Source organism: Hyaena hyaena, unplaced genomic scaffold (assembly GCF_003009895.1).
Source record: "Hyaena hyaena isolate Hyena2069 unplaced genomic scaffold, ASM300989v1 scaffold_228, whole genome shotgun sequence".
NCBI classification, from domain to species: domain Eukaryota; kingdom Metazoa; phylum Chordata; class Mammalia; order Carnivora; family Hyaenidae; genus Hyaena; species Hyaena hyaena.
The window spans coordinates 2,405,495-2,474,269 of record NW_024080860.1 but is presented as its reverse complement, the minus strand read 5'-3'; the positions used below and the strand labels follow the sequence as shown (position 1 = coordinate 2,474,269).

General features: G+C 53.2%; 4 protein-coding genes across 5 annotated transcripts; 3 read left to right on the top strand and 1 right to left on the bottom strand.

The window, feature by feature from the left end:
* The first annotated feature begins 1,790 nt into the window (after window positions 1-1,790).
* On the top strand, window positions 1,791-5,248 carry TRIM56 (tripartite motif containing 56). Its single transcript, XM_039243475.1, has 3 exons — window positions 1,791-1,896; window positions 2,703-2,820; window positions 2,915-5,248. The coding sequence occupies exon 3, from the start codon at window positions 2,916-2,918 to the stop codon at window positions 5,226-5,228; it is 2,313 nt and encodes a 770-aa protein (XP_039099406.1). The 5' UTR covers window positions 1,791-1,896; window positions 2,703-2,820; window position 2,915; the 3' UTR covers window positions 5,229-5,248.
* Window positions 5,249-28,376: 23,128 nt separating this feature from the next.
* SERPINE1 (serpin family E member 1) lies at window positions 28,377-35,252 on the top strand. Its single transcript, XM_039243549.1, has 9 exons — window positions 28,377-28,500; window positions 29,549-29,820; window positions 30,424-30,657; window positions 31,164-31,358; window positions 32,148-32,346; window positions 33,330-33,430; window positions 33,546-33,632; window positions 34,189-34,272; window positions 34,586-35,252. The coding sequence occupies exons 2-9, from the start codon at window positions 29,550-29,552 to the stop codon at window positions 34,621-34,623; spliced, it is 1,209 nt and encodes a 402-aa protein (XP_039099480.1). The 5' UTR covers window positions 28,377-28,500; window position 29,549; the 3' UTR covers window positions 34,624-35,252.
* A 9,244-nt stretch (window positions 35,253-44,496) lies between these two features.
* Window positions 44,497-50,650, top strand: AP1S1 (adaptor related protein complex 1 subunit sigma 1). The gene is made up of 5 exons (XM_039243461.1): window positions 44,497-44,588; window positions 46,381-46,559; window positions 47,172-47,280; window positions 48,431-48,568; window positions 49,873-50,650. Exons 1-5 carry the CDS (start codon window positions 44,586-44,588, stop codon window positions 49,918-49,920), a joined length of 477 nt encoding a protein of 158 aa, XP_039099392.1. The 5' UTR covers window positions 44,497-44,585; the 3' UTR covers window positions 49,921-50,650.
* Window positions 50,651-52,262: 1,612 nt separating this feature from the next.
* On the bottom strand, window positions 52,263-55,319 carry VGF (VGF nerve growth factor inducible). Of its 2 annotated transcripts, none has more exons than XM_039243519.1 (2): window positions 55,141-55,319; window positions 52,263-54,646 (listed from the first exon to the last, which is right to left on the bottom strand). In XM_039243519.1, exon 2 carries the CDS (start codon window positions 54,624-54,626, stop codon window positions 52,773-52,775), a length of 1,854 nt encoding a protein of 617 aa, XP_039099450.1. In that variant the 5' UTR covers window positions 54,627-54,646; window positions 55,141-55,319; the 3' UTR covers window positions 52,263-52,772. The 2 variants fall into 2 exon arrangements, with proteins under 2 accessions (XP_039099450.1, XP_039099451.1); XM_039243520.1 differs by lacking the exon at window positions 55,141-55,319 and adding an exon at window positions 54,775-54,842.
* Window positions 55,320-68,775: the final 13,456 nt, after the last annotated feature.

The window sequence follows — 68,775 nt, the reverse complement described above, 5'->3', positions numbered from 1 at the left end:
CTACCACTTTCCTCCAGCCACTTGTTCTCTAGTCCTATAAGACCAACCACCCGTGAGAGGCCCTCCTTCCCCAGGGTTATCTTAAGGGACCCCAGCATCCAGCAAGGCCACTGTGATGGTTATTTTGACATTTGCCTTGCTGTCTCATATTGCAACATGTACACTCTCACCTCCCCTGTTAAACTGAAAACTCTCCGGCAGGGAATATATCTCTGTATCTTCCATAGTGTGTGGCAGGCCCTCTTGCCACAGTAGACATTGACAAACCATTCCTGAATGTGCACAAAGAAGCATACGCGGAGGCCATACGTGTGTGCATACGTTTGTGGACACACATGCATCAATCTGTCCTTCTGTCCTCACTTGGTTGGATTGTCTGGTGTGCAGCACTTGACAGCACTGACCACCCCCACCTTCTGGAAGTGAAGCATTCCCTAGCATGGCTCCTAGGATCTTCTCTCCCTTGGATTTGCACTCTGACCTCTCTGGGGACTACTTCAGCCTCCTTCACACCCCAGCCCCTTGTCCACTTGTCCTGAAATGTCTGGTCCCCAGAGTGTCATCTTAGCCCTGCTCTTCTTGCTCTGGACACTGCTGAGTGACTTCATCAAAAGCACAGATACTCTGGAAGAGTGTGGAACGGTCACAAGCCTGGGTATCACCAGCCTCACCCTCCCTCCTCACCTCCAGACCTGCAAAGCCTTCCTTCACCTCCCTCCCCAGGGTGAGTCATCAGTGCTGTATCTTCAGCAGTAGCCCCCATGGAAGGATCTCATCATCCACCACCCTCTGCTAGGTCCTATGGCCACCGTGTCTGCTCAGACCCCTCCACCCTTTTCCTGGACCCTACAGCCAGAGTGAGCTCTCCGTGGTTCAGCATCCTGCTGAAATCCCGTCACTATGGACCAAGGGATGCATACGGGAATAGATATGTAAGAAATCAACTATGTATCTTAACTGTAGGATCTAAGTGGAAGGTATATAATGAGTGTAGCAATTCCTTTGACTTTCTTGTGCTTCAAAATTTTCATAAGCTATTGGGGGAAATAGCCTTCAATGGTTTCTTTTGACTTTTTGGACGAAACTCAGACTCCTTCATGTACAACATAAGGTCCTCTACAATCTGACCTCGGCGTCGCTTTATAATCTCATGTGCCGCCATTCACTCATCCCCTTCCCATAAATTACTTGGAGCTACTGGGGAGAGTTGGGGTATTTCATCCCTCTGTACCCACCGACTTCCTGTTCCCAATTCCCAGAACGTTCTTGCCTGCATTCTTCCTCCCAACCCCCTCTGTGCCCTTCAAACTCGTCTCAAGCGATGCCTCCTCCAGGAAGCCTTCGCGGGCCGCTCAGTTCCGAGATTCCTCATCTGGTTCCGCTGCCTCTCCCCTGGCTCAGCAGAGGTTTAAAGCGTGCAGGGCCCCACTTAGGACTAGATTTGCAGCTGCGCTGCTTCATTGGAGACAGGGCCTGAGGGCTGGGCTCTAGTTACATGGCTCTGAATCGCGCAAGATCTCTCATTTCTCCCCTCAAAGGACGCGTCCTCAGGCAGGTCCTCTGCGTGTGCTACAAACACACTTAGCTGGCTGAACGGATCCTGATGCTGGATCTGACAGGCCGACCTGGGGAGCCCCACCGAGACCCGCGGCCTGCAGGAGGGGCCACGCCGGCCAGGGGTGGAGGCTCCCCCTCCGGAGGAAGAGGTCCCAGCTGGGGTAGGGAAGAAGGCGGGGCCTGGGGCCGTGCGAGTCGGTGTCCCGAGCTGGGGACGGAAGTTGCAGAAGTACCATTAGTTTCAGTTTTGTTTCTCTTTCAGGCACCCAGCCCCAGCGGTGTTCAGGCCCCGGGCCCTCCACGCCCCGTCCCCCGGAGCCCAAGGACAGCTCAGGCCTGGTAAGGAGGGCGGAGGACACTGACGAGCTGGAAAGAGTTGGGGGGGGGGGAGCGGGAGGAAGAGGAAGGGGGAGGGGAGGGACCCGGAAGGCGGGAGGAGACGAAAGGGTGGGAGGGAGCACCCCACCTCGCCCCACTCCGGCGCCAAAGGCCTGAGGTTACCTGGGAAAGGCCCCCGCCCACTATCTGGCCTGTCCTCCTGGCCCCCACGCTCCAGAAGTTTGGGGGATACTGCCCCCTGCCCCCCGCAGCCTCTTCCTGGAGGATTTCGGCCACTGCTGGGATCTGGGGGGGATTCACAGACGGGTCCAAACAATTCCTCCTCTTCAGAGGCTGCTAGGACAGCCGAGGCCCCCTGCAGCAGGACAGGCAGAAAGAAAGGCCTCTAGGAGGTGAGGCACAGGCCCCGGTGACCCCGAGGTCCAGCAGCTGGAAGGAGAGCAGAGCAGCCGCTCCCCACAGCCTTCCTTCCACTTACTCCAGAACTCCTACCAGGGAAATTCGGCAGGAAGTGGGGCCCCTGGGCCCCTGATGTTGTTCCCAGGGTCTAGAAGAAGACAGGTGCGGGGGGGCTACGGGAATTGGGCCCACTGTCCCAGCTGCCACAAGTGGAGGTGACTGCACACCTGGACCCTCTCCTATGTCCTCTCTGCCTGCACCCCCCACACCTATCCCCACCGGAACCCCAGGACTCTTCCCACAGGGCTCACGCCACACTTGTCACAGGCCTGTCAACCCCCGGGGTGCCAGTCATCACACTGTTAGCTCCCTAAGGCTGGGCTTCTTGGTCTTGTCCTTTCTCACAGCACTAGGCACAAGGCAGGAAGCATTTACTTTTTCGCATTTGCTGAATGTATGCACGGAGAGGGGCAGCTCCCTAGCTTCAGGCCCTGGAAGACCAGAAGGAAATTCCTGGCCATTCAGGTGAGACCTCAGCCCTGGTGGGGATTGAGGAAGGGGGGAGAGGTGGGTTGACAGGCTGGCAGGCTGCCCTCTGACCCCGACCTCTCCCTTGCAGCATGGTTTCCCAGGGATCCTCGCCCTCCCTGCTGGAGGCCCTGAGCAGCGACTTCCTGGCCTGTAAAATATGCCTGGAGCAGCTTCGGGCACCCAAAACCTTGCCCTGCCTGCACACCTACTGCCAGGACTGCCTGGCCCAGCTGGCCGAGAGCGGCCACCTCCGATGCCCTGAGTGCCGAGAGACCGTGCCCGTGCCACCGGCGGGCGTGGCCGCCTTCAAGACCAACTTCTTTGTCAATGGGCTCCTGGATTTGGTGAGGGCCCGGGCTGGCGGAGACCTGCGTGCGGGAAAGCCAGCCTGCGCGCTGTGTCCCCTGATGGGGGGGGCCGGCACGGGGGGCCCGGCCACTGCCCGGTGCCTGGACTGCGCGGACGACCTGTGCCAGGCCTGTGCTGACGGGCACCGCTGCACTCGGCAGACCCACACCCACCGGGTGGTGGACCTAGTGGGCTATCGGGCCGGCTGGTATGACGAGGAGGCCCGGGAGCGCCAGGCAGCTCAGTGCCCTCAGCACCCAGGCGAGGCCCTGCGCTTCCTCTGCCAGCCCTGCTCCCAGCTGCTATGCCGTGAGTGCCGTCTGGACCCCCACCTGGATCACCCCTGCCTGCCACTGGCTGAGGCTGTGCGCGCCCGCAGGCCGGGCCTGGAGGAGCTGCTGGCGGGCGTGGATGGCAACCTGGCGGAGCTTGAGGCCGCCCGGATGGCTGAAAAGGAAGCTTTGGCCCTGCTGCGGGAACAGGCATCTAGGGTGGGGATGCAGGTGGAGGAGGTGGCCGAGGGGGTCCTCCGAGCCCTTCTGGCCCAGAAGCAGGAGGTGCTGGGGCAGCTGCGGGCCCATGTGGAGGCTGCTGAGGAGGCTGCTCGGGAGAGACTAGAGGAGCTGGAGAGCCGGGAGCAGGTGGCCAGGGCGGCAGCCGCCTTCGCCCGTCGGGTGCTCAGCCTGGGTCGTGAGGCCGAGATACTTTCTCTGGAAGGGGCGATTGCCCAGAGGCTCCGGCAGCTGCAGGGCTGTCCCTGGATGCCTGGGCCAGCACCCCGCCTGCTGCCCCAGCTGGAGTTCCATCCTGGGCTCCTGGACAAGAACTGTCGCCTGCTAGGGCTCTCCTTTGAGGAACAGTCCCAGAAAGACAGTGGGAAAGAAGGAGCTGGAAGCCAGGGAGGTGACGAAACTCCCAGCCAGAGAGAGGATGGAGCCAAGTCAGAGAGACAAGGTGGAATCCAGCCCCAGAGTAGGGATGGAGCTTGCACCCCGAAGGAGAACAGAGCCCAGACGGCCCAGGAAGGGGGAGCCCAGACCCTAAAGGAGGACAGAGCCAAGACACCCCAGGAAGACAGAGCCCAGACCCCAAAAGAAGGCAGAGCCCAGACACTACTAGAAGATGAAGGAGCCCAGACCCCGAGGGGTGGCAGATCCAACAAGAAGAGGAAGTTCAAAGGCAGGCTCAAGTCAGTTTCCCGGGAGCCTAGCCCAGCGCCTGGGCTGAACCTGGAGGGCTCTGGCCTCCTCCCCAGGCCCATTTTTTCCTGCAGCTTCCCCACGCGGATGCCAGGAGACAAGCGATCTCCTCGGATCACAGGGCTCTGTCCCTTCGGCTCCCGGGAGATCCTGGTGGCGGATGAGCAGAATAGGGCGCTGAAGCGCTTCTCCCTCAATGGTGACTACAAGGGTGTGGTGCCTGTCCCCGAGGGCTGCTCCCCATGCAGTGTGGCTGCCCTGCAGGGAGCTGTGGCCTTCTCGGCCGGCGCGAGGCTCTACCTCATCAGCCCTGACGGTGAGGTGCAGTGGCGTCGGGCCCTGAGCCTCTCCCAGGCTAGCCACGCCGTGGCCGCCATGCCAAGTGGGGACCGCGTGGCCGTCAGCGTGTCAGGCCACGTGGAAGTGTACAACATGGAAGGCAGCCTGGCCACCCGGTTTATCCCTGGGGGCAAGGCCAACAGGGGCCTGCGGGCACTGGTGTTCCTGACCACCAGCCCCCAGGGCAACTTTGTGGGGTCTGACTGGCAGCAGAACAGTGTGGTGGTCTGTGACGGCCTGGGTCAGGTGATTGGGGAGTACCGGGGGCCAGGCCTGCATGGGTGCCAGCCAGGCTCTGTGTCCGTGGATAAGAAAGGCTACATCTTCCTGACCCTTCGCGAGGTCAACAAGGTGGTGATCCTGGATCCAAAGGGTTCACTGCTCGGCGACTTCCTGACGGCCTATCATGGCCTGGAAAAGCCTAGGGTGACTACCATGGTGGACGGGAGGCACCTGGTTGTGTCTCTCAGTAACGGGACCATTCATGTCTTTCGGGTCCGCTCTCCTGATAGTTAAAGGGCTAGGACAGGAGAGGGGCTGGGGAGGGAGAGAGGAGGGGGGGGCTTGGGCTGTAGGGGGGATGAGGGAGGCAAGGTGCCATGGGATGTGGTGGCTGAGGGCATTTTCTGGAAGGAAGGCGGGAGCTGGCAACCTTTCAATGTGAAGTGCCAAACTGCTAACCCCTCTTCAGGGTGTTGTGGGCATGGGACCGAGGGTGGTGGTGGGACCACAGCTCTCAGAAGCAGGGGAGGAGGGTGCTGGGAGCTAACTGTGCCTCCTGCATTTTGTGGATGACTGCTGCTTCTGCCACCACCCTTGTAGTTTAGGTTTCTGAAATTTGTAAGCTTATGCCGATTGGCGTTCTTCAAAACCATTCCTGGTGGGGTGGCCCAGGGAGAGTCTCGGCAAGGCTGGCAGAAGGAATCTTCTGAGCTGAGGTGGGCTCGGGGTATGTTGGGCATGTGCCTTCTAGAAGAGAGCTGAGAACCCAGCTCCCCTCAGACCGGAACCAGGGACACCCCAGGTCAGAAGAGATTTTGAAACGGCCAGAGCCTGGAAGTAGAGATCCCTCTGATAATGGTGTCACCCAGTGGGGTACAAGGTGGGCTTTGTGGCGGACTGAGTACAGACATCAGCTGAGGCCAAGAGGTGTATACCTCAAAGTCTGTGAGGTGAATGTGCCACTGGAAAACAGAAAGGTTGGAGTCTAAAACACAGGGTTCTGAGTATAAGAGGGGTAACCTCAGGGTCTCCCTTCCCACCACCAGGCTAATCCACGGCAAGACTTATATAGGATGTTAAATCTCTGCTTTGATGCTTTACACTTCTTAGAGTCTTAAATAGTTTTCCAGCATGATTCCTTTTGCGAAAATTTGGGTTTGGCTGAACTAAAAGGTGAAGGAATTTACCTTCAGGTAGGCCATTACTGCTGGGAAGAAACAACCTAGCCCTAACCCTGGAGGCCAGGTGCTGGACTCTGGGGCCAAACCAAGTGGAAATATGAGAAGTCAGTCGTGGGGCTGGGGTGGGTGGAGGGATGAAGCACACAGGGAAGGATTCTGCAGAGGTGAGTGGCGACCACTGCACTCTTGCATGGACTGTGGAGGCGCCAGAACCAAGGTGGATGTGTTGAGCCAGGGGCTGTCACAAGATGACCGAAGGGAATCTTAATGTAGGGACCATGGACGATGGAATGTTTGTGGGGACCAGAGGGATTTTGGATAAGTCCAGAGGGAAAGTGCAGCGCCTTAAGGAGTAGGGAAAAGAAAACCCTCTTCTGAAGAGGTCATTGCTTGTTCTGTTGAAGTAATGGGGGAAATCTTCAAGGTCAAGTGGACAAATTCAATTATATAAAAACCGGAAATGTATGCACGGCAAAAAATGAGAAGGAGAGGAAAGCCAGTAAGATGAAGAAATTATGTAGAATTGGTCTGAGTAAAAGCTGAGCCGCCAGTATAAGCAGTGACCAAGAGATCTACTTGGTCAAAAGACCCATCAGGCAATGTACCCAGAAGGAAACACACACAGGCCAGGACTAGGAAACTATTGACTATAAGTCAAGTCAACCACGTGGCATTCACCAAAAATATATTAAAAATACGTCATGAGGACATAGACTACCAGCATTTATAAAATGTGATGTTTTCTGAGAACAATTTGGCAGTCGTTGACAAAGGTAAAAAGAAATGACTAGGACTAAGTTATCTCACTTTGGGGAATACGTTCTGGGAAGATAATTCAAGAGGAAGAAAGTATTTGTGGCCACCCTATATGTCACAGTCATTGACTGGAAAGTGCTTGGCTGTGGGGGACAGCCAAGTAGCTTGTGGTCTGTTCAGACCATGAGCTATTGCCTTCACGTATGACAACTATGAAAACTATTTAGAATATGTTATGTGATGCAATCATAGCAAAAAAAAAAAAAGAGAGAGAGAGAATTTGGAATTATGATCACTTACTGATAGTAACAGGGTAAAAGTATGTCTGAATAGTTACCAAGTGGAAATAGATTCAACATTTGTAAATAGTGATTTGGGAGACTGGGTTCTAAGTGCTTTCGTGTACATATATATGCACGTTCATATATGCACATTCCTACTTCAGTTCTTACTGACCATTAAGTAACATATATGCTTGAATATTTACTTCAAAAACATACACCTGTACAAATGATATTCGAGAATAGCTATTGGATTTGCAAATGAATATGTCAGTTGGTACAAATGAGACTGTCCAGTTGAAGAAGAGGCGTGAGTCTGGAGGCAAATCCCAGCTGGCCGGGGCCTGGCAGGGAGGAAGGGCAGAGCAGAGGTCTGCCCTGAACAGAGGCCTATCTGCAGAAGTCGGGGAGTCCTCTCGGGTGATCAGACCCTTGTGAAGTGTCCACAAGACAGGGGAAGGTCTTATTGAGCTCACCGACTAATTCAGAACAACTGGAAACCAAGTGGTATTTCTACAGAACCAACTAGTATAGGGTGAGTTGGGTGGGGGTGGGGGTGGGGCAGTGTCTTAGCTGCTTTGCAAGCTCTATTTCCAGAGTGAGCACAGAAATGCCTTGTAGTAGGTGCTCAATAAACGTCTGTGAAATGAGTGAATATCTAGAAAAAGGACAAGACCGTGGTAAGACTCTTCTAGAGGTTTCCCACCTCAGATGTCTAAGCCCCAGCCAACCAAGCTGTCCCAAACCTTGGCTTGTGAGAAATTTCTGGTAGGGGCCGCTATGGACACAGTCCACCAAATGCCTCCTGGGGGGGGCGGCCTGGCTCTGAGTCACAAAAGATGTGAGATTGGGGTGACTTGCTTGTATGTGAAGAGGGACCTGGGAGGTCATAGGCTCTAGAGGGTCATATACCTTTGGGTTAGCAGAGCAGTTCTGTAGAATTTCATGGGAACCACAGAAGTGCCATCTGGCTGCAAGAAGAGAATCCCACAGATGCTTCAGAGCTGCAGGAACCACTTGGCTTTCCAGGAAGCTGTTGGAATCCCGGGAAGCTGGACTTTGGAAGACTGATGGAAGTACTAACTTTTCCTCATTGAGGGGTAGGGGTGGGAAGGCACAGGACACTGACAAAATGTGAAATGCAAGGGAAGTACAGTATTGAGCATAATTTAGAGGTAAAATCCCCATCACCTTACCCGTGACCTAGGAATCCCACTCAGCACCAAGAGAAAATTCTTGGTTAAACTACAGATGTGAAGAAATCAGGAACATCATGAACGATGCAACACCACACACACACACACACACACACACACACACACACATATACTCCATTGGACTTGTAACAATTTTCATTCTGTTTCGTGTTTGGAACTTTCCAGGTTGTGCACATACTGGTGAAAGGAGCCTGCCATCCTGGTAGGGAAAGGGGGAGTAGAAAACCTCTTTCATAGTCTTTGTGTCTAAGGGGAAGTGAACGAGGTAGCAGAGACAGACCTAGGTTGAATGCTAGCTCCTCCGTGAGATAGCTGTGTGATCTTGGCTAGCTTCCTAACCTCTCTGAACCTCTGTTTCTACATCAGTAAAATGGGGATTATATATGCACCATGCCCACCTCACAGGGTTGTCGTGAGTACTGGGCACAAAGAAGTGTTTTGTATACCATGAGGTGTGGGTTAGGAAAAATCTCAGCCAAGTTGTACTGACCTCATATGGACTCTTCCACCAGGGTAAGCCTGAATGGGGGTATTACAGGCACATATTTCAAGGTCAAAACTCAAGAAGGTCTGGGTAGAGTTGTTTTGCCTTTTGCCATTTCTCCTTTAGAGGAGATGTTTTGCCTTGCAGCAGTTATTTGAAGAAGCCATATGTAAGACACAACAGTAACTGTAGAAGCAGAAGGGACCAATGGCCAACTTGCTAAGACTCAGTGCTGTTCCTAAAAGCCAGCTGAGAACCAGACTGTGCTAATGAAGGACCGATAACCATAGACATTTAGGAAAGTTCAAAATGGCAAGCGTGGCCCGATGTTTTGATAATTTAGAGAAACTATAACTCGGGAGGGACCAACTTCCCCTTCCATTGTAATATTATTACTGTATCTATAAAGCCATGTCACCTAATACATGCTATAGAGGGAGAATTCCAAAGGGGCAGAGGTCTGAGAGAGAAGTCAAAAATCTTCCAAGGAAATTGGTACAGTTGGTGATCTGAGCTGGGCAGGACTCGAAAGGTGGTTGCCAAGACCAAGGTGTTTGACCATCTCTCCATGGCGGGTCAACTGACACTATAGCTGTCCTGTAAATTGAGTAGGAGATTGGACAGGGCACAGAGGTCTTTTCGGGGGCGGAGGGGGAGGTGATTTGGACTAGCTGGGGCAGAGAGTTGCCAGAGTAGGTGCTCAGGAAGATGTTCCTAGCAGGAGAAAGATCAAGTTCAGACGCAGGCTTAGGAAAATAGGTAGTTTGGCTGAAGATCACAGAACCAGCCTACCCATCTGGTTCATGAATATAGCTTAATTAAATGGATCAGGACAGGAGCAAAAGTAGGTTTTCTGGGGACCACAGGCACCTTTGATAGGAGAGTGGAGTAGGTACAGTGGGGTGAGGCAAGACCTCACCTGAAGCTCCAGGTGAGGAACCTTTGGGACCATATAAAGAGGCTGTTAGGAAGGAGGTTTGGAAAGACAACCTGACTCATCTTTGGAGAAAGTTTGAACTGGTTATCTTAGCAGCCAAAAGAGACAGGGTTGGAGACCGAATTGAGGCCTCAGTACCTATAGGGTCAGCCCAGCAAATTTTTCTTAGTTGCCGTGGGCTGAGGAATCTATGTTGTAAACTCTTTCATTCCTTTGCATACTTTATATCTTTCTTCTGTTTCTTAATAAATTCTTTTGAAAAAATATGAGCATTTTCTTTTTTTTTTGAAGAAGTGCATTTTATTTATTTATTTTTTATTTTATTTATTTTATTTATTTCTAGGAGAGAGATTGAGACAGCGTGAGCAGGGGAGGGTCACAGAGAGAGGGAGTCACAGACTGAAACAGGCTCCAGGCTCTGAGCTGGCAGTCAGCACAGAGCCCGATGCGGGGCTCGAACCCACGAACCGCGAGATCATGACCTAAGCGAAAGTCGGAAGCTTAACCGACTAAGCCACCCAGGCGCCCCAATATGAGCATTTTCTTACATGGATTCATGTCTGTGGGGAACTGTCAGCACCAAAGCCCAGAGAGCAAAGGTATCATGGCCACCCTGTGCTGTGGCTCCAAAGATGTGAGTCCTTGGGGACACTGCAAGAGGTCCCCCCTAGTCCCGGCCACTCCCATCTGTAGACAGAGGGGTCCTCTGGGGAGAGATGTGTATCTTCCAGGCTAAGCCTTGGTGGGAGCCAGCTGGTGACCTGGCTCAGCCAGACTGCATGTGGGCAGTCTCGGGTGGGGAATGACTGCGTGACAGTCGGGGAGCTGGGAGGGGGCAAGGGGCCTAGGTTGGGGCGGGGCTGTGCCCACCACTCGTCTCTGCTTGTTTTCTGGTTTGCAGGAACCAAACAAGCATGTGTGGGCAACTTCCAGCATGCACCGTGGGGCCTGCAGGGCTGGGAGTGATAGCTGCCTGTTCGCCAAGCCTGCCCGCTCTGACCTGGTCTCCAAAGCCCCTCAAGGAGCTCCTGCCCCCAGCTGTGCTGAACCAGACGGGGAAAGACCTCAGATGTTATTTTTTTTCTCTATGTTTCTTTATTTTTGAGAGAGAAAGAGAGAGCGTGCAATCGAGTGGGGGAGGGGCAGAGAGAGAGGGAGACTAAGGATCTGTGCTGATAGCAGTGAGCAGACGCCGGGCTTGAATTCACCAACAGTGAGATCACGACCTGAGCCAAAGTCAGATGCTTAACCGGTTGAGCCACCCAGGTGCGCCCCGGGTGTTATTTCTAACTTACACAACCTCTGGCCTCCCCATCAAATACAGTAGATGAAATAACAATTACTGAGTGCCCGCCCACTTGTGCTTCATACCCATAGGCTTCCAGAAGCCTCAACTCCTACAAAGTAGGAACCGTTAGCATTATTTGACAGACAAGGAAACCAAAGGTGGCGAAGCTTGCTCCTTTCAAGCAGATTTAGATTCTGATTCTAAAGCTGCCCTTCCAACCTGCTAGGAATCCTAAGCCCGTGTCCCTCTTCCCTCTTTCACCAATGGCGGCCGAATCAAATGAGATGGGAGGTTCTTTCCTGAGCCAACAGACCAGGCCCTCGTCCCTATAATACGTCTGGAATCTAGACACAGGAAGGGAAACTCAGAGATACTTCTGAGCATCCCAGCGGGTTGTGCTCACTGCTGGTGGTGGGGGTAGGGGTCGTATGGGGGCGCAAGACAGAGAGAAGAAAAGACAGCGGAGGAGACAATGTTTTGAGTGACTTGGTGGGGAAGCAGGGGGTGGGGGTCAGGGCCCACCACTGCTGCGGTGACAGCCTGAAAAAGAATTCCGCAATTCATCATCAAATGACTCAGCCTGGCTTTGGACCGGCGCCTCTGTGAGCCCTGGGGAGCATGACTCAGCAGCTGAGGGGGCCGGGTGCGGGAGAGGCTGCCGTGGTCCATGTGAGTGGTAACTGTGGGGAGAACGGCCTGTTCCAGGCTCCAAACCCCAAGGTGGCGCGTCTGCCTCTGTGGTCAGACACACACGGCCTGGGGTTCCTAGCCATGTGGCCAAGCCTCCTCCCTCAGACCTGGGTCTCTCCTCCTCTGCAAGCACAGCTGCCTCCTTTCCCCACGGCCTTTGTTGGGGTCTGCAGCGGGATTGCCGTGGCCACAGACTCTGGGGGCCTCTTTCCCCTTCATTGCTCTGCCAGGGTCAGGCCGGCCTCTCTAGAAGGGCAGCAGGGGCCTCATTGTCGCGGCGGGGGAAGGCGGGCACATGTCACAGGCTGGGCACACGACTAGACAGATGGTCACGGTCATGGCATCCCTCCTCCTGCTGAGGGCAGGGGAATGGGGCGCTCTGCTCTTGATTTTGCTCAAGGGTTAACTCAGAAAATGTCTCTTCCCCCTCAGAAATTTTCTCTCCCTTTAACACTCAGTTAAGATAACACTCAGTTAACTTACTGGCACAAAACAGCCAAAGCAAGGGGGAGATGGTGCAGCCCCCCAGTCCTATGGGGAAGGCCAGGACACAGGGGTTGTGGGTGAGCAGGCAGGATGCACAGACCAGCTTCTCCCACCAGCGCCTGGGCGCCCTTGTCTGGTGACCCCAGTTACTTTCTCACCTTGATTATTCACACACAGCCCTTTCCTCCCCTGCCAAACCCTCAGGACAAGAACTTCTGATTCACATGGAGCATTCCGTGGTCAGGTGTTCTGTAAATATTTGTTGGTTGAAAGAACAAATGAGCAAATCTCTAGCTAAAATCCTAGTCACAGTCCCAAAGCACTGGGAGGAGCGGACAGGCCCTGGGGCAAAAGAGGTTTATCCCTTCTCCTTAGAACAGTGGCATGAATAGAAGTTATCCAAATTCTCAGGGGGAAAGATAGTAATCCCACTGTGCTGTCCTTTTTCTTTTTCCCACACTCTATTAACCTTCTAAGGTGCTATTTCATTTAACTGTTTATCCTGATTATTGATTATTGTTTTGTTTCCTCCCCAGTTGCTATCCTGGAAAGATGCAAGCCCCAGAAGGGCAGGGCACTTTGTCTATTTTGTGCAGTGATCTAACCTACACCCGCAGAATAGTGCCTGGGATATAGTAGATACTGAATGAATGAATGAATGGTATATATTGAGTATTTACTCTGAACCAGGCCCCATTTTACATGTATTATCTCATTTTGTGCCCTTCACTGTTCTAGGAGGTAGATATTACTGTCCTCCGTGGTTTAAAGGTGAGGAAGGTGAGGGGCGCCTGGGTGGCTCAGTTGTCTAAGCACCCAACCTCAGCTCTGGTCAGGATCTCACCGCTCGGCTCATGATTTTGGGCCCCACGCCCAGCTTTGTGCTGACAGCACAGAGCCTGGAGCCTGCTTTGGACTGTGTCTCTCTCTCTCTCTCTGCGCCTTCCCTGCTCACGTTCAGTCTCTCTCAAAAATAAATAAACGTTAAAAAAAAATATTCAAGATGAGGAAGGAGAGGCTGGAGATTATGTAACACGAACAGGCTCACCAGGAGCTGGGCAAGGGATTGGGCAGAGGCCAGAGCCAGCTGTGATCTGCCTGGGGACAGCTGTCTGTCGCTCCCCGGCTGGGGCACTGCATGCACAGGACCTTCCAGGAAAGCCACACCCTGCTTCATCCCTTCTGGTTCATGTTTTTCTTTATCCCACTTCCTACCGACTTCCCACACGACCCCGTCCCACCCCCAAAAGCAATCTCTGCCCTAAAACGCAGCACCCCTGCTTCCAGACTTTTCCTGGCAGAACCACAGAGGCCTGAGAGCAGAGAAGGGGACTGGGGAGGCTAGACCCGGCTCTCCCTGCCCAGGCCCTGCAGAGCTGGGGCAGGACTGTTCCTGTAGCTCTACTCCACAACACCTCCCTTCCTGCTACCCCTCAGACTGTGTGGGATGCTCCCCAGCCCCAAGTTCAGGGAAGGCAGAAGCCCCCAGATCACTTTTTTACAGGCTTCCTACTGCTGGGGAGTAAGCTAGAACACAAGAAGACCTCTTCCTATGCCAGGGTGCCAGCGCTCCCAGGCATTCTCTCCTGGCAAGGACAGCTTTGCAGGCCCCTTCTGTCTCACCCCCTACCTTCTCTGCACCCTTCTAAGCCTCTGTGGTTCTCCTGCCAGGAAGCGTCTGGTAGCTGAAGAGATGCTGTGCTTTAGGGCAGAGATATCTTTGGGGGGTGGGATGGGGTCATGTGGGAAGTCAGTAGGAAGAGGGATACAGAAAAACATGAGCCAGAAGGGATGAAGCAGGGTGTGGCTTTCCTCAGAAGGCCTCCTGCACGGTGAGTCCCCGGGCAGTGATGGAGAGCTGGCCGCAGGCGGGCCACAGCTGTCCTTGGCCTCTGCCCAGCCCCTTGCTTCTTGTGATCTCTCGAGAAAAGAATGGAGACCCAGGAGCAGCAGGATCAGTGAGAAGCCTACAGACACCTGAGGGCACCCATGTCTGTGCTCAGGGAGACACAGCTCTTACTCCTCCATCCAAGGGTTCAGGGAGGCAGTGAGAGAGCCAGGAAGCTGGCATGTCTGTGCAACATCTAGATGTGGGCCGTCAGGGGAGGCAGAAGCTGGACCGGGGGTTGTCAGGGAGAAACTGAGTCCAGATGTTGGAGAAGCAGCACCAGGCTGCACATATGGCATCCTGCATGTGGCTGGAGTCATGCACCCTCACTGGTGTTTATATGAGAAGGGGGTGTATCTCTGTGGTCTTGTAAACACACAGGGGTAGGCATGCCATTAGGATGTTCCCGGGCAGGCGCCATGCCAGCTTGTGCCTCACCGAAGGAGCAAGACTGGAATTTCCCTGAGGCTCTCATTTCCTACCATTCAATCTTCAGCCAAGGGCCACAGCTGCCAAGTTGGCCTCCCAAGGGCAAGTGTTGGGGGAGTGGACAAGGGGCAGAGCTGTGCCCCCATACCCTGTCTACCTCTCCACGCAGAGGCCCCTCTCCTAACACAGAAGGTTGTATGCCCTCCCTCTGGAGTCCCTTCCCTCCAAGAAAGGGATTCAGGGTGAGGACAGCCTCATTCTATCCCAGCTCTGTCCCTCACTGATGGGTGACCTCTGCATGGGTTTCTTAACCTCTCCAGACCTCAGTTCCTCCCCTGTGTAATGGATACAGTGAGATCCCATGGGGCTCCCAAATGAATAAATGAGATAAAGAATATAAACACGCTCAGCCAGTGTCTGGCACACTGGGCATGTCCCGCCAGAGTTCATGGTTCCTTCCTGCCTTCACCTCTTGGGACCATGTGCCTTCTTCCCACACTTTCTGGGAACAAAGCACCTGGGCTGAGCTCTTTTCCTTCCACCCCATGCACCAATCAATGAGCCCACCATTCAGAAAGCATTTACTGGGCCCTACCTCTAAGGTACCAATGCAAACAGCAAGAGCAAAAATGTGGAGTGAAGACATGGCCTGATGGGGAAAGTAGCTGGTCACCCAAACGAAGTGACTTCTCTGCAGAGTTTCTTCATGTGACAGCCCAGTACCTGATTCCCCAACTAATGTGTGCACACCATGGACAAACCAATCTCAGGGTGTACTGACGACAAGGGGATGCACAAAGGGTAGCATTAGGAACCAAAGGCCAGCTTGTTAATTTACCGACAGAGCGACGGTCCCCAGGCACCTGTGCGCCTCTCTCCTGGGGGCTTCAGAATAGAACTACTGAAGATGGGATCAGAACAAGGCCAAGCCATTGGATGATTTTAATGGCTGGATGATAGCCCGAGGCGTCCATGCCACCTTTGTATTAGCCATTCCCAGGGCCCGGCCCCTGAGGTTTGCGGGACGGAGCACCAACTCTCCTGTACAGCCTACAGACCCGGCCCCAAGTTGAGTCTCCCTGGGTCCCCCATTTATGATGAGGAGGAACTCTCCCCTCTGCTGGCATTTTCCCTCAGGCAGAAGACAAATGCAGTTAGGTCCCTAAAATCAATGGCAATCTTATCTGCTCTTCTGAGGTTTCACCCAGGTCTCCTTAATTGGATTTGGGATATTTACAGACAGACAGTCTCCTAGGTAATTTCTACAGAGGGCCAATATCCTCTCCTAAACCAAGTTTCTTCCTAATTGAATTCTCCAGAGGCAATGTTAACTTCAAGGTACTTGGCTGTCAGGCCCAAGTCCTGCCCACATAGGGCAGTATTAAGGGCCAGAGGAGGAAAGTGTAGACCCAAATGTTTGCTACCTCTAAAGTGCACACAGCCTAGGAGGGAAACAAAATGAACACATGTGGTACAGATGAAGAACAGTCCAATGCCGAATGGTGTGTCTGATCATAAGAGTGTTCAAGTTCAAAGGAGAAACAGCTTAGGGTGGCCTGGAGGAGGCTGGAAAGGCTTTGGGGAAAAGGTAGGATCCAAGCCCCCTTGGGAGGCTCTGTGAAGAGCTGATTTACTTATGAACAGCAGGAGGGTGTGGGACACTCTAGGGGTCAGAGATGGGTGGGAAAACCAGAAATCAGGCATTGTAGATGGAGGGGATAGATATGGCAGATGCAGATCCTGTCTCCATTATGAATGCGTTCCCACTTTCCCTCTTTCACCCATACTGTTCTTGCTCATCTTCCCCAAACATGAACTGGGTTTGTCGAAAAACCCAGGAGGCATCAGGAGACCCAGCAATGAACACAGACCTGGCAAATGCTCATCCTCCCCCCACATAAACACACACCTGTGTCCAGCCACTGAGCTAATGGTCCCCTGGCAGGAAAGCCCTGTCAGAGTAGGAGTGACAGCCCTGCGCCTTCCACCTGCTACACTGACTATGTGCCTGATTCAGCCCGGAAATGAGGCCAGTGTGCCAGACACAACAAGACGTCCTTCCCCTTACCTACAGTCCCTTGGGGTTCGGAGAAATGATAACTGGGAGTTCCCAAGTAAGGGGCTTTCCATCTGGGCTCAGCTCCCACCTCAGCCCCATTTCCCTGGATAAGCCACTACCACAGGCGACACGAACAAAGCAGAGGGCGCCCGCCATTTCCTGAAAGGACAAACACTTGAGGACATAGGTCCCCTGAGTCCATCCTGGGGGTTTAGGTCTACTTGATACACCCAGAGCAGAACGGGGTCAGTCGGCACTAGTCTAAGACAGGAGCTCAGGGGGCGCCTGGGTGGCTCAGTTGGTTAAGTGTCCAACTTCAGCTCAGGTCATGATCTCACGGTTTGTGAGTTTGAGGCCTGTGTCAGGCTCTGTGCTGAGAGAGGAGAGTCCTCTTCAGATCCTCTGTCTCTTTCTCCCTCAAAAATAAATAAACATTAAAAAATAAATAAATTCTCAGTATGGGCTGCCTGGGTGGCTGAGTCGGTTGAGTGTCCCACTTTGGCTCAGGTCTGATTTCACAGTTCATGATCTCACGATCCCATATTGGGCTCTGTGCTGTCAGTGTAAAGCCTGCTTGGGATTCTGTCTCCCCCCCACCCTGCCCCTCCCTCACTTGTGCTCTCTCTCCATCTCTCTCTCTCACTCCCAAAAATAAATAAAACATTTTAAAAAATTAAAACAGGAGCTCAGAATAAGAAGGTCCCCTCACCCCAGCTTTCTTAGACCCCAAAGCTCTCTTATTGGTCCTGCTGTCATTCCACTGGTGTCCCCTCCGAAGGAGCTAGAACTTGGGCAGCTAGAGTGGGCTGGTGCAGGGCTGAGGGCTCAGGAGGAGGAGGGAGGGGTCTCCACCCGCATGGCCCAGAGCTCCTGACGACCCTGGCAAGGTCTGACAGAGGCTGTCTGGGTTTGGGGCCAGCCCTGGAGGGAGGTGAGCTGGCAGGCTGGCTGCACCCTGGGAAAGAGGGAGTGTGCCGGAGCGAGCCAGCTGTCGGTCCAGGCTGTGAATATCGGGGGCCTCATCACCACCCCAGAGCTGCAGAGGCAGGAGCACCCAGCAGGGTACTGACTAAGAGAGCAGGTCTGGGCGAGTGGGTGACAAGCCAGGCCGCTGGGCTCCTACACACAAGGCAAATCCCTTGGCCTGCTCTTTGGGGTCCTTTGTTCCCAGGCCCTTTTCCCCACAGGATTCTGCTTTTCCACCCTGATGTGTCCTCCTCATCCTCCCTACCATGCCCCTCTGCCTTATCCCCAAAGTCGAGTCCCTGGACTCTTCCCTGCCTACCCCCAGGCCTCAGACATCCCTTGGCTGGATGCCTGATCTCATGTGTTACTCAACAGAGATTAGGCACACCCCTCCTTGGAACTCCTTGTCTTGACAGCTGCCGGTCTTTCTCCCGGAACAGGGCCCAAAGGCCCCTCCAGGGCCAGACCCTTATCTGCAGCCCCAGCACCTTTACGTGCCTGGCGGGCAGAAAAGGCAATAAAAGCAGTTCTCCACAAATGGCTGCGGATCATTCCTTCAGATCTAGCTCACAGGCCTGTGCCCACAGGGGCTGCCTGCGCATTTCACGGGTACCTCTCCAAGGCATTTGAGGGTGGTTCTGGCTTCTCTGTCTCTGAAGGTGAGAATGGTGCTTCCATGCCCTGGACCAGCTTCTCATGTCCCCTCTGCCTTCTCCACCCACCTCAAAGTCGAGCCTGAAGTCCAAGGTTAACAGATAACCAACCCACAAATGTGAACAGGGCACAAAAACTGCTAACTGGGCATATGGGTCAAAGGGCAGTGTGCTCCGTAACCAGGCAACTTGGGCTCAGGGACTCAGGTGGATTCTTTCTAGAGCCATGAGATTCCTATCTCCAAAAGCCACCTGGGGGTGGGGGTGGGGTGGAGGGAAGCACAGGGGTCTGATATTCCCCACCCCTGGCTGGGGTGGTCTGAGGTTACAATCCCAATTCCAGAGGGGACCTAAGAAAGACCAAACCAAACCAGCATCCCGGGATTCTGATTCAAGACTCAAATCATCAGAGATGGGCCTAATGTGAAGCTGGGGCCGAGAGCCACTGGACCAAGGCACAGAATGTCACAACTCCCAAGTGAGCATACCCTGCTAGGGTATGAAACAATTATTATAGCTTGAGTCAGAATCAGTTCCTTGCTCGAAGGGCAGGAAGGTTCTGAAGGAAGGAGTCAGGGATGGGATGGGGAATCATGGGACATAGTGAGGGAGAAGCCTGGACCCATCCTGGGTTGGGGGGATAGGGGTACAGGCGTGCAGGGGACACGGGGACAGCTGTGGCACCAAAAACCAGAATGGAGGCTGCTTAAGAGCAGGGCTTGCTGGAGTCAGCTCCTCTCATTAGCTGAGTGACCTCGAGCATGAGATCCAACCCATCTCTGTGTCAGTTTCCTCATCTGTAGAACGAGACAGCCCATCCCCAGTCTCTGAGTCGGATGAGAATGAACACAGGTAATGAGTGGACAACAGGGCCTGGCAGACAGCAACTCCTCTGCACACTTTAGCCCTCGGTACCGTGGCAGTTCTGGGAAAGGGAACTGTTCCCTGAAGCTCGGAAAAAAAGGCATGCAGACCCCAGAACTTCAGGAATGAAGAGATGTGCAGATTGGCAACTGCCTAAATAGGGGCGCCTGGGGGGGCTCAGTTGGTTGAGCAGCTGATGGGCTCAGGCCACGATCTCACGGTTTGTGGGTTTTAACCCCACATCGAGGTCACTGCTCTCAGTGCAGAGCCTGCTTCGGATCCTCTGTACCTGTCTCTCTCTCTGTCTCTCCCCGACTCATGCTTTCTCTCTCTCTCTCTCAAAAGTAAATAAAACATTTAAAAAAGAAAAGAAAAGGGGCGCCTGGGTGGCCCAGTCAGTTAAGCGTCCGACTTCGGCTCAGGTCATGACCTCACAGTTCGTGTGTTCGAGCCCCGCGTCGGGCTCTGTGTTGACTGCCAGCTCAGAGCCTGGAGCCTGCTTCGGATTCTGTGTCTTCCTCTCTCTTTGACCCTACCCTGCTCAGCTGTCTCTCTCTCTCAGAATTAAATAAAACATTAAAAAAAAAAAAGTACTTAAAAAAGAAAAGAAAAGAAAAGAAAAGAAAAGAAAAGAAAAGAAAAGAAAAGAAAAGAAAAGAAAAGAAACTACCTAAAGAAACTGACAGGGACAACCACAAATCTGGACATTCTGGCACAAATTTTCGAAGGCTCAGTACCCTCCAGCCTTCCCAGCCTGGGAGGTGGGATATACCTTGGGGAGCACTGCAGCCCTGGTGAGGTGTTTCTTTCTGTCTCTTCCAGCTGTCAGCTTCTTCTGGGCTCTGAAAGAGGAAGGAGCCTCTCACCTGTAGCCCTGCACACAGTGGGGGGCCCTAGGCTGGCCTCCACACTGGCTTGGCCTGACCTCCTTCATCCCAAATGGAGCTCTCAAAGGCCCCAACCTCTGCAAATCCTGCCCTAGAACCTAGACCAACCTTTGACTTGGTTTCTGGCAGCCAACAGGCCATTTGGGGCTGGGGCGATCCCAGACCCAGCATGGCTGGCCTTTTTCACCAGATGCTTCTTCAGTTCTGCCTTTGGGCTCCCTGCGATCCTCCTGACCTTGGCAGGAGACCCTGTTTTTCCCCTATAGTAGCTCATCTGCCTTAGAAGGCCAGAAAGGGTGCAGAGGACCATTTCTCCCAGTTGTCCCAAAGCAGGACGCAGGCAGCATGCATGCCTGGAAGACAGATCATGACAGCGCTTCCCTAGGCTGGGGGTTGTTTACCTGCCCCGTCCCTCTCCTTGCCCCTGGGCTCCCCAGAGGGTGATTGCCTTCAGTACATTGTTTTCTTTCCGGTGGAATTTCTGCTCTTGAGGACTCAGTGTTCTCTGTTACTCCCACCGCCACCACCATCGCCAGACCTCACGTCCTGGTTTCCTCCCGTCCAGACAGTGCTGGACACAGGCCAAGACCTCGACCATTCGTGGAGAGGACAGGGGCTGAGGGCAGCAAAGCGGGAAGCAGGAAGTGGGAAGCTGACACTTCTCCTTGGTCAGGGCCTCAGGCCTGTTCCGCAGGGCCTGCAGAGCGTCCACGGTGGGCGGTATGTCCATTGTGGGTGGGCAAGCCCTACCCGGCTTTGCAGTGGGCAGTGTGAGCTCAGCGAGTAAACCTGGGGTGGACACACGAAGAAGTTTCCCACAGATGGGGACACCCCTTACAAACTGGAACTTCATAATCCCCAGTTGGTTTCTCCTTAGATTTGGTGTAAGACCTGCTCTGGCTCTATGAAGTCAAGGAGCCCAGATAGGCCAAGACTCAGGCCAATCTCCAATGTAGTCATGGGGCAGAGAGGGATGGTGGAGGTGACAGGCAAGACTGCCCCACCTGTGCAAACTCCCTTGCCCACGGCACTTCCCGTGTGGCTGCACAAGGTCAGGAGGAAGAGCAGGTGTGGGTGGAGGTGGCTCATGCCTCCCCTTTCCTGCCCTAGACAGAGCCCCCACAGCAGCTCCAGGAAAGAGCCTATGTCTGATTCCTGGGGGTGTTAAATATCCCACGGGGTCACCCTGCCCTGTCCCCCCAGAGCCCTTCTGAGGCCTGAATTGCCTCACGTTGCCATCTTGGCTCCCCTCACCCCAAAGGCCCTGGTTTCCTCTCCCAGCACCCCCACCCTCATGGCAGAGCTGCCATGTGAATAAGTGCTCTGCCTGCATCAGCCTTTACTCACAATCCTGCTACTTCCTGACACACTTGTGGGGGCACGGCAGGGCCCCCCAGGCAAGGGACTCGGAGGAGGGCATGTTATAATTCTGGGTCTTGGAACAGGATGGTCAGCAGGCACTGCTGGTCTGGAGCACCTGCCTCAGATCCAAGTTCTTTTTAAGTTTATTTATTTTGAGAGAGAGAGCAAGCATGGGGGAGGGGCAGGGAGAGATGGAGAGAGAGAATCCCAAGCAGGATCTGCGCTGTTAGCACAGAGCCCAACACGGAGCTCACTCCTCTGAGCCAAAATCAAGAGTTGGATACCCAACCAACTGAGCCACCCAGGTGTCCCCAAATTCTTAACATTGTGATAATGCTTTTGTCCAGCATCCACAGGAAGCCTGGTCCTCTCCTGCCAGTGACATATGTGGGTCAGAACACTTGGTGGCCTTCCTGTCCCAGTAGAGGCCTTGTCCAGCCCCACCCCTGAGTTTCTGGGGTCCCCTACCCGAGGACCTGATTAGCTAACCCCCTCTGGCAAAGGAGTCCCAGTCTACCCTCAGGAAACTGAGGGGCTCAAGAGAGGAAGCACAGGGAAAAAAATAATAAAAGAAGAATGCAAGTTTTAAAGTCAACTGAGACAGGGGAGCCTGGGTGGCTCAGTTGGTTGAGCGTTGAGCGTCCAACTTCGGTTCAGGTCATCATCTCACGGCTTGTGGGTTCGAGCCCCACATTGGGCTCTGTGCTGTCAGAGCCCACTTCAGATCCTCTGACCCCCTCCATCTGCCCCTCTCCCGCTTGTGCTCTCCCCCAAAAAATAAATTTAAAAAAATACTAATAGTCAACTGAGACCTAGGGATCACTTTCTCTGTATAGGCAGACACACTTGGTGATTTCACCCATGCCCTCCTTTGAAATCATAACTACCCTATCATGAAAATGGCAACATTTTCTCTCCAGAGGAAACAGGCTCAGAGGAACAAAGGAAACTGCCCAGAGGTTCCCGCTGGTCTTGGGGACACATCTGCCTCTTTCTGCAGAAAGCGCCTCATTCTGAGCCATGGTGCCGGTCTAGGGAGATGGGGGCTCTGGGAAGGGAAAATGATAGTCAGAGCCAGGACTGTGCGGGCACACTGATGACCATCAGAGTCCCGTGTTGAGAGGAGACATGTCGACCCCACCCTCCCTGGCCCCTACAGCTTCGAATCCTGGGGAGGTTACGTTGGAACCTGGTATATCTGGGCTCTCGTATATCCAAGAAGCACCAGCAGCCTGAATCCATCACCATTCATCAGGCCAGCTGCTCACCAAGTAACCCAGGCTGACTCAGATGGAAAGACATGCAGAGAGAGCCTGTTTCCATATGGCAAGGAAGTGAGCGAGAAGGAATGGCCAGTGACTCGAGAGGCCCCCCTGACTCTCCAGTGGCAAATTCCGTCTGTACTGCATCACCCAGGCTGCTTCATCCCTGGGTCCTCTGCCACCCACAGGTCCCCTACTGACCTGGGGTCACCATCTTTCTGGGCATTTGCTCAGCAAAAACAGTGGCGTCCAGGGCCAGGATCCAGACTAGAGCAAGAACATCTGCAACACAAAACCCGACAAGAGAACAAGGCAGAGATGAGAAGCCTCAGCCAGAAGAGAAGTTGTTCCCTGGAGATGAAGATGCGGAGAGGAGATGGGCACGTTTTCTTCCCTTCCCCCATATGGCTCTTCACCTTCTGGGCCCACCCCATCCCTGCTTCTCTGCCAAGGCCACGCTGTCTCTTCCTCATACCCAGCACCGTCCCTCTGCCTCTGGGAAGCCTTCCTTCCACCCTCAAGCCCAAATCTCACAACTTAACATGCAGGCAGTTTTACGTTTTAATCTAATTGTCACATGTTTGTTGATCTTCTGTTCCTGTCCATGTGTCTGTTCTCTCAGGGAGAGAGAAGTGTGTATGTCTCTAGATCACACCATGGAGCATTCATTGTCAACAAATATTTGGCCTTTTGGGGGAAGCCAACATTAATGCAACAGCCAGGGTAAAGTAAGACAGGATGTGTCTCCAGAGAAAGTTACAAAGGGAGATTCAAGAATTCAGAGAATGAGGAACAAGTTCTGGTAAAGATAAAAGAAATGAATCAGAGTTGGACAATCCGCATTTGTGAGTAAAGAGAAATGGAAGGTGGCCCTGGGGTGTCCCTGGGGCGCCCCACAGGCGCCTCATTCTGGTTGACACCATCAGACTCTGTGGTCATGGCTCCCCCAGAAATTGCACATCCCACCCTACCCTGCCCACTAAACTTCCCCTTGTGGCCACACTGGGCCCCATTTGCTCTCTCTGCTTCTTTCCCCCAAGAGAGGAGGCTCATTCTTGCCTGGGTGCTGAGGGAGGGGTCTTTAATACTCACTGAACCCTGACATTATGAGAGAGCGCCGAAGGGGCCCCTTGAGCCTCCCAGGACATAAAAATAAATGAGCTGTGTTGACAGCATGGTGAGTTTAGTAAGTACATACAGGACCATTGAGATCGGGAAAGTGCATGTAAGAGGTGAAGGTTATGGGGATCCAACAAGAGATAGGGGATGCAAGTGGCAGAGAATGGGTCAAGCGGGACAAGACCAGGAAAACAGGTCAAACTGAGTTTGGTTTTTTACCTTTTACTACAACAAGCCCCCTTCCTTCGTGGTACACTCTAGGGATTGGGATAAGTGTCAGATGTCAGTGAGGTTCACACGTGAGCAAAGCCCAGAGAGGAAGATCTTCCTAAAATCTAATCTGCCCGCCAGCCAGTGGAGCATATCAGGCAGAGTGTAGAGTGGAAGGTCCAGCCTGAAGTGGACAAGAGGGGCTGGCAGCCATTCTCTCAGGTCACCAGCCACCTGGGGCCCCAGGCATTTGATGCCAACACTCAGTACAGGCCAAGGGAAGTGATAAAGAATGCCCATATCAAGAAACTTGCATTGTATAGAAATTAACAGCTCAGGCCATCTGGCTTCCTTTTCTGGCTCTGTCCCGACCAAGAGTGGCTGCCACTTAGTGAGAACCTAGAACATGCCAGACACTTAAGAACAATATTTCATGTAACCCCAACAACTTTGGAGGAGTAGGATCATTCTCAACCTACTGATAAATTGTCGGCATACCTAGCTGCAAAACAGAAAACCAAGGCACTGAAGGTTAAGTTTTGCCTAAAGACACATGACCAGCAAAGTGTCAGATCTGGGACCAGGTGGGTCCATCCATTGCAGTGACTGCTGTTGCCCCTCACCGGATGGCACCATGTGGCCTCAAACACATCATGAGGCCTCTGTGGACCTCAGGGCCCGTGCCTGCAAATTTGAAGGACTGCATTAAACATTAAATGGTTCTTTGGGCCCTTCTGCTCTGAAACATGGGGATATAATTGCAGAAAAAAAGCAGTGTGGACAAGTGGGTCTGAGGCTGGGGAAAGGAGATGGGCTGGGGGCTACCCTTCTGCCTTTTTCAAGCTGTCATGTTACAGAAGGCTGTGGTGGCTGGGAAAGAGAGACAGGGGATGTTATGCAGACAGAGGAAGGGGGGACACTGGGAGTGGCACCAGTATGAGGAGAGACCCTGGACAGTCCAAGGTGGCCCATGTCTGCAGGGGTTCCAGGGTCATGATCTTAAGTGAGGAGAGGCAGGGAGGGACACAGGGCATTCACCCCAGCTCACTCCTACGAGAGGGACAGAGCCAGCCCAGCCTAAACACAGGCTATTTTTGGTGTTGTATTGTTTGGAGAGCAACCAGGCCAGAAATAGTGCTGTGAGTTAGTAGGACCCTGTTCTGCTCCCACCCCCAGCTCTCCCAGTGAAATCACCAAGAATCAAGAAACTGGCTCCAACATTCCAGGGAGCCTGTGTAACTGATAGGGGGAAGGGCTCTCCAGCAGCAGGAAGACTTGGAGCAGAGCATTTGACTGTAAAAGGGCTTCTTCAAGAGGGGAAGCCAGGGAAGGAGGACTGAGTCACAAAGAGCGGAAGAGAGAGAGAGGGAAAGTGGGAGAGACCTCCCCTGGCTGGCCAAGGCTAGGGGAGTAGACCAGTTGACCATGGGTTGAACAGAGAAGTCAAGAAAAGGGAGTCTCAGAGAGAGAAAGGGAAAGTGAAAAAGACAGCAGGTAGTGGTGTTGGGAGAGCAAAGGAAAAGAGAAAGCAAAGAGGAAGAGAGGGGAGCAGGCAAGAGGGCAGCTGGAGGGCAGGAGGTGAAGGGTTGAAGGGAAGATAGGCCGGTAAGAACTAGGGCTGCAGGGTGGGGGGGAGGGGGGACAGTCACGGAAAGTGTGAGTCTGATCTAGTCACGAACCACCTGCTGGCAGACAGATGGAAACATCTTTCCCAGTTGGCTGGAACGGAAACTTCCCCAGAACTCCACAGTCTTGTAACTACTCATCCTCTTATCTCTGACCCTTTGGGAATCAGAGATCCACAATTTCAAAAGCAGGGACTTTTCTCTTTCTGTTGTTTGACCCCTTACAAAAGAGACACGGCTTGAGCAAGGTGATTGGGTCAAGGCTTTGTTTGGGGTTCGGGGAAAGGAGGGAAAGTGATGTAGCCCCTTGAGTCAGGCTGGATTCTGAGAAGGGCGTCTCAAGGAAGTCTACCAGGGGGCTGTGGGGTGATCTGGCTGTGCCGTGATGTGTGGAAGGTCTCCAGAGGGCAGACACAGTGGAAGCAAGGCCTTAACACACAGAGCAGCAACAGGCACTATGGTCACAGCCATGTTTGGGCTTAGATCATCAAGCAGCCCTAGCTCATCAGAAAGTCAAATGAAGAGTCAGAAACCCCAGTATGGGACCCAGTTACACTGGGCCTTGCCTCAGTTTCTTTTTTTTTTTTTTTTTATTTCTAGGAGAGAGAAAGACAGCGTGAGCAGGGGAGGGTCAGAGAGAGAGGGAGTCACAGACTGAAACAGGCTCCAGGCTCTGAGCCGGCAGTCAGCACACAGCCCGACGTGGGGCCCGAACCCACGAACCGCGAGATCATGACCCAAGCGAAAGTCGGACGCTCAACCGACTAAGCCACCCAGGCGCCCCACCTCAGTTTCTAATCTACACCCACCAGATACCTACACGTTCCCTCCAGTTTGGGTAAAAAACACTGATTAGATCAATCTTTTTTGTTTCCAACATAAATCATGCCCCCTTTCTCCCCAACAGGACATAGAGCTGCTCTCTTCCATGTCTGGGAACAGAGTATCTTTTCTGGAATGGCATCAGGATCATCCACCAGGTTGTCTACAACAGCTCCTGATTGGCCAGTGAAAGAAGGGAAGGAGGGTCAGCTGAAGAGGCTGGAGAGGATGGCAGTGGGGCGCCTCAAGGGAGCCCCTTTCAGCCATGTCTGGACCCACTGCCCTACTAACTTGGAGCTTGGTGCTCCTAACCTGGATGCTCAGGTCCCTGTCCCCCTTGAGGGCGACAGGTGGAGGGTAGGGCACTGGAGGCATTTCCAGGGAGTAGGAGATGGGTTGGGGGCTGCACTTCTGTCTTCTCCACTTGAAAGAGATCAGAGGTAACCGCCTTCTCATGCTTAACCATTCTCTCAGGGACTCCAAATGAGACCAAGTAAGGAAAAGCACATAAACAAGAAGTGGTTACATGGGAACAGTCCCATACTTGAAAAGAGTGGGTGATCCTAACTTTCCAACTGAGGTTTCCCCTTCTTTCCCTGCCACCCTCTCCCCACCTGACTCCCAGGGGCAACGGAGAAAACAAAGGCGGAGGCAGAGTAAAAAGTGGGAAAGCTGTCCAGCTGTGGTTGCCCTCGGCATCTGCTTACTGAAAAAATCCAAAACAAATATCTCGACACTTCCACCCACTTAAACTTCCTGTGATTCTGCTATCGGCTGTCTCCATGGATACTCCCAATTGAACCCTACCACCTACACAAAACAAGACAGTGTGTGGAGCCCAGGGTCAAGTGCATCATCTCCCCACCCGCCACCCCTCTGTTCACAACATCCTGGACACGTGACCTGACCCCGCCAAGCCCCCAGATGCATGAGTCCAGTCCCACACACCAACCTCTGGCCGATTCCCACCCTCTGTAGAATTGTTTGGTTACTCCTCCACCTCCATGCCCGGTGTCCTGGAAGCACACCCCACAAACCCGCCACGAATCAACTCTCTCACTGGCTGCGCTGGCCCCCAAGTGTCTGTCTTGAGGAAAGGATGAGGTGTAATTCTCCCCAGGCACAGCAGGCAGCTGAAAGAAATGAAACTTACACATTGGGCTCCTAATTCCTTGCTAAGTCTTTATGCCGTTAACCCCTGGTTCCCTTCAACCTCCATCACCATCACTCCACCCAGCATACTCAAACCCCCTCCAGACATGGCTGTTGGCACAAAAGAGAGCCCCAGGGGCACCTCAAGAGTCTGGACACGTGGGAGAGACACTTGTGTCTCATCGACCAGCGGGCAGGCGCGCACCTGGCAGGGAATAGGGAAAAGCGGAAGGGAGTCCTCTGTGTGCTCATGTCCTAGACAGTCAAAACCCAGACAATCACACGGCACGCTCCGTGCCCTCTGGCCACTGGGATGAGGCCAAGAGGAGGGAGGGGTGTTCTCCCTAGGCTGGCCAGCATATACAGGCTGGCCAGCACTGGTGGACAAAAGTTCAGCTTCTTTGGTAACTATGTGGCTACCTGTTTCTCCAAAAGGAGGAAATGTAAACAGTTTTTCCCCAGCTGAGCACTGGGGAAGGTAATCCCAAACTCTGGGAATTTTGGGCCGCCTGGCACTGCCAGGGGTCAAGCTGGTAGATCCTCCAAAACGAGGGAGGACACAGGCAGAGGGCAGCAAGTCCTGGGAGGCCCCTGGGCCAAGGCAGCTGGGGTTTGCTCAATTGTTCCTGACCCCTCTGATACACGTACACACATGGACCAGCATGCGCACACGCCTCTGCAAGTTGGGCAGAGGGCGGTGCAGAGGGGGCCTGGCCAGCTGTTCAGAGGGAGGTGCAGAGTCAGAAGGTGGGTGGGGCTGAACCATGAGTTCATCTATTTCCTGCCTACATCTGTATAAAGGGAGGCGGCAGCCTCTGGACGAACACAGCTGCGTCTGGCAACCAGGCCAAGAGCACTGTCAAGAGAGCCACACCCCCTCTCCGGCAGCAGAATCCCCACAAATCAGCAACAGCAGGACAGACCACAAGGCATCTTTGAGAACTTCAGGTAAGAGGGGAAAAAACTCCATCTCTTCCTAGAGTTAAGGCGAAGAACACTCCTCCTCCAAAATGGTCTCTTTCCATGATCCCTACTTTTCCTCTTTTTCCCCTCTGGAGACCTGTAGACCTGAGTTGACGGAAGGTGGCCAGGCCCCACCATCAACCCCACCACACAGAAACAAGAGCTTCAACTCTCTGTCCCTTTCCATCAGGATGCACAGCCTACTCTGGAAAGAGGCTTTTCGTGCCCACTCACTTGAAAAAATGCGAGGTTGAGAAAGCATTAGAAGAGAATTAAGAGCATTATGCAAATCAAAGGTGTTATTACAGTTTAGCCTTTTGGGCTCCTGGAAGGGAAGGGACATACACTGTAGGGTGCCGCCAGGGGTTCTCCAAAGTCCCACTGGTAGAAATGCACTTAAGACTCCCTGGGGCTGATCATGGTCTCGTGGTTCATGAGTTCGAGCCCCACATCAGGCTCTGTGCTGACAGCTCGGAGACTGGAGCCTGCTTCAGATCTGGTGTCTCCTTCTCTCTTTCTCTGCCCCTCCCTGGCTTAGGCTTCGTGTCTCTGTCTCTTAAAAATAAATAAACTTAAAAAAATTAAAAAGTAGGGCCACCTGAGTGGCTCGGTCGGTTAAGTGTCTGACTTCAGCTCAGGACATGATCTTATGGTTCATGGGTTCGAGCCCTGCATGGTTCTGTGCTGGCAGCTCAGAGCCTGGGGCCTGTTTCAGATTCTGTGTCTCTGTCTCCCTCTCTCTCTGCCCCTCCCCCACTCATGCTCTGTTTCTCTCTGTCTCAAAAATAAATAACTACTATAAAATTTTTTTAAATTAAAAAATAAAATTTTTTATTTTATTTATTTTATTTATTCCCTGTGGCTGAAACAGAAGGGAAAGGTTCAGAATCGGAGCCCATCAGGGCTTCTTATGAACTCCTGTCTTTGTGTTTACTATCACATGCCAATGGTGACCCTGGAGAGCCTGGCCTGTGGCTGCGGGGGCCGCCTTCCAGAACTCTCCTCTCACCAGGTCCTTTTCCACTTGCTCTAGGATGCAGATGTCTCCGGTCTTTGCTTGCATAGCCCTGGGCCTGGCCCTCATCTTTGGTAAAGTGTCTGCCTCCTACCACCGCCAGACTCGGGTGGCCCAACTGACCACAGACTTTGGAGTGAAGGTCTTTCAGCAGGTGGCACAGGCCTCCAAGGACCGCAACATGGTTTTCTCACCCTACGGGGTGGCCTCAGTCCTGGCCATGTTGCAACTGACGACAGGAGGAGAGACCCGGCAGCAGATTCAAGCAGCCATGCAGTTCCAGATTGATGGTGAGAGACAGGGCAGAGCGGGGGACGGGCGCTCATGCTGTCTTCATGGGATAGGGGTGTAAGCAACTGGAAGCAGAGGGCGGGCTGCCACCAACTGAGCAGAGCCAGCTCCTGTTGCAGCCATGTCATGGGCATCTTCACTGGGCTCTGGGTCAGTTGCAAGGGGCACAGACTGGAGGGGGGGGATGTGGTGTAACACAGGTGTGCCTCACCATTTATTATCTTAATGCCTCTGGACCTCAGCCTCCACATTTGCAAAATGGGGACAATAGAAGTATCTACCACATAGAGTTGCTGTAAGGATTAAATAGGATTATACATGTGAAATGCTTAGCATAGCTAGTTTTATGATATGGAAAAACCTAGGGTTGGTAACTTAAAAGCAGACAAAAGTATTCTAATCCAAAAATGGGTTAGGACCTGAGATTTTTGAGAAAAATAGGGAGATGCCAAAGAGATTAAGGTTTGGAAGTGATCTCCCTCCAGAGACCCCTGGGGAAACAGAAGAGCCCCATCCACATGCGCGAGGTTGGGCCTCTCCTGGGGCAAGTTGGCCCAGCTTCAAATAAGCTAATGTGTCCTCTTGGCCCTGCCTCGGCACAGAGAAAGGCATGGCCCCTGCCCTCCGCCAACTATACAAGGAGCTCATGGGACCGTGGAACAAGGATGAGATCAGCACTGCCGATGCCATCTTTGTCCAGCGGGATCTGAAGCTGGTTGACGGCTTCATGCCTCACTTCTTCAGTCTCTTCCGAACCACAGTCAAGCAAGTGGACTTTTCAGAAGTGGATAGAGCCAGGTTCATCATCAACGACTGGGTGAAGAGACACACGAAAGGTGAGTAGGCAGGAAGAGGAGGCCAAGGGCCTGCAGAGGAAGGGGATCTGGAAAGAAATCCCCGGAATCCCAACCTCTCTCCATCAGCAAGCTGTTCTCTGTAGACGAGGAGGGTGCTGTAAGGATCAGAGCATCTTATGTTTTTACCAGAGGCCCTCTCATGAACCAACTCTAAGGGCCTCCCTAAGAAGTGCTGTGAGATGTCTTGTTAACAGTAACAATCACTACAGGAAACATACACAGCTCTTCCAGACTACTGCTTAGGGAGCAAAGTAAGGAAAGACTTGAGTGTCTGGGTCTGATCCTGGACAGGATCCCAGAGTGTGTGATGAGCGGGAAGCTTTCCTGAAACTCTTAGGAAGATGGAACAGCTTGAACACAGCTAGACTGGGTCGCTTACACCCCTCCCCCATCTGCCTCCTGGTTGGATCCCCTCAAAGGACTGAAGGGAACCATCTAAAAGGCTTAAAGTATATTTAGCCTCCTGCTCATTGGCTTTCCTGTAGGCATGATTGGAGACTTACTGGGTGAAGGGGCCGTGGACCAGCTGACGCGCCTGATGCTGGTGAATGCCCTCTACTTCAATGGCCAGTGGAAGACGCCCTTCCCAGAGTCGGGCACCCACCACCGCCTCTTCCACAAATCTGACGGCAGCACCGTCTCTGTGCCCATGATGGCTCAGACCAATAAGTTCAACTACAGTAAGTACAAGACCTCCTTCCCCAAATCCCACAACTACTGCACTTCATCCCCAGGGTGTTCTCTCAGGAAGGAGAACCCCTCAAATATAAGCCCATCTTTGACAAAGACTCCCCAAGTAAGAGCTACTCAGATAACTGGAGCAGCAGAAAGTAGCTTTAAATCACACAAGATGAAAGTGCAGGGTATCTGGGTGGCTCAGTTGGTTAAATGTCTGACTTTGGCTCAGGTTATGATCTTGCAGTTCACAAGTTCGAGTCCCGCATCGGGCTCTCTGCTGTCAGCTCAGAGCCTGGAGCCTATTTCAGACTCTGTGTCTCCCTCTCTCTCTCTCTGCCCCTCCCCTGCTCACACTCTGTCTCTCTGTCTCTCAAAAATAAATAAAGACATTAAAAAAAAAAAAAGTCCAGAAAGTCCCTCCAGCCCAAATATGACCACATGATCCATGTGTTTTTAATGTGATTACCAGGGGCTCACAGATCCTGCTGGGGGAAGGCCTATATGGAAGTTGAGATTAGGAGATGAGAATTTGGATAAACTAGTGGCTGGGTGTGGGGGAGAGGAGGGTGAAGGCAAAGAAGGCCAAAAAGAGACAGAGTAACCAGAAGACACTGAATTGGCCAAAGAGGAGGGAAATGGGGATAAAAAACACTGACGAGGGAGCCTCAAAATCCAGGGTAGAGAGGTGGCTTCCAGAAAGGAGGAGACAGAACTAGTTGAAGAGCCAGTGCTGGGTCAGAACCAATGAGAGCTGAAGCCATTTTCAGTGCGTCATCTTGGTGTCTTCACAGCTGAGTTTTCAACCCCTGACGGCCATTACTATGACATCCTGGAATTGCCCTACCACGGGGACACTCTCAGCATGTTCATTGCTGCTCCCTATGAAAAAGAGGTGCCTCTCTCTGCCCTCACCAACATCCTGGATGCCCAGCTCATCAGCCAGTGGAAAGGGAATATGACCAGACAGCTCCGCCTCCTGGTTCTGCCCAAGTAAGCCACCCCTTGCTCACACCTCACTCACCAGTGCCCTACTCCCTTCTATCTACCCCTACCCTCTCCCAGGGCTCCCTGAAAGGACTACCCCCATGTTTCCCAAGCATGACATCTGCAGGGCAGGGACATGTGTGGGAAGCTTATGGGAAACACTCTGGCCTGGGTTTGATTAAGATTCCTCTCCTCATCTCTGCTCCTGTTTCTGCTGGAGGGCAGCGAGGAATTTTCCTAGACCAAGCCCCCACACCTACCACCCTCAGAATATCCTCAGCTGAAGGAAGAGGCACAGAAATGATGAGGGAGGTGGGAGGGATGGATCAGCCTTCTGAATGACCCTCTCCCACCCCCATCTGCTCAAGTCAACATCCAAACAAGGAGACAAAAGGAGATAAAGCAGCCAGAACTACAGCTTCTAGCTGGCTTCCAACAAAGCGGATTTTAAAAATCCTTCTGCAGAAGTACAGAGGGTGGAGAAGGCCGAGGCTGGGTAATTCCAGAATTGTAAGGAAGCCTCCCACCGCACTTACCCCAAATTTCCAGATGCTATAATGCCATGCTTGGGGAAAGAGGAAGATTTAGTCATTTAGGGTGCTCTTATGTTCTCTACCCCCACCTACCCCCATCTCTAGAAAATGAAAACCGAGGTGACCCATGCCCTGATGGGAAGGAGAGGGTGCCCAAAGCCTCTCTGCTTGGGTTCTTTTCAGAATTAGCTCCCAGAAACATAATCTACAGACCAGGTTTTCGTTCAGATATCTTGCAGGAGAATGTGCCCTCTGCTCCCCCTCCTCAAGATTCCAGGGGGCGGGGAGGTGTACATTTACATTAGACCTGACACACAGATTTGAAAAAAACAAGCCTCCCCCTCCAACTTTCACACCTGTCCCCATCCCATTGGCTGAGGGGGATACGTGGACAGGGCCTGGCAGAGACAGCAAGAGGCAGCCTGAGCTTAAGCTGTTTCCCACTCCTGTTTACAGGTTCTCCCTGGAAAGTGAAGTCAACCTTCGGAGGCCCCTGGAGAACTTGGGGATGACCAACATGTTTAAGCCAAACCAGGCGGACTTCTCGAGTCTCTCGGGTAAGAGATTTTCCTTCCACTTTCTTATGCTGGTGGACTGTGGGGCCCCTGAGGGGACACAGGAGTGTGTCTCTAAGAACCTCAGCTGATCTGCACCCGAATCCACTTGTTTCAGATCAAGAGGCACTGTACGTGTCGCAGGCGCTGCAAAAAGTCAAGATCGAAGTAAATGAGAGCGGCACAGTGGCGTCCTCCTCTACAGGTGAGTTCAGGCTCAGGTGGGCCTGGTGAGTCTCTTCCCAGGACTTGCAAGGAGGGGCCCACATCTGGGATGACCCTGTGGCCCTGTTCCGGTAGCCTCTCCTGGCAGAGGGGCACCCTCCACACCAGGTGCTCAGGACATCACCCTTATCCCACCAGAGTTTCTCAGCCTGCTGTAGGCCCACTTTTCCTGGGACCGCAGTCCCCCACTCAAAGGCTTCTGAGGTCCCTTAAAAGTGAAAAGGCCCCTCAAAGGAGCCTGGCTTTGTGCTCGTGGTGGCCAGTTGGCTTACGGAACTTGCTTATCAATACACTCTAAAAAGGGTTACATAAATAGCTGTTTGTGAGTAGCTGATAAATCACTCCGCAACGCCTGGAGGCAGCCAGGCCTCAGACAACTTCCCTAAACTGTTAAGGTTTGGGACCAGGAGAACCACCAACCCTCCTGGTCGTCCTCCAATGCCACCATCAGAAGGCTGGTGTCAGTGGATCACTTATGATCAATCCAGGCACCAGTGCCCAGTCCCTCCGTTCTAACATTGTTCCCTCTCTCTCAGCCATCATCGTATCAGCCCGAATGGCCCCTGAGGAGATCATCATGGACAGACCCTTCCTCTTCGTGGTTCGGCACAATCCCACAGGTGAGCCGGGTCGGGGAGGCTCCACTGCCCCCTACCCCTGTGTCTCCTCTCCTCAGATGCCAGTCCAGACAGGTGTAGACGCTGCCTCCTCCTCTGAGTCCATAACGATGCCCCTCCGCCTCCCTTCAGGGATGACGCTCTGTCACAAACAGAGCACTGTGCCAGGACACCGGCCCTAGCTTAGTCACTCCAGCAGCTGGGACTTCAGACAGCTCACTCGCATTCTCACATCTCAGCTCATCCATAAACATGGGGCTGGGTGAGCCAGGCCATTTCTCCCCGTCCTCATCTCCCATGATTCTTCCGTCCTCAGGAACAGTCCTCTTCATGGGCCAGGTGATGGAACCCTGACCACGGGGGAAAGCAGCCCTCATCTGGGATGGAACTGGAGATGTATCTGAGAAGAAAGAACTCTAAAGGAAGAAAACTTTTATTTTAATTAATTTTTCTGGAGAAAGAGAAGGCCTTTGCCTAAAAAAAAAAAAAAAAAAAAAAAAGGTAAATCTTTCAAATCTGCCTTCTAGACCTCGGCCTCTCCCAGAAATACAGAAGAGGACCTTTCAGTAAAACTCCCTCGTAGAGACCCCCAGAGAGACCTCCTAAGCCCCGCTGAGTCTCCAGAGCAGACTGTAAGATGTGCATGGGCACATGCGCAGCTGTTTCTGCCCATTGCTCTGCCCATCTGGGGCTTCGGACCTGGACTCCGCCGAGACCGTGGCAGGATGGCACCAAAAGGCTTTACAGGGGCTTTTGTGTGCTTGGTAGACACTATTTGTGTTCCAGTCACGTTGCTGTCACTCTTACATTGTCTGCCACTGCCAAGGAGGCTGGCGGCAGGCCAAAGAAGGCCAGTGGAAGAGACACCCTTTCATCTGGAGGCCTGTGCTCCCGGCTCAGCAGTCCTGCAGAGGGACAGAGCATGTGTGGAGACCCGCCCCGACCTGGCCACCTCCCCCCCAAGAAACAATGTGCAGATATTATTTTCGAGTGTAGGTGATTTGTTTACTCATAGAAGCAGGTTTCTGCTTCCCACAAGCTTTATTTTGCAGGAATGGGGTAGGGTGGGGAGTGAGATGTATGCCTGGCTCTTGGCCCTCGACTCCTGGGGGGGAGGGTGGGATGCCGGAGGGGTGTTTGAGTATTTATCACAGCGTTGTCCGTGTGTGCTTGTTAGAGAGAAAGAGGACTCTCAGGAAAAACGTGCTATCTGAACTTGCTCGTAGTGCTCCTCGGTGGTCTTCTTCATTGCATCTCAGGGGTCTGGACGCTTGACCCGCTACCCCTCTGGGCGGCTGGGGCGGTGGGGCCCACACTGCCACCTTGTGGCTGCCCGAGCCTTCTTTTTCTTGTCCTTCTCCACTTGAGGGCTGAGACCCCCGCAAGATGATCTAACTTCAGCCCACTTTAGGGACCAAAAGGATGTGGTGGATAAGAGAGATGAGAGCGAGGACAGAGTGATTTCAAAATTTTCCAATATATTTAGGAACAGAAGAACAAGGGGCTGCACGACCTAGAAGGACAGAACTTTCCCCAATTACAGGGTGATTCATAGCCGCATTGGTGACTCACTTCAACGTGTCATTTCCGGCTGCTGTGTGTGAGCAGTGGACACGTGAGAGAGGGGGAGAGAGAGAGACTGAGAGAGAGGAGCAGGAGAGAGAAGAAGAGAGACCATGAGCTTGGACTCATCGACCCCAGCTAGATAGTCTTTCTGAAAACCAATGAGCTGGGGGCATAGCCTGAAGACCGATTAATTGAAGAATTGCACATTGATGTCGAACAAATGAATGTGAGCCAGTAGGACCCTAATCATCCCACTGTGCTCTTCAGTGAAAAATCCTTGTTCTTTGTGTGTCTGTTTGTTTGTTTCTCATAATGCACTGGACAGTGACAGCTGCACACAGTACCCATAAGGATACCCCAGTTGGGGGTCCAACAGTCTTGAAACTGTATTGAAATATATGCTTTTTCACTTTTGATATATAAACAAGTAAAATATTTTTTAAAAATAATAAATAAATAAATAAATAAATAAAAATCATCCAAAAGAGTTCCTGCCTTTATTTCCAACATTTCACACAGTACAAAATCAAAATCCCATCAGCTCACAGCCCTTCTCCGGTTAAGGGGATCTTGATGAAACACATGCCCACAAGCCCAAGGCACGAAGACCTGCCACGGGCAAGTCCACAGGGTTGACCGCCAGGGCTGCACAAGACCAAGGGATGTAGTGTGCAGGGCATAACTCCCCCTAACCCCCCCGTGGGTGCCACCCTCAGAAAGGAAAGAGGGGTCCCCCAAACACCAGCCACCTGACACCTTCCCTGACAGGCCTGCTCATGCTCACTATCTCTGGGAGTTCCCACCTCTGTTCACGCCATCTCCTTCCCCGCCAAATGCCCCCACCCCTGTGCTTACCCCACTCCCCACTTCTCAAAACCCGGACAGAGTCTGTTTCCTTCACATGGCATGCCCCATGGGTCCAGTCCACACCATTCCTCTCTCCTTGGCATTTACCAAGATTTTGTCTTCCTGGTGTGTAACAGTGCTCCTATTCATGTATGCTCTTTAACTCTGAGTGTGCCTTACCCTCACCATCCCCATCTACAGATCACGTCCCTTTGAAAACAAGGCTCTTTTATTACACAGACTCTTAATATCCTCCTTAAAATGGCATCCTGAAAAGTCTTTTACTCTCTTCCTCTGGTCTCTTGTGGGCTCTTGCCAGACAACATATTTCCCCCGAGTAGCTTCTGTTCATATATTCAAAAAATAATCTTTTAAACTGAAAAAAATACCTAGAACTAGTTCTCGAAATTGTATGCTGTCCAGCCTCAGAACCCTAAAGATAGGATTGATAGATCCAGCCCCCTGGAAACCTAGGTCTTGTCTTAATAGGAACTAATTATCTTCTGGGGCCTCATGGTCAAAATGCTGCCAGACAGTTAACAGGCAGCGAATTCTCCATCACTAGAAGTGTTTAAGGACAGCTCAGTGGTGATGTTTCCGCAGTCAGGGTATACTTTTTAAATGTGTATTTTAATCTAAATTTAATTTATTTTTTAAAAATTTATTTATTTTGAGAGAGACAGAGACAGTGGGAGTGGGAGAGGGGCAGAGAAAGCAGGAGAAAGAAAGAGAATTTCAAGCAGGCTCTGCACTGCCAGCACAGAGCCTGATGCAGGGCTCAAACTCACAGATTGTGGGATCATGACCTGAGTTGAAACTGAGAATCAGACGCTTAACTGAACCAACCAGGCGCCCCTTGCAAGCATATTTAAAATATTCTTTACTTTCACACAGATAAGATCATCTCTCTCTCTCTCTCTCTCTCTCTCTCACACGCACACACCATACACACGCACACACACAATACTGTGGCTTGCTTCACATTCTACACACCTGTCCCTTGTTCTTTTTATCAGTTGCATATATAGATGTACTAGAATTCCTTTTATAGGATTTTAGTTGCTTCATGGCTTTTTAAATTGGCATTGTTGTCACCAAAATGCTGAGATGGACACCCCTGCACATTTATCCCGGTGCCCGTGTGCTCGTGTGTCCATAGGATAACTTTCTAGCAGTGGGACTAAGTATCTTTGAAGAACCTCGCAACTCTATGGTTGTGGGACCCTGGTAATGTGAACGTTTTCAAATGACACAAAACAGCCAAAAGTGATCATTCTGCCTGGTTAGAATCTTACCTTTTCTCAAGCTTAAATAAGCTCACTGCCATGGATAAAGATAGATTTGAGGCCTTGAACTATAAAGGAACCTTCATTTTATAATTTTCTCTAAATTGTGTTAGACTTCCTTGGAGCAATTTTAGATTATAAGTTCAGAAAGGGTATCCATTCATCTACTCACCCCTCAATCAGCCAACATTTGCTAAAGGTCTTCTCACTGCCTCTGCCATTCCTGTGTCCCTCTTGAGGGACAGTAAGGGACCTAGTTGGAAGCCTCCAACATGGGGTGCTATAATGTTCCGAGTGGATGTGGATGTCTGGCACCTTCTCTTTATGGATTCATCTCTTTGGATTCATCTTTTTTTCAGGCTCTCTTCCCCCATGAGGGTCTATATAGTAAGAGGGGCCCCAAAGCCCAATCAAACCTAGAAGGTAAGTCCTCCTCTCTCCTTAGAAAGGCAATGGATTAACTATACTGGAATTAAAATTTAAAATGTAATGGAAGGAAGGAAGGAAGGAAGGAAGGAAGGAAGGAAGGAAGGAAGGAAGGAAGGAAAAGAGGGAGGAAGGAAGGGAGGGAGGAAAAGAGGGAGGAAGGAAGGGAGGGAGGGAGGGAGGAAATGGGAACCAGAGCAAGACCCAGAGGAAAGGAGAGCAGAATGTACAGCCCACTAAAGCTATTCTAGGCTTTAGAGCAATGCTCTCAACCTCAGTGAGTGATTCCTCTTCCCTTTCCAATTCTCTGGCAACCCCTGTAGGACTAAGGTATGATCATTGGACTAGAGACAAAGGGCCATAGATGCAGCTTGGCCTGCTTCTACCTGGCTCAGACCAGAGCTACCCAGACTAAAAGTGACCTGGTCCAGTTCACAAGATCACTGAGATTTGTAGCCAAAACTTCAGGTGGCATTAAAGTATTCCTCTTCCTGCAAGAATACTTCCTTCCTCTCACATGGGTCTCCGTTTGGGCTTGTAGTGGGTAGCTGGGGTCGTGAAGGCAATGGTCCAAGAATTCAGGGGTACCGGGACCCAGATAGATCTTGTGTCCTTACATCCCACAAATATGATCAATTCCAGGCACTGGGCTGGCTGTTGAGGATTTACCCATCTGTAACAGATTTGCTTAGAAACTGCAAGAGCCTCGGGGCGCCTGGGTGGCTCAGTCAGTTAGGCATCCGACTTCAGCTCAGGTTATGATCTCCTGGTTCGTGGTTCCAGCCCCGCGTCGGACTCTGCTAACAGCTAGCTCAGAGCCTGGAGCCTGCTTCGGATTCTGTGTCTCCCTCTCTCTCTGACCCTCCCCTGCTCATGCTGTCTCTATCTCTCTCTCAAAAAATAAAGAAAATATTAAAAAAGAAAAAAAAAAAAAAAGAAACTGCAAGAGGCTCAAAAAGCAGAACAAGTTAGCCTGATTTGACAGTGGACAATTCAGAAACCATCCATACATGCTGAGAAGTCTCAGAAGAAAAGGGTTCATCAGAAGGCCTCACCCCCGCAGAGAGAGTTTGCTCCAGGAAGTGCCCCATTTAGCGGTGCCCTCTGCTTTTCTTGGATATTTTGAGGACAGAGATGACGACGCAGCCTCACAGTGGAAAGCCTGCCCAGCCCTGCTTGACTTCGCCCGGGCCCCCTCCTTACCCTCCCAAATCTCTCTTCCTCTATTTCTTTAGAAATGAAAAACCAAAAAGATCTGCTTCCAGCCATCATTACATTTCTCATAAGCCTCACGCAGGAGGATTATTTATCTGCCCACGTGTGGGCAAGGGGTATGACTCATTCTGTAAATCCCTCAATGGTAAAAAATATTCCATCAGAGTGAAACTTGTCAAGGAGGCACCATCTGTTTTCCAAGCCGCTTTCTTGGAGGTGGTTCCTCAAGCAAGTTTTGGGGTGAGACTAGCAAAACTACTTGTGTAGAGGTGAGGAAACTAAGGCACAGAGGGGTTGAGAAGCTGGCCACTGTCATTATTATTATTCCACAACAACCCCAGGCACCTCTGGGCTCTTAGGGATACTGTGCTGCCTCTCTCTGCCGCGTTCGTGAGCAAGGGTCTCATGTGCCAGTCACCAGCAGGTCCTGCGCTCACACCTCTGCCTTTCAGCCTGCACAACTGGCGTCCTATTGTCACATGGCCTTTTATTCCCTAGCCACCAGGTGTCGCTTTGACTCCAGTGGAAAGCTCTTCTTGAAGCAAAGCAGCTGTGGCTTCTGCCAACATCTTCCCAAGTTTGAACCCCATTCAATCAAACAACTATTTATTTAACAGCTTAACTTGCTACGGGGTGCTCTGAAGTACTTTTGCAAAGTGTAAGTGATCTTTCTTACTATCCAGTACCTAAGGAGAATAGACACCAAACAGCTTGAAATGCTATGTGAGTTGTTACAAAAAAGGGCTGGAGGGAACACTGTCAAAATGATCACTATAGCCTACACTAGAGCGTGAGGCTCACGTACAAGATAGAGAAGACGGATTTGGGTCTGTGGGGCAGGAATGGAAAGGCATTTCAGAAAACAGTGTGCACAAAATAACAAAGGAAAAATAATAGCAAGGCATGTTCAAGGGACATACCTGAGGAGGAAGTCCCAAGTCACCTTGAGACTGTTGCCTTCCTCCTCTGATAACCCAACCCGTCAACTCTCCCCCTCTCCTGATCTAGTCAGGCAAGTCTGGACTATGTCCCTTGAATAAGCCAGGCTTTCTTGTTATCCTTCATGTCCCAGGCGTAGAGTCTGCAAGCCTAGGAAAAGGCAGTGACACTGACCATGGTGGGAAACCGAAAGATGGGATGGTTTCAAGGGAGGTGAAGGTTTTAGCAAGTGAAGTTTGAGATGACACTGGGATTTTCAAATGAGGGCTCCAGTAGACACTTATTCAACCAATGTTGGGTACCTGTTGCCATATGTCAGGCACTGTGCTGGACACAGGAGAAGCAGTGAAAGAAGACAGTTCATCCTCTGGCAGAAGTAATACACATTGAATATGCCACCACTATATGCAAAATTAGAGTTTAGAATATTTTGGACTAGAAGATTTAAATGTCTAGACTTGATAACCATGGATACCGATCATAATTGAAGGTGATCAGCACTATGTTTGATGCTGTGAAGAAACAGAAGATGAATAAGATACCATCCCTGAACGGAGCACCTGGGGGGTCAGTCGGTTAACCATCTGACTCTTGATTTTGTCTCAGGTCATGATCTCACAGTTCATAGGTTTGAACCCCACATCGGGCTCCGTACTGACAACATAGAGCCTGCTTGGGATTCTCTCTCCCTCCTCCCTCTCTCTGGCCCTCCCCTGCCCATGCTCTTTCTCTCTCTCAAAATAAATAAATAAATAAATAAATAAATAAATACATGTAAAAAAGATACCATCCCTGAAAGAGCTTCCAATCCAGCTGAAGAGACAAGGCCAAGTCACATGTCCAGTCAACGGACAACACGGTATGCCTACCAAATGTACCAGTCAAGGTTGTTAATTACCAGGGGTAGAAACCAACTCTAGCTAAGGGAAGCACCAATGGAAACTGGGGAGCTCAGGGAATCGTCAGAAGGGCCAGAGAACCAGAGGGAGGTCTCGCACTAGAGGCAGTGCCCCAAATCACACACTGGTGCCCCTGCCCTCACCTTCACTGGGCTCGGCTGTACTGGTACCCTAGGTTTTGGCCCTCTGCCCCTCTGCCACAGTCTTATTTCCCCTCCATCACCTCATTCCTTCCTGGACCAAAGTCCTGACAGATGCACAGACTGGCCAAGTACAGCAGACATGTCAATTCTGTAGGCACAAAGAAGGCTGCAAAAGTGAACATCAAGAAACTTCTCTCTCTTTTTTTAAATGTTTATTTATTTATTTTTGAGAGAGAGAGAGTATAAGCAGGGTAGAGGCAGAGAGAGACAGGGAGAAACAGAATCCCAAGCAGGTCACAGGCTCTGAGCTGTAAGCACAGAGCCTGATGTGGGGCTTGAACTCATGAACCATGAGATCATGACCTGAGCTGAAGTTGGACACTTGACTGAGCCACCCAGGTGCCCCAGGAACCTTCTAATGTTTCACTGGGAGATTGTTCTCTCTCCCCCTAGACTCATAAGGTGGGATTCCCAAACCCTAGGAAGTGGGACTAGAGCTTGGGAAGTGAAAAAGAATGGCACACATCTACCACAGAAGGTATTCTAATTGTCTGAACGTTTGGAACAGCACATGGTAAGGTGCTGATTGCTCAGTTAACAAAGGAGGACGAGGAGGAGGAGAAGGCAAAAAAACAAAAATGACTGCAAATAACATCGTCAGGGAACTATGTACCACTTAAAGAATATACAAAAAATGGGTGCACAGGGCATCACAAGAGGGAGAAACACAGAGCATAAACTCAGAGAGAGGAAAAGGCTTCAGGCCACCTCACCAACCACCACTACAACCAGATGAGGGAAGGCTCAGGGAGGTGTCAACATGGTTTGTATGGTGACAATACAAACGACATCTGCACCTGTGAAAGTGAACCTCCCCTCTAATCCTCCAGGCTTATCTTTGACTCTTCCTCCTTCTCCTTTACTTAGATGAGTTATCAACGGCAGTTGACTGGCCCATTACAAGCACCTCTCCAATCTGTAACTCTCCATTTCATCTTTGTGCCTGGATTCCCAAAGATGATCTTCCAGGCTTCCATTTATTCTTCCAAGTTGTCCCCCGGATGATTATAAGATGAACTCTCCTAAAAGTGCCCTCACCAAGTTGTCCACCAGCTCAGGTAACCATAATGACTCCCAGCTGCCCATGGCCTCAAATCTGAACTCCTCTGCAGACACAAGCCACACTGGGTCCACTAACTCATAGATTCACTACATTCACCATTTGCTAACAGTGAAGAAATCCAGTCTGCTGTCTTCAAAGTGATGTAAACCACTTGAAGTCTAGGACTCTACATGAGCAAAACCCATATTTCTAACAATTCTCTCACGAATCTTCTCTTGTCTGCAGCGAGGCAATGCCACACTGAGACACAGAATTCTAGAAAGTATCAGCTTTCCAAGGAGTGTAGGAGTTCACATCTCTAGAGCTTCCAAATTTCCACGGGCTGTTGCTCAGCTATCTGCTTTACATCTTTGCCTCATGGCTCATTACTTCCTTATCTACAACCTTCTCCTCTTCCCACCAGGAGCACATTTCTTTCATTCCTTTTGGCTTCTGCCCTTCTTACACATTCCCTTTCATTCTCTGCACTCCCTAATGATTTACCCTTCCTACCTCCAACAGCTTGCTTTATTGATCTTATTCTTGACCTAAAAAAAATAATACCAAGATATTTCAGCCAACATGTATGTCATTGGCAAGCTGAAGGCAGAGGAGGAAGGGGAGTGAAAAAAAGGAAGAAGACAAAGGAGTAGAACAAAAAAGTGGAGAGTGGGAGGAAATAATCAGAGCCACCATGAACAGGTGTTGACAGTATGCCAGATACTCTCTACACATCCTCAAAGCCATCTTGCAAGACAGGTATGGCCATCCTCCGTTTTCAAATGAGGAAACTTGGCTTAAAGGACTCACCTGCCATCGCACATCCAGTAAGAGTCAGAGACCAGACTATATGCCAGGTGCATCAGGCCCCCTATCTTGCAACAATAGCATATTCCTTCCATACCCAAGAGTAAGAAAAAAAGAACATAAAATGGACACAGGCGAGGCCTTCCCAACAATTGTTTCAAGTGCTACCCAAAATAAAAAACGTTATTTTCCACTTGACAAAATTTTAGATTTTTCTCCTCTCCTGATGTCCGAACTGTTTTAAGTGTTTTCAGTGACCGCGAAGGAACACACACACACATCGACGGCCCAAAAGTGCATATCCCAATCCACAGCCTCCTCATTTTTAAACTTATGTCTAGGTTACAGGTTTCCCTCTTCAGTTTCGACCCATGCTCACCTTGTAAGATCCACTACGTTTATTCCCCTCTCGCTTTCATTCATTCCCCTCTCCCTTTTCTTCACATCACTTAAATATCAGCACCTTCTTTTCTCTCTTATTTCTCGTCTCATTACCTATACATTTCTCATTTTAAGAGAGTGCTACATCTTGCAGGTTCTCAGTCCACATCGATTTTGGGCTCCATACTTATCTCATGTCAGCGCCACCACCGCACTTTGTCTAGCCTTCCCCAGGTCATCGCTCCTATCCCAAATCCAGTTCCCACCCTGCCCCGTCTCCACCGCCCCAGCCCCTCCATTCGTCCTCCCCGCTTCCTCACAAACTCCAACGGTCGCCCCTTCCATCTCTCACCCCCTTTCCCGCCTTTTTCCCCCTCAAGGTGCAGAAGCGCGAGGACCTCATTGTCCTCCTCCCCCCATCCTCCAACCAGCCTACCAGACAGCCTTGTTACCATGACGACAGAGCTACTCAAAACCGAAGACAAGGACCTGGTTGCCATGGCTTCCGCTTCTCCGCCTCCAACCCCGCCTGCGCGCCCAACAGCGCTAGCGCCTGCGCAGTACGCGACTCGAAGGGCCTCCGAGCCGGGCGGGACGGGGCGGGGCTTCAAGCGAGAGGGAGGAAAGGAGGCGAAAGGATAAGAAAGGGAGTGGAGCTGGCGTGTACGGTGGCCGAAGAGGGACGCGCGGAGCCGGAGGCTGCAGGATGGTAGGCTGTGTGGAGAGGGAGGGGAGGGGAAACCGAGGGGCGTGGGTTGCACCTGCGGGGGTCCTTGGGGGCCGCCTTCCGTGGGGGCCGCCCTCTCTTCCTCCGGTCCTCACAGGCCCCACTTACCTGGGCGGGTGGGCGAGCCGGCCTCGGAAGGAAGAGCAGCTGGAAATGGCTTTAGGGAGAAGGGGCGGGGAGGGGCGCATTTGTGGGGCGAGAGGGGGCTAACTAGGGGTCGGCGGGACCGTCCCGAGCCGGGGGGACGGCGCGGGTGGCGGTCCAAGGGGTCCCGACCGCTGCTGCAGGGAAGTCGCCTGAGGAAGAGGGGCGCTCGGCCCTGCTGGCGGAGGGAGGCGGCGGGGTTGGCGGGGCACCAAGACCCTCTGTTCCCATGCAGCCCAGAGGAGCGGCGGCTCGCGGGGAGTGCCGTGTGTGGGAGGGGAGAGTTTCCGGGTCCGAGGAGTGGACGTCCTGCCTCGGTTTATCTCCCTGCTCGCCTACAGGCTGGGGTGAGGTGGGAAAGCCAAGTGGGCTCGAGGTCTTGCTCTCCAGAACCCAAGCTTCGAATCCCTGGGTCCCGTGTTCTTGGCTCTCCACCCCCCCATCCCATAGTCTTTCCGGAGCCCAGGCCTTCCGTCTTCCTGCGGGCTTCCCGCTCCCCTGCCTTCCAATCTCAGACGCGTAGGGCTCCCTTGCGCCCCTCTGTTGCCCTCCCACCACGCTAGCAGCGTTTTCCCTTCCCCGCCACCAAAACCCCTAAAGAGTGTTGTTTCAAACACCCACGGATTCCAGCCCTGGTAATGCCCAGGGAGAGGAGCACTGCAGGGACAAGGCGATAACTCCAAGGTATATAGACTGGACCCCCTGGAACTGGGAAGCTGGGGGTGCACAGGGTAGTGAGGGATCTGCCCTCCTCCCCGCTCAACTCAGCATGCACTTTGTTGCACAAAGCTCCAGGAACCCCCCTGGATGGCGGTGTCCTAACTGAGGAACTGAAAGGGAAATTGTCACCTGGTGTCTGGAGGGGTGTAGGAGGCATCCTCCCTAAAAGGAAAAAAAGGGAGGACTGTCAAATGCCTGGTTGGCTGAGGAGAGAGGAGGGTGGAATTTGGGGGCCCCATGCCCCTGGGCATATGACTGGCATTTGAAGGCAGCGCACTGGGGACATCGGCAAGAACGTATGGCCAGGATGGGGTAGAGAACTGAGGTAGCTTCTCGAGAGACAAAATACCCCATTTCAGTGTGGTGGTGGATAGAGGGACCATGAAAGAAAGCAGACCCCTCTTTGACTTCAGCTATGGGCTGCTTGTCGCCTTACTAGGCATTTTGCTGACCTCTGGAAGACAGATATAGGAAACAGAAGGTGAAGGGAAAAAAACAACAACAACTAACCCCTAATATGCTACAGTGCTTACCATGTGATAGGCACAGTTGCATATATCAGCTCATTTAATCCCTCTAAACAGGAAGGTACTTTGATCACATCCATCTTACAGACCAGGAAACTGAGGCCCAGAGACATGAAATAATTGCCCAAGGCAAATGACTCACCTAGTAGAGCCCGGATTTGAACCCAAATGGCAGACTCAGAAGCGCTGACATGTTCCAGAAGGAAGGGCACCTGCTGGTGGGAATACCGAGAGCTGAGGGCAAGGGCTGATTTTCAAAGCGGGCAGGAGACATGAATAGGGAAGAGTTAGATGCGTGTGTGGGATGCATGTGTGGCTGTGTTTATGGAGTAAACACACTCAGAACCGAATCTCTGACCCTCAGCTCTGCCTCCTCCCCGTAGATGCGATTCATGCTGCTGTTTAGCCGGCAGGGGAAACTGCGGCTGCAAAAATGGTACCTGGCCACATCGGACAAGGAGCGAAAGAAAATGGTTCGGGAGCTCATGCAGGTCGTTCTGGCTCGTAAGCCCAAGATGTGCAGCTTCCTGGAGTGGAGGGATCTTAAAGTCGTCTATAAGAGGTGACTCACCACCAACTCTCAGACTGGTCTGGACCTTTCTTGATTGGGGCCCGGCAGTGGGTTCAAATGGCTGAGAAATAAGGCGCCCCTTTGGGTCAGGGAGGATTGGGAGGTAAGGGCATCTGGAGGACAAGGATGAATTTCAGCCTCCTTTACTTTCCGAACTTCCCTTGAAGGCATTCTTGTTCCCCACTTGCATTGCTCAAGCCTGACGCCTACTTCACCTCTGTCGCAAAGGCCCTCTTCTCCATTGCACGTGTCCCTTGCAGCCTCATTCAGCACTCCTAGATCCTGCACCACCTTTCCACCACACACACCTCCTGTCCAGGTCCTTCTCTGAGCAGGTGGATTAGTTGGCTCAAGTTTTTGCTGAATCAAACTGAACAGGTCAGAGGGCAAGAGGGAAAGCGTGTGTGTGCCTGTCTTTGCCTGTGTTTGTGAGAACTGCCATGAGGCCAAGTGAGTTGCTATTTGCATACCCTGGGGCCACCCTGCCTATGTCCAATAAAGACACAGACCCCGAGCTGGGAATGAGGAGAAATAGGAGGTTTGAGAACAGAAAGCCTGGCCCAGCAGGCCCTCCAGCTACCCCGCCTGTGCCCCTGTCCACAGATATGCCAGCCTCTACTTCTGCTGCGCCATCGAGGGCCAAGACAATGAGCTCATCACGCTGGAGCTGATCCACCGATATGTGGAGCTCCTGGACAAATACTTCGGCAGTGTAAGTGCCCCTACCCACCCTTTCCCCACCCAGCAGTCTTCTTTTCCTACCAAACCCTGGGACCCTTCCAGGCTCTGCCTAGAAGATTTGGGCAAGGTGAAATTGGAGCAGTGAGAACAGTAATTAATTTCCCTTTTTAAGCCTTAAGCCTATTAGCCATATCCCTTAATCGGCCCAGGGAGGGGGTGTGGATCAGAATCTGCCACTTAATCAAGTGGAGCTCAGCTCAGACCTCTCCCATAAGGACAGGAGGCCAAGTTCAGATTTTATCAGTGGCTCCTGACCTTGACTTTGCATTGGAATTTCCTGGAGAGGTTTAGTTGTTGTTGTTGTTGTTGTTGTTGTTTTAATTAGTGATGTCTGGGTCCCACACCCAGCAATTCTGAATTAACTGATCTGGGGAATAGCCTGGGCATTGACAGTCAGCTCAGATCTTAGTAGGGGAATAGTAATAACTCCATAGTTTGTATTCCACTTAACAGTTTACAAAGGGCTTTCAGGCTCCCATGTTTGCTTCTTATTCTATCCTGCGAGTAGATATTGTCATCTCCATTTTCAGAAGAGAAAATTGAGGCTCAGAGAAATGAAATGACATGTCCATCTAGCTGCCTAGGTGCAGAGCCCTGCTTGGAACTCAAGTCTTTCCACCCATGATTCAGCATCTCCTCCTTTTCTGCCCCATAGTGGCTAGGGAGGGAGACTAGCCAGGCCCCTGGTGGGAACAGTGTCACAGATTTTGAGGGGAAGGCAGCAAGGAACCACAATCAAGAAGGAAGAGTCAAATGAACAGTAAGGCTTAGGTGTTGGGGAGGTCATCGACCTGGGGCAAGAGCCCGAGATAGGCGATGTGGTCCTGAAGAGACGACCGTGGAGCCATCATGAGAAAAGAAGTGGGCAGGATGCCTGGGTGGCTCAGTCAGTTAAACACCTGACTCTTGTTTTCATCTTAGGTCTCTCGATTGTGAGATCAAGCCCCACATGGGGCTCATCACTGAGCATGGAGCCTGCTTGAGATTCTCTCCTTCTCTCTCTGCCTCAAATAAACATTTAAAAAAGAAAAAAAAAAAAAGAAAAGAAGTGGGCAGCCAGCGTGCAAGTGGGGTGGGAATGCACCTTGGCACCCAAACCTGCCTTCTCCCCCTCCTCCCAGGTGTGCGAGCTGGACATCATCTTCAACTTTGAGAAGGCCTACTTCATCTTGGATGAGTTTCTGATGGGGGGTGATGTCCAGGACACCTCCAAGAAGAGTGTGCTGAAGGCCATTGAGCAGGCAGACCTGCTGCAAGAGGTACGGGCCTGGGACAGTGAGGAGGAAGATGAGTACCATGGCAGAGGGTGCCCTCCCTGCCGTGGATACATGGCCTGCCAGCCACGGCTTCCCCCTTCCTGCCACCAAGGGGGCCCCCCTCCCTGTGGCATCTGGCCTCCACAGTGCCCCGTTGGCCAGCTCACCCTCAAGCACTGACTGCTTGGGGTGGCCCACCGGGGCCCACTCTCCCTCCTTCTCCCGAGACCCAAGGTGTCTCATCCCAGCTAAATGTCCCATGTCCCATACTCCTCTAGGCATTTATGGTTGCGCAGGGAATTGGAGAAGGGGCACATGATTCTTCCTTCCCCTGTTGTCTTCTCCTTCCCCCATTTTTTTTTAACACACACACACGTACACACACACACACACACACACACACACACTCAAAAACCTCTGCTCCTCAGAAGCAAAGGGTGGTGGGGACTCGGGGGTTGGGGTAGAGGGCGCCTGGCTGGGGGTTCTCCTGCTCTCTGATGCCCCCGCCCTCACCCCATCACTGCCTGCCCCCTCTCTGCTGTGCCACTGCTGAGACTTGGTGCAGGGAGATGAGTCACCGGAATCTGCAATGACAAGCAAGCTGGCCTGAGCTGGCTCTGAGGAGGGGGAGAGATGGGGGCTTATCTCTGCAGTAGAAGAAGAAGCAGAATCGAACTTGCCACCTCACTGTTCTGATTTCCCCTTCTCTCTCTCTCTCTCTCTCTCTCTCTCACACACACACACACACACACATACACACACACACACACACACATGCCCTGGCACACACCCACCCACCCCTGTTACTAGTGCTGTGCTCAGACCCTAATGACTCATTTCTCTGCAGTCTGGTTCACCTTCCCTCAGGGACCTGATGCCAACTTATTACTCCCCGCCCCCACTCTGAATAAAAGAACCCAGCCTGCTGGCACCCCCAGCCTTCAGAAAGCAGGTTCCCCCCCCTGTCCCCGTCCCAACTTCACACCCTTCCCCCTCTGATACTGAGACCCCGCCCCCTGCTCACCAAGCTTCTGGGTGGGGATTTTCTGGGTGGTGGTGGACTCAACCAGGACCTCCTTCCTTGCCATGGTTGGCCTCCAGGGGGTGGTCCCTGGAGACTGGGGAGCTCCCCCAAAGGGTCCCCAGTTGTTCCAGCCTTGAGCTCATGTTGATGTCTCTCTCCCCTCCCCATGTCTCTCTGTGCATCCCCCACTCGTGGTGTTGTCTTGCACCCATTATCCTCTGCCTCATTCCCCATCCGCCTCTCCCGGTGTCTCTGCGTCACCCTCTGTCCGTCCCTGCCTTAGGAGGATGAGTCGCCTCGCAGTGTGCTGGAGGAGATGGGTCTGGCATAGCCCTCGCCCGGGCCGCGTGGAGATGTGGGGAGCTGGTGGAGAGGCAGGGCACAGGCGCCTCCTTTTCTTGATGGGACCCAGCTGCTCCTCTTCTGCTGCCTCACCTTCTTTTGGAGTGAGCTGTGGGCTCAGGACCCTCAAATGTTCCCTCCCTCCACCTCTATCTCCTGTTTCCCCTTTCTCCAATGAAGGTTTTAGGAGCTAGGAGGTAGGCAAATGTGACCAAAATGGGGGTGCTATTTGGCTTTCATTCCCTGCCTTTGAAGAACTAATGTTACCCCAGACTTGCTCCCTTCCCTTAAAACTGTAAATATATAAATATGTCAGGTTAAAGGGAAAAGGTTTTCAGGGTTCTTCTCTGCTCCCTGCCCCATAACCTACCTCCACCCTGCCCCATAGCCAGCCAGGGCAGCCTCTGCCAGGGGCAGGGGCGGGGGGTTCTGTGGATTTGAGAGGGAAGTCCTTTCCCCTCATCTGCCCTCCTCCTCCCTCCTCCTTGGCTGCAGTGGGACTCTGTCCAGTGCCAGGGGAGGGACAACATGGTTAATTTTTTTCTAACCTTGCCACTTTGAGGGAAGTGAGCTTTGAGGGAAGGGCAGGCTTTATGGGAAACTGTCCCTCCTTCACTCCGTGTTCTGGGTGAGGCAGGAGCTAAGGGGTGGGGTGTGGGAAGTGGCTGACTTTATTTCCTTTCCTCTGAAATAAAAGGAAAAGCATTTCTGGACTTTGACTGCTTAGGCTCTGTGAAAGAAGGAAAAGCTCCTGGGATCAGTCAGGAGGGGACGGGAACACTGCCTCTTCACCTCCCCAGGACTAGGATTGTCAGAGTTAGAGAGTGAGAGCTGGTGGGGGGGGGGGAGGGGGGGAGAATAGAGGACACGCAGTTCAACTTAAGCGATAATATTTTTAGTATATGTGTCCAATGCAAACACACCCGCTGTTTATTCAAAATGAAATTTTAACCGGGTGTCCTGTACTTTATCTGGTGCCCCTATTCCAAATGGGTTTGTAAGCTCAATGCCTCTCATCTGAACATGGTATCTCCAGCTCTGGAGCTGCCTTCAGCCAGGGAGGAGCAATGCCTGGGCATACGGTTTCACACCTCTGAGGTTTCTTTGTGCAAGATTTCATTCAGCTGGTTTAGTTAGGCTTTTTTTTTTTTTTAAGTTTTTAAGTTTATTTATTTTGAGAGAGAGCGCTGGAGCAAGGGGCAGAGAGGAGGGCAGGGAGAGAGAATCCCAAACAGGCTAAGTGCTGTCAGCGCAGAGCCCGACTAGGGGCTCCATCTCACCATCCATGAGATCATGACCTGAGCCAAAGTCCAGAGTCAGACACTTAACCGACTGAGTCAGCCAGGCTCCCCTCAGCTGGTTTAGTTTTATTTGGAGAGAGGAATCGGGAGTTCATCGGTGTATCCAACCCTGTGTGCTTTGCAAAGGGTTGAGAAGTGGCTAAAAGCAAGGTGTTTCTATAGCTGGAAGCTGTTCCTCCCAGTTTGTTGTGAAGGGAATTTAGGGGACAGTTAAGGGAGGTGACTAGGTGGAACAGGGACTGTGGGGAGCTGCCAGTACTGCCCAAGTGGCCAGAGGATCATGGAGAGAAGAGCCTTCAAAGTGGCCTGGAGCTGGGGCACCTGGGTGGCTCAGTTGGTTGTGTCCAACTTCAGCTGAGGTCTAGATGTCAAGGTCCACGAGTTGGAGCCCGGCATCCTAGCATTGGGCTCTATACTGACAGCTGAGAGCCTGGAGCCTGCTTCAGACTCTATGTCTCCCTCTCTCTGCCCCTCCCCAGCTCATGCTCTGTCTGTCTCTCAAGGGTGAATAAACATTAAAAATTAAAAAAAAAAAAAGTGGCCTGGAGCTGCCTCACCCTGGGGATCAATGACTTTAACCTCCACCGCCACCCCCAAGCTGGAAGTGGAACTTGGGCTTTCTTGATAGATGTGGACCATATTCTACTCTTTTTTTAAAAAAAAATTTTAAATGTTTTATTTATTTCTGAGAGACAGAGACAGCGTGAGCAGGGGAGGGTCAGAGAGAGACACACACAGAATCTGAAGCAGGCTTAGGCTCTGAGCTAGCCGTCAACACAGAGCCCCTCAACACAGAGCCCCGTCGCGGGGCTCGAACCCACTAGCCTGTGAGATCATGACCTGAGGCGAAGTCAGACGCCCAACCACTGGGCCACCCAGGTGCCCCTACCATATTCTACTCTTGAATATGGTTGAAAGTGGTTCCACTACCCTCACTGTTGAACAGGGTGTTGTGGCTGGCGCTTCCCTCACCGCCCCTTGGCAAGGACCACGAAGGCCCAAGGGGACGGGTGAATAACGGATAACAAAGTCCTAATAAAATAGTCACTTTTATTTCTTAGCAAAACTATTTCCTCCGTGAGGGGTATTTACAACAGAGAAGGGAAAGAATAGGTAAATTCACAGCGAACTGGAGAGGGTGGAGTGGCTCCTGGGAGACCCAAAGGGCAGGAGACAGACACTTCTTCACACAATTAACTGGAATAGCTTTTTCCGGTTTTGGACGGGGACTTCCCGAGAGGGACTAGTGGGGACAGAGGCCCGTGGGGGTAGGGGAATTCGCACAAACCACCCAATCGCCTGGGGTGGCCCCGGGAGCTCCCTTGAATGAACTTGGGGAGTTCGGGCTTCGAATCCCGGAAGCGGTCTGACAGGTCCTGGCGCAGCCCGGGGGCGGGGCGACCGGGGGGTAGGGACGGGGCCGGGCGGCGGCCAGGGGCGAGGCTGGGGTGCATGCAAACACCTAGAAAGGGAGAGGAGCAACACGGAGGGGGGTGGCAGCGCGCGCGGCTCCGGCGCGCGGGGGCGGAACCGGAGCAGGTCAAGGGCGCCGGAGCAGCACGTGCTCGATGTAATTCTCCAGCTCCTCCTGCTCCTGCATCCGGCGCTCCTCCGCCTCCGCCTCCTCCTGCGCGCGCCGCGCCTGGGCCTCCCGGCCGGGATAGTGATGCGAAGGCTGCAGGGCGTGGTGGTAGTGGCGGCGGCGCGAAGCAGCGGATGGCTGCAGTGTCCGCGGCCGGATGTAGTTGGGAAAAGGGTGGTAGGACCCCGGGGGAAACAACTCGTCCTCCTCGCGATCCCAGGGCGGGAGCACCTCATTCCAGTCGGGCAGCTCCTCTCGGGCGGGGACGGGGGCGGGAGGCTGGGGCTGCGGGGAACGGACGTGGGTGGGGGCGGGGGCAGCCCGGGGGTGCGGCATGGGCTCGGGAGGGGCGTTCTTCTTCCGCTTCCGCTTCTCCTCCACCTCTTCAATGATGCTGACCACGTCGTCCGCTGGCAGGTGGAGTTTGGTGGACAGCTCAATGAGGCTGTCGATCGTCTGAGGGTCCATCTCTTCGTCGTCGTCCTCCTCCTCCCCGCCCTCCTCTGCCCCATCAGCTTCCTTCCGACGGTGGCCGGGCAACTCTTCCTGGGAACGCTTGTCCTCGGCTCCGGCTTCTCCGTCCTCCTCCTCTGCGAACAGCAGCGCGTTCTGCCGCGCCCTCTCCGCCTCCTCCGCCTCTGCCTCCGCCTCCGCCGCCTCCTCATCCTCTTCCCCCACCCTCTCCGCCCCGCCGCGTCTCTCCTGCTCCGCCTCCACATCCTCCCTCACGCTCTCTCGCTCCTCCTCCTTCTCCTGTAGCCCCCGACCCCCAAAGCCCCGTTGCCGAGCCCCGCCCTGCAGCAAATATTGGAGCAGCAGGTCCGAGGCGAGGTCTGCCAGCCGCTCTTCCTGCGCCGCGGCCTGCCGTGTGGCCTCTGCCTGCCGCCGCCCGGCCTCTACCTGCGCCAGCCCTTGCTGTAGAAGGCGCTCCCCTGCCTCAGAGCCGCCCAGGAGTGAGCTCTCCGGACGGCGCGCCTTGGGGAAAGGGGCGCCCAGGCTTTGGTACGCCTTGGATAGGGGTGCCAATGCCTCACCTAGATGTGTTTTGGGGGAAGACACCCCTTCTCCGAACTGGTGGGCTTCAGGAAGGGGCCCGCTCTCGGGCATACGCGCCTGAAATTGCGGGGGAGCGGGGGGTGGTAGGGGCGCGCGCTCCGGGACGCGCGCTTGGAACTCTCCCCAGGAAGCGCGCCACACGCGCTCTGGCCCGGGGCTCTCCAGGTTGACTCGGGTCAGAGTGTGCGTGCGAGTTTCCGTTTCTGCTGCCGCTGTCTCTTGCTGGCGCTTGGCGCTGCTCGGACTGAAATCTCGCAGTTCCTGAAGCAGAGAAGCTAGCGCCTCGAGCTCCTCGGAGGGGTCTCCAGCCTCGGGACCATTCTCCTGAGTCTGAGGGCCAGGCGGGGCCGCAGGTGCCTGGGTCTCCGGCGCCGGCAGGCTGTGGGTCTGGCTGCGCACGGTCTCGGTCAGCAGAGCTTCTGCTGCTTCTTCCTTTGGCCCCTGCTGGGAACCCCCGGGCGCCGGGGGCGAGCCCGGGCGGTCAAGTGCCTGCAGCAGCACCGCGGCCAGCGCCCGGGGATCCACGCCCTGGAAAAGCTCTCCCTCGTCCTGCGGCTCAGAATTTCGAGCGGCTCGGACCTCTGGGGCGCTAACATCGTTCGGCCCCAGCGCTGCGTCCCCAGCTACCGGCTCTTTATGTTCAGAGCTGAGGGGAGGTGGCTGCGCCTCAGGGTGCCCCGGGGGCGCTGCTCCCAACCCCTTGATCAGTAGAAGGAAGCAGACAAGGGTGGAAGCCAGCAACCTGAGCGATTTCATGACCAAAGGACTGCCGGAGACTGTGAAAAATAAAAAGGACCAAAGAAAGAGAGGGTTTCTGTAAGAATTTTCCGCTCTCTGATTCTATATCCCCTTCCCCCACCTTTAATCAGGAAAGCCAGGGCTTCCCTCATCCCCTTAACCTTACCCAGAAGAGGGACGTTTAGTAGCAAAAGAGGAAGATGTGCCGATCTCTGGAGTCGTGTAAATGGGAAAATGCCCGAAACCCTCGCTCCCCCAATGCCTCTTCGCCCCCTTGCCTAAGCCATCTCACTGCCAGCGCCCACGTACTAAGCAGCTAAGATAAGGGGGGAAAATCTCTGCTCCCTCCCCACAGGACTGCCCGGATGGTGCGTGGGCGACTTCAGCAGCAAGAGAAAAACGGCGACTCCCCCATTTACCAGGGACCCTTCTCCCCGCTGTGTTTTTAACACCCCCATCCGGGATGAGAGAGAAACCCTCCCTCACGCCCACGGCTGCCGAGGGTTTGAGGGATGGACAGCGGAGTATTTACCAGCTGGTGTCACGATGCGGGAGGTGGAGAGAAGGGTCGGGGCGGGGTGGGGACAGGGAAAGATCGGGACGCGTCCGCCTCGGTTCCGAGCAGTAGCTGGGATAGGAGTGACGGTCGAGTTCTGGCGTCCAGTGGGTTGGGCTCAGCTGGGTCCGCGCGGCTCTGGGCGACTCGCTCGCTCCGGCTTCAGCACGCTGGACAGCGCCCGCGCCGCTGCCGCCTTATAAAGGGGAGAGCGCAGGGTCACGTGGGCTAGCCCCGCCCCATTGACGTCAATGTTCATTCATGGGGAAGCGGGCGGGTGCCTCGAAGCGAGGGGCTGCCCAGTGATTGGAGAATGTGGTCGTCTCCCGGCCAGCGCCTGCGCACTGGGAGGCTCGGCTCGAGGGGCGTGCGATAGCCTTGCACCGGGGAAATGAATGAATGAATGAATGAATGAAATCGCTGAGGCGGGCGGGGCAGGGGGCTATGAATGAATGAAGGAGGGACGAGGAGAAAAGGATGAATGAATGAATGGGAGAATGAATGGAAGGGTGGATGCGGAGACGTTACAAGGAGAGAGGGTGGGTTATAGAGCAACTTGCAGCTGCGGGAGCCCGCGTCGCTGAGCCGAATAGGATGGGGGCACTCCCGGAGTCTGACTGGGTATCAGTAGGAGATTCATACTGGGGAGGGGGAGGATAAGGATTCCAAAGCCGAGGAGGGGGGCTAGACTCCCCATCCCCCGACCGCACGCACAGTCCATAGGGAACACACCCAAGGACGGCGTGAACCCGAGAGAGGAGGGAAGGATCTGCGCGCCTGCGGGCGCTGTTCGTGGATATACGGTGCGGGGTGCCAGCCCTGGGCCGGGGCAGATGGGTGGATCTTGCGGTTTTGGTAATCCCTCTGGAAAGGGTCCGAGTCAGAAGAAAGAGGAAAGATTGAGGATGTGTGTGCCTCTGTCTTGTCTGTTCACAGTCGGTGCATGTTTGGAGAAAAAGGTGTGTCTGTCCTTCTGTCCATCTCACTCTGTAGCGTATGTTGGCGCCCCCGCTTGCCCCTTGTCAGCCCACCTCTCCCCACCCTCCTCCTGCTTCTTTCCCTCCCTCTGCTTACCCCCCAGAGGACGTTTGGAGGGCGAGAGCAGACCAGGTGGGGAGGGGGTTGCGCAGGTTGGGGGGGGTGACTCAACTCCAGCTCTCTCCACTGCTTAAAGAGAAGGTTTGAACGCGTTGCGGAGGGGTGGGAGTGGGTGTGCAACGTCAGAGACAGCCCCTCTCTACCACCAGACCCCTCGTCTGTATCTCCTGCCAGAAGGGTTGGGGTTGGGGGCTTGGACAGCTAGAGGTTGGGGGGGGCGATGACGCACAGATTGCGCAAAGAGAATCCATCAGCGAGCCGGGTCCAGTGAAGGGAGACCAGCCGTGGGCGGGGGTGGGGGGGAGGACGGAAATGAGGAGGGGGTAGGGGAGAAGGGAGGAAGGCAAGGGGAGCAGCCACTGCAGGAATGAAGGGGAGGAGGGAGGCTGAAGGGGGCTGCAGTGCAGGCAGAAAGCTGTGCGGGGGCGTGGGCAGGGAAAGGGGGGAGTGACAATGACACATGCCAGACACACAAGAACTGCGGACACAGGGGTGCCTGTGGGCACACGCGGGGCACCCACGCCCTAAGACTCTGGAAACCAAGATCAGGGCATCCTGTCAGGGCTCAGAGACTCTTCTGAGCCAGTCCTCAATCCCCTCCTCATCTCTTCCTAGCACTGACCCTCCTCTCTCTCTCTCTCTCTCTCTCTCTCTCTCTCTCTCTCTCTCCCCCCCCCCCCTCACACACACACACACACACTCACACTCACGTGCTTTCCCTCTATAGCCAGCAGTGGCTTCTCGGTTCCATCAGTGGCTCGACTTTCCCAGAAGAAAGCCCATCAGCTCTGCAGGGAAAGAGATGGGGAGGAGTAGGGAGAGAGGCAAGAGAGAGGAGATGGGAGCAAGAGAGGGAGGGAGTGAGGAAGGAATCTGGAACAGGTAGAAGGAACAGGCTAAAGGAGGGGGGGGAAAGCACTGAAAACCAAGGTGACTGTAGAAATACAGAGAAAGCAGAGAGAGGAGGGGGCAGCAGACCCTAAAGCTATGCCTAACCCCTCATCCCCCCAACACTCATAACTATCTAGGACCACTCCCTAACCCTGTGGGCTCCCTTCATTCCTCTTTCTCCTCCTCTTCTCCACTTTATCTTCCTAGCCTGGTTACTGAGAGCAGTGGAATGAGGAGGGGGTCACGTTACCTTCCTGAGGAGGATGAATCAGAGAGATGGCTCTGACATCTGGGGGGGGGAGGGGAAACCAACCAAGAGAGAAGAAAGGGGGGAGGGAAGGAGCCAAGGCGGGGTGCAGACTGAAAGGCTGATGGGGCTAACATCTAAGTGTGAGAGGAGGGGAGACAGGCACCTAGAGAAGCGGTTTGTGTTACTGTGGGCTTGCGTATGTCCTCATGCACCTGTGTGTGCATGTACATATGTATACATGTGTGTTTGTGTGTGTGTGGAGATTAATGAAACATAAAGAGGTGGGGAGAAATGGAATTCAAAGACCAATTGTGTATTTAATCAGATAGAGTGGATGGGCATGGTAGTGTTCCAATTTAAATATGAAATCTCTTCCAATCTGTGTGGCTGTGTTTTTGCCTGTTTCCAGATGTCTTTGTATAAGTATGAGTGTGCGGGGGGTGGGGAGGGTCTGATCCTTCTGAATGTCCATATACCTGTGTGGTTGGGAGACTTTGAGTGCATCCAGTCTGGGCATCTGCTGGTGCCTGAAGAAGCAAGCCTGGTTTCATATGTCAATAGTGTGTGTGTGTGTGTGTGTGTGTGTGTGTGTGTGTGTGTGTGTCTTTGTGCATTTCTCTGGATCCTTCCATGCCTTTTGATATATGTTAGAAATTATGTGGATGTTTCTGTCTTTGATCTTGCCTGCCCCTCCCCCACATCCACCATCTCTAGATATCTGTGAGGTAAAACCACTCATCTGCAGCCGCCAAGTTTGGGTCCTTGCCCCCCATATTCAGATCATTCCTCCATTCTTCCATTCTTTGCAAACTCTTCGTCCCTTTCTTCCTCCACTCAGCCCAGAAGCTAGACACTGACATCCCAAGAATTTCAGTCAGCATGGAGTGGAGTAGGGGGCAACAAGGTGGAAGCCAGGGTGATAGGCTTGGTAATTCCACAAACTGTATCGTGTCTGCATGGACTGAATCTCTGGATCTGTTTCTGCCTCTCTTCGTCTCTACCTGGGTCTGCTCATTCACACACACCCCACCACTCAGAGATGTGCTGCACTCATTCACACACACCCTGCTGCCTCTAGGGGCTTCTGGAAAAAAGCTGGACTGGGAACAGTTTCCTAGAATCGGTAGAGGAGGAAGGTGGCAGGAAAGAAAGAAAATGGAGAGACAGAGCTGGAAAAGGCAATCCTGAGATGGGAACCTGGAGGGGATGCCTGGTGCTTGCTCTGAGTTATTTGTATAAATCCATCTCTGTCTTTGTTTCTGAGTCTCTCATACTCTCAAAGAGGGTAGCAGGAGGAGATGGGGTCCAGTGGGATAGTGATCCAAGATGAAGATTCAGAAAGCCAAGAGAGGGGGAGCAGAGCACTGTGTCTTTTCCCTGAGAAGGTTTGGAAGAGAAAAACAAGGCAGGGGCTTGGGGACCCTGCAGCTCACCATTCCCACCCATCTTTCCCTTCCCCCCAACCGGTGACTCACCTCTGCAGCCTTTCATTGCGTCAGCTATGGGGGGGGGCAGGCAGGTAGGGGGACACTTTATAAGAAGGACAGGGGTCTCCACTTTGAATTGAAAGAAGGTGCAGAAGGTCCCCCTGAAAATGGCCCCATTAGAAACCATCATTGCCCTGTCCCCTCCCACCCCAGTTCAGTAGAGTGTGGGATGGGGAGTACTGAGGAGGGGGCTGAGAGGGGGCTGAGGGCCATTAATGGGACTGGGGATGGTGAGTGACACCCTGATTTTCAGTTCCGGGGTCCCATTCCCTCATACCCCCACCCACTCCTGAGTGGGGGATGGGAGACCCAGCAAGCCGGGGGAGGGCAAAGCCGCAGAGATGAGTCACCAAGAGAATAAGAGAGAGAGAGAAAGAGAGAGAGAGAGAAAGAGACAGAGATGAGGGGAGACACAAAGAGAGACAGCTTCTGGAGAGACTGAGAAGGGAAAACGCCATGAAGATATCCACAAACTAATCAGAGAAAGCAAATTACTTTCATAATCCTGAACCAGCCTCCTCCAACATCCACCTGTCACCTACAAACATACTATTATTCAGGGTTAAACTGATATTCTGAGACACACCCACTTACACAAACAAAATATCACACCTAGCCTAGCAGTGTCACTCAGACACATACTCGAGATGTGACCACGGTAGTGGAGATCTGCGTTGACAGCCCTCACTTCTTTTACATGGGATGGTGGGAGGGGGTAAAAACCCTGAGGGAATGTGACTTCAGAAATCTAAGATGCGGCTTTAGGGACTCACAGGCTATGCCTCGCATACACCACGGTACACAGTTGCCTACCTCCCCATTCACACAGAGTAACATATCAAGCATCCACCTCATCAAAAAGCCACTTGGAGTACCTGATTCTGGGGTACACCAGGCACGTTGTCCGGAATACATTCCACCTGGAAACCCTCTGACTCGTACACACATGTACAGAAACGCAGACACACAAAGACGCCCATGGACACACTCACACGGACTGAAACCACCTTATTCTGCCTCGCCTGCGTCCGCCAGTCCTGGCGCCCCCGCGTGTTACTTTTCGGAATCGCAGACTCCGGTGCTCTGGAGCTCGGCTCCCGGGGCGGGGGAGGGGGGCAATGACCAAGCTCCCTCCACTTCCTCCCACTTCCGCGCGTTGCCCACCCAGGTATCCGGAAAGCCAGCGCGCTGGCCAAAGGAGCTGGGAGTTAGACGCCTGGATTGTGGGGCTGAGGGAGGCCGGTCTTGGATGCCAAGGGGAACTTAGGAGAAAAGCCCATAAAATTTAGATAGCAGAGAACTCCCAGGCCCGGGGGAAAGCAAGACCCAGACTGGTTAGGGCGCCAGGAAACTGCCTGCCCCGCTTCTGAGCCACTGCTCTTTCGGCCGGTCGCTTGGCAGGGATGGAAGTGGGGGCGTGCAACGGTCAGCAGTCCTCTCCAGCTCCAGGAAGTCGTTAGCCCCATTGCCACAGGACTTAGAGATCCTCTCTAACACAGGCTGCTGGGGAAGGGAAAGATAATGCTCCAACTCCCGCCCCCACTCACAAGTGAAACAGACATAGAGGGTGGGCTGAGGGTCCATTTTATTGTAATACAGCCAAGGTTGAAGTGACAGGGAGGGTGGCAGCGTGGCCGGGCACTGGGGGCAGACAAGCAAGGCAGTGCAGCACAGCAGCAAAACTGGGGAAATGGGGAAGCATCCGCGGTCCTCTGTGCCCACCTTCTTTCACCTCCTAGCCCCCTCCTCTGCCCACGGCTTTGATTCCATCTCCAGCGACCCCTGTGCTTACTGTCAACTGTCCCCAGCAAGTGTCCATCATCCTACAAGAAGTTCAAGCAGTCAATGCCACACCCAGTGAGGGTCTGAGGCATGCTCTGGGCTGGGGATAGACATGAACTCTAGTCCCTGCCAGGCTCCTGGACACTCTGAATGACTTGGAAGTCGCTTTGATCTTTCTGAGCCTCTATTTCCTCTCTCAGGGGAGGCTGTGAGGATCCGGTGTAGAAGACAGCCTGTGCAATTGCAGCTGTTACTACTTGCGCTGAAACAGAAAACTGTCCAAGTCCCTCCCCCACAAAAAAAAAAACAAAAAAAAAAAAACCCATAAAGGAACCAAGGAAGGGAGAGATGTCCAGAAATATCTGGGGGTGGTGGCTCCAGTTGCACTAAAAGGAAGCCTGGTTAGAACCCGAAGACAGCCCCATACTGGGCTGAGGAACCCACCCTCCCCAGCCCAAAACTCCTGTTTCATGTCCTGCTTCAAGCCACTGGTTGGGGGCATGGGAAGGGAGCCTGTGAAACAGCAACATCGTGCAAAGTCGGAGGAAGCCCGTCAGGGGGGCCAGACTTGGACAGATGCATCACCAGAGGGTCAACAGGGTATTATAATTCTTTCACTTTCAGCCTCACTCTCCGTCCTGCACACGGATTGGGTGGTGAAGAGGTCATGGGGGAGAGGAATGGAGGAGAGACAAATGGGCAATGAAGAGCTAAGTGTCTGGAAGGTCCCGGGAGCAGGAGGTTAGGGGCACAGACAGAAGGAGAGAGGGGACACTGGCATAGAGGCGCAAGAGACTTAGAGGAAGGCAGGGAGGGGAGAGAAAGGGCGGGAGGAAGAAAAGTAATACTTGTTGGACAGCTGGACCTTGCACGTTCCCCTACCTGCTTCCACCCACAAGGTGGCAGAAGGGAGAAGCCAGGAAGGGCAGAGTTCCCCGCCAGGCCAGGGCGACAAGCAAGGAAAGTCACTGAAGCCTGTGAAGGAGCCCAATCTTTGGCCCGTAAAGGGAAAGAGCAGATAAGGGCAGAGAAAGGGCCTCCTCCAAACCCGCAGATCGGATCAAAGTGTGGGCCACAGAGTTTGGGTGCGCTAGACTTGAGATGGTCAACTGAGAGGCAAGGCTAAAAGGTTAGCGAGGGCCCTGGAATGAGGGTAAGTAGGCTTCCAAGCCCACCAAGAGAATAGGAGACGAGGCGGGGCTTGAAAACACTGGGGGTGGGGCTTTCTGAAGATAGGCAGGAAAATACAGATCTAAATGTTCCTCTCACCTCCAAGAAGCAGGGCCTTACAGGCTGGCCTCCAGCAAGTACTGTTCTGCATAACACTTGACCAGTTGGAGCCCCAAGCCGGCCTGACAGAAGTCAGCCAGCTGCGACCATACCTGGGTCACCAGGAACAGCTGGCACATGACCTGGGGACCAGAGAGGTACTGGGCCTGGCCCTGCAGGTCCCACAAAAGCTGGCTCTGCACATGCGCACCAGCGCTGAGGAAGGCGTCGATGTTGAAGCAGCGCCACGTGCCTTCAGTGCCTTGCCGGACCAGGCAGGCGCTGAGTGAAGCGCAGGTGCAAGCAGCTGTCTATGGGCTACTCCCGGAGCTTGACCCACAGCAGGCTCAGGTTGCTCTTGCGTGGCCAGTAGGGCTGCCAGTCTTGAATGAACATCACACTGCACGGAAGGCGACAGTATGAGGCGTTCTAAGTCACCACCAGCCTCTGACACGACCTTGGTGGGCATTTCTCCCAGGTAATCAAACCTGCTTTTCCCTTCCTCTTGCTCAAGTTTGTTCTCTCTTTCTCCAGAGGAAGACACGGCTCCGCTCTAGGACTAGATGATTATTTGGAAGAGGGCTCTGTGGGAGCTCCTGTACACACGGTGTCCACAAAGATCACCGATGCCCCTCTCCCCATTTCCCTTCCCTGCAGACAGCCTCTGTGTTCTCTCTCTCCCTCTGTTCCCCTGCTTTTAATTTCTTCCTATAGTTCTTGCTCTATCTCTTGCTCAAGACTTTCTGTGCCCTTACCCTTCGCATTTTTCTTTGGGTCAACTCCTATGTATCTGGTACCCGTTGGCACCCAGCTCTTCGGTTTTCCCTGCCAGAGACAGGGCCAAAGAGAAAGGCCCCTCCCCATGTCCTGATGACTCCTCATTTCCAGACCTCTTTCATTCAAACCAACCAAATCAACAAATCACTATGTATTTTTATTTGATGGTGTGGAGTGGGAAAGGGAGGGAGAGAGAAAGAGAGAGAGAATCCTAAGCAGGCTCCATGCTCAGCACTGAGCCCAGTGCAGGGCTTGATCCCACGACCCTGGGATCATGACTTGAGCCAAATTCAACAGTTGGAAGCTCAACCGACTGAGTCACCCAGGTGTCCCCTAAATCCTCCAATTAAATCCTCCTTCCCTCTTTCAGCCAATTATAACTGTCCCTTCATATAACCTACATTAAGCCTCATTAGCCAACATCCATGGGGACACCTATACCAGCAACTTTGTAAGGGATGATATTGGTTTGGTTGGCAATTTGTTTAGTGTTAACAAGAACATGACATAGGTTTGGAATCAGGGACAAACAATGACACCAAGGAGTTTAGAGATACTCTTAGCTTCCATGCCATAAATATAGCTTACATGAACACAACGTGCCTGCGGTAGGGGCAAAGCTTGAAAACCAGAGCTCCACCTCCCTCTTTCTTTCCAGTCTGATGCTGATGTCTAAGGCTCTCCCAGGCAACCTGGATGAGGTAAGACAGCATCAGGCCATTGTCATCAGAAGACGATGAAAGCACAGACTCAGAGGATCCTACTAGTATGCCTGCTAGAGCCATTGGGGACCATCAGGTTCAACCCACTTCTTTTGTGATGAGAAAACAGACCCCCAAGGAGGCTAAAGTCTTGCCTAAGGTGACTCAGCTTGGAAAGAACCAGGCTAAAAGGTAAGCTTTCCTGGCCCCAAGTCCAGTGGTGGGGAGACTGCTTTTTGGTGTATTTGGATCTCCAAACCCAGTCTAAGGAACAAGCAATTACTGGGTGTTTGGCAGGAGTCAGGAGTCAAAGGTCCCAAGGCCTAAGGGCTAAGAACCACAGATGAGATCATGGGAGGGAACCCCACTGCCCTCTGATCATGTGAGCAATTCCTGTGCCAACAACAAACCGGGGACCAGCTCAGGCATCAGATTCTTTGTGACAGGCAGGAACGATGAGTCTCAGAGAGAAAAGCAAGTTAGCTCTGGGCTCCCATCTATATCTCCAGGCAACCTCAGCAGCTGTTCCTGAATCCCCGGGAAATAACAAGCTGGTAGTTCTGTGCTGACTCCAGCAATTCCCCACTGCCCCAAAAAAGGACAGAATGTGAGCAACTTGTAGACTGGGACACATCCAACCAACATTTCAAGATACGAGGCTTCACTTGCCCTCCTTTGCTTTCAAGATGGGGGAGAGTACTCCCAAAGGGGGTGTCTATGTCTTAGATAAAATTGTTTGTAAAGGGGTCACAGGGAAGAAGGGAGAGCTTGCATTATCATCTATTCCATTCCCCCCACCCCCCAGGCACTTTTCTAAACCTGTTCCCTTTGGCAGGGAGTGGAAGAGTGGGGGGTGGGACACAAAACACAATAGTTCCAAATTCTTGAAATCCAGGGGGAGGTGGGGACTGGGAAAAAAGCAGGTCAGAGGATCCAGGCCAAGCCAAAACTGCTGGCTAGCCCCACAACCCACAACCCTGGCCCCACACTCTGATCCCTTCCCATTCCTTAGAACAGCGCCCTCCAACCTGGCTCCTTGAACTATCATTCCCATCAGGTGTCTAGGCAGAGGAAGGGACAGCCCTGTGCCTCCAGGGCACTGTGGAAGATGTAGTTCAGGCACCTCCTGACCAAGCTCCAGGAAGAGGGGCAGCATAGACTTTGCCCTCCATATCCCCGCATCCTTGGATCCATTCTTTCAATCGTGTACATATGAATGATCGTTCTGAGAGGGGTTGATTATAGTCCTCACTGGGCATGCTGGGAGCCCCCTTACCTCACCTCCACTGCACCCCACACACCTGAAATATTGATGCCCTTGAGGTTGACAGCTTCTCACAGCTGGAAGAGGGAGGAGAGGGAGCAGAGGGAGCTGAGAGCTGAGAGGTGGAAACAAAGAGACAGCAGCTACACAAAGCGCCCAAAGAACAGAGTGGGAAGGACAGGAAGGGAGGCAGGAAGGAGACATAGGCAGACAGGGAGATGCAGGGCAAAAGGGAATGGGAGAGGGGAGTGGCACCAGGCATGGATATCACACACAGACATGACACCTTGTGACTCAGATGCCAAAAAAAAGTCCTAGCACTGCATCCCCTCTCCAGAGAGACCATAAATAGAAAGCAGCTACACACCCCTCTCTCTCCATGGTGTCCGATGGGGGGGAAGGGGTCAAGAGGTGGAGAAAGCCAGAAAAGAGTATGGAAGAGAACAGAGACCCCGGGACATAGGGGAGGAGACAAGATGAAATGGGGGCAGAGGCAGGGGATGAGGAAGATACACCGACGAGCAGTGTGTGTGGGGGTGGGGGGCACGGCCATGGATTGGGGACTGTACTGGAGGGTTTTCCCCAGTCTTCCCTCTGCCCCTTTCTTTTCAAGAGTGAGGGGTGGGGGCGGTCGGAGCGCGAGATTCCGAAGGAAGCTACTTGACAGGGGTCCCCCTGGGCACCAGGTTCTGGGGACAGGTGGGGGCGCAGTGACGACGCGGTGGGGCAGGAATGACGGACTGGAAAGTGTCTCTCAATGTCTTGGCCAAGTCCAGGTCCAGTTATCTAGGTCGCCGGACAAGGAGGGGTTGGGCTGTAGGGGGCGCAGCGGCTGTCTTCCCCGAGGGGGTGGGTGGCCTTCTGCTGCCCCCATTCCGCGGTGGAGGAGCACGCCAGCCCCCAGCCCCCTGGCCCTTGGCTCCCTACCTCGCCGGAGCCGGAACCCGGGACGGGGAAGCCGAGACACTGAGCGGGGCCGACCACGAGGACAGCGAACGGTCCCGGTAGAGGGTTCCCTTCGGAGCCCAAAGGGTCGAGTTCGGGGGACGCGTGGGCACCTGAGCAGTCCCAACTCGGAGGTGGAGTGCGAATGTAGGGTGTGCGCCGCGGCTCAGTGGGCACTCGGGCGCGCGCGGGGAGATTCGGGATTTGGGCGCTGCGGGACCTCCCAAGGTGATGCTCAGCCAGGCCTGGGCGGCCAGGCTCTGTGAGACCGGGGCGGCGACTACGAGGGGCGGAGCCCCCAGCGACGCGGAGGAAACACGGCCCGGATTTGGAACGGACTCGGGGCTGCCTCGGGGGCGGGCGGACGGAGGACAGGTGCCCAACCGCGGCGGGTGGGGTGGGGGCGTTCGGACCCGGGGGACGGGAGCAGCTGAGTGGCCTCAAGTCTGGCGCAGAAGATTGGAAGCTGGGCATTAGGTGGGAGGCGCTTGAGTTTTGGTCGGGGTGTGGGGACTGCTGGCTTAGTTATCATCCCCATGTCCCCAGCACCTGAATGCTCTGTCCCGACACCCCCTCCAGTCCCTCAGTCTCCTCGCAGTCGTCCCTCCGACCTCCTGCCGCCAGATAAGTTAGAGGCACTGGAAAGAGTACGCAGAGCCCTGGGGACCAGGTCAGAGAATCGGATGAAAGAAATTGGAAAGTCATGAAGAAGGGGATGCGAGGGGACGCCAGGAGACAGAAGCAGAGATGCTGAAGGCAGCAGAGCGAGAACAAGGCCAGTCAGAGTGTCCACCATTCCCCAGGGGGCGCAGGGTAGCTTCTTCTCGCAGGTGCATCACGCTCAGCTGCTGACCATCAGGCAACCAGGCCGCCGTAGGGCAGCAAGAAGAAAGAAAACCTCCAGGGACACCCTGGAACCCACTCCCTCAACCCCAGCACACCAACGCACACCTCTGTGCGCGCTCTCTCTCTCTGCACCTTGTTTAAAAGGCTGTGTGTGTGGGAAGGGTGAGAAGAACAGCCAAATGTGGACTCGGAGCACCATTCCAGTGATCTGGTGGCCCATGCTCTTAGATCCTGAGGGGCTCCTTCCCACCCCACTCCCCCAAAATGAGGTAAATACCAACTGCAGTTACCGCCGCCCGCAAGGAAGGAACCAGTAAAGTGATAGATGGTAAAAGCCCTTTATAGACAGTAAAATGCCCCAGGGATTATTAAGGTGTCTTGAGAGTGAGAGCCTCTCCCCCTCGCCCTCCATCCAGGCTCTGCCCAGCTCCCGTGCTCCCCCAGGCGCCCAGAGTGAATTTCTCACCTATCTCAATCCACTGTTTTATACTTTCCACTGGGCTGTGATCAGATGAAGGAAGGTTCATGTCATGTTCCTGGGCTCCCACACACATGACCACAAAATAAGTAACTGGCAAGTCACTCAGCCTTCTCCTCCTCCTCCTTCTCTTAATAGGACTTCTCCACATTTCTAATTTTTTTCCATTTCTGATTTTTAATACTGCTAACGCGCTGCTAACGCGCTGCACATCTCACAACACCGCAGTTAAGGTGGAATACGCTCAATTGTGGGAAAGCACCTCAAGACGTTATGGGAGTTGGAGGAAGAAAGTCACTAGTGGCAGGAGGGAGATGCAACCAGGCTCTAAGCCCTCCCTTTTCACCAGAAGCCCCGCCTTCTGCTACCAGAAACTCTGGGATTGGTCCAACGTTCTCCACGTTCAGTCCTGCCAACCAATCTGAATAGAAAGTTTCCCCTCTGAGACCCTTCAAGTCCAAACCACTCAGAAAGAAAAGTCCAGCGCTCATTGGGCCTATCAAGAACCATCTGGTTCCCAAATCACCAAGCTCAGATGTCCAAAGTCGCAATTCCCCTGAGGGTCTAGCGGGTGGTAGTGGTTGGAAGATGACTCATCTCCTGGCTGCCCCTCCCAGCCAGGAAGAACAAGAGGCTTTCAGCATCTTTAAGTGCTCTGAGGATGCACTGAGGATGCAAGGTGAGGGACATCACCCTGTGCTACTGGGCTTTAAAATCGGTCAAGGGTAAGACCCCTGGGGATGGAAGAGTGATCTGCTGGTAGAGAGGAAGGCCTGGTTTGACAGGTTTGGGTTCCAGGACCACCGTGTACCCCTTCCTGATGGTGAGCCCCAGAACCACCCAGAGTGTATACAGAGCACTTTGACTTCATTGTCACAGCCCTGTAGGATGGGTGAGGCCATAGAGTGGGTTCTGAGAGGTCCCATGATGTGGGCCAGGGACACTGTGAGGTTTTCTGACTGCAAACTCAGACCCCACTGCCCACTCGCCCCTCCGAGGTCAGATGTACTGTGCTTCGCAAGCTGTAAAGCACGAGGCAAATGTCGGTGCTGTTAATGCTGGGGGGTTCCCTTAGTTGCTCTGAATTTTGTAAACCCTGTCTTATACCGTGGGGTCTGTATTGGCTTTGACCCTCACACTGGGCTTGTTTCTTTGGGCCTTTTCTTCGGGAGAGCCTGTTGTTGTGTTTGCCTTGTCTCTAGGCAGGTGGGTCTTACTGTTGGGAGGTCTGTACTGGTGCTGTCTGTCGTTTCTTTTGGGCCCATCTCCTGGTGCAGGGCCCTCCCCATCCCTGTCTTTCTCTCTCACCCCTCCTCCCCAACAGACCACCTTGGGTCTTCCTTGCAGCCTTCTGAACACCTCTACACCCCCGGTTTCTTGTGTCCGGGACTTTCTTCCTCCAGGATTTTGGATTTTGACTCTTTTCTCTGACCCCTTTTCAATCTCTGAATCTCCATGCTGTGAGATCAAGGCTGAGACCCCTGCCCTCTCCCCAATCCAGTGACCCCTGTATCTGGGCAGTTCCCTAATCTACAAGTCAAGTCTTGACTTCCCAGGTTATCTCCAGCCATCTGTGGGACAACAGCACTTGGCTGACAGCAGAGAAATAAACTATGCTGAACAGGAACTGAGCAGGGCACCTCATAGGCATTTGGTCGTACAACCTTCATGACCAGCTTATCTGCAGATAAGGAAGGAGACCAATGATCAGAGGGTTAAGTAACTTGTCGGAGGCCGGCTCCGACAGGTCCAAGGGTCCCTGAAGGATGGACGGTGTCAGCGAGAGAGAGAGGGAGAGAGCCCCGAGATTCCTTCTGATCACC

What these genes read in the sequence shown, in the direction of transcription:
- TRIM56 (XM_039243475.1), top strand. Translation starts at nt 2,916, where the DNA reads ATGGTTTCCCAGGGATCCTCGCCCTCCCTGCTGGAGGCCCTGAGCAGC.
- SERPINE1 (XM_039243549.1), top strand. Translation starts at nt 29,550, where the DNA reads ATGCAGATGTCTCCGGTCTTTGCTTGCATAGCCCTGGGCCTGGCCCTC. An exon ending in GGACTTCTCGAGTCTCTCGG is followed by an intron (nt 33,431 to 33,545) that starts GTAAGAGATTTT and finishes CACTTGTTTCAG; the next exon opens with ATCAAGAGGCACTGTACGTG. An exon ending in GGTTCGGCACAATCCCACAG is followed by an intron (nt 34,273 to 34,585) that starts GTGAGCCGGGTC and finishes TTCCGTCCTCAG; the next exon opens with GAACAGTCCTCTTCATGGGC.
- AP1S1 (XM_039243461.1), top strand. An exon ending in TGGACAAATACTTCGGCAGT is followed by an intron (nt 47,281 to 48,430) that starts GTAAGTGCCCCT and finishes CCCTCCTCCCAG; the next exon opens with GTGTGCGAGCTGGACATCAT. An exon ending in AGGCAGACCTGCTGCAAGAG is followed by an intron (nt 48,569 to 49,872) that starts GTACGGGCCTGG and finishes TCCCTGCCTTAG; the next exon opens with GAGGATGAGTCGCCTCGCAG.
- VGF (XM_039243519.1), bottom strand. Translation starts at nt 54,626, where the DNA reads ATGAAATCGCTCAGGTTGCTGGCTTCCACCCTTGTCTGCTTCCTTCTA.